Below are 70,795 nucleotides of genomic sequence, written 5' to 3'. Positions count from 1 at the left end.
TTGCCTTTAGTGACAACTTATATCCCCACGCCTTCCCCACTGCCCCGGCCGAGAACCCTGAAAGCAGGCACAGGTCTACGACTCTTTTCTTATTTTCCACTGGTGGATTTTACAGTGAACATCTTTGAGGGTGTTTGTTCCTTACGATAAAAGGGTGTGTGTGCTTGCTGGTTATTTATGTGCACCAAACCCTGCGGGAACACTGAAAGACCAAAGCCAAAACCTCCCGTGCTGGAGAGAACTCGGTTTCGCCTGCTGGTACACTGCTCCCAGGCACCTGTCCACTGCTCCCAGGCACCTGTCCGTCTCTTCGAAGACACGGACTCATGTCCAGCTCAGCACGGATAGGGTCACAGTTGCTGTACAGGCTGGAGGCCTGCTTTCCTCGCCACGCTGCAGGCTGTGGGTGGCTTTCCACGGCAGCAAATGTGGATGTAGATTGTCGATGCCTGCTAGGATCTGTTGTATGGACTCACCTACCAGTTTGCTCAACCCATCTCTATGATGGGGCACTTTGTTTGCTATTTACTCTCCTCCTTCCAACTCTGCCCCAAAGAAATAAAAAGAGAAACCCCTGATGAGTTTCTCCTCCCTAGTACAGCAGCCCCCTCTACTCCCACCCCAGGGAGGGGCACCCTCCGCTGACATGCACAGACTCTAGGTTGAGACCCAGTACTTCCCTTCCTATACAGAGTGGCAAAGGTGCATCAGTTCCAGTGGGACTCAAGGAAGGTAGCTGGGAGGAGTAGGTGGGGGCAGAGGAGAGCACCCCCCCATCACACAGCCACACACATGCCAAACATAAACACGCCAGACATAGACATACAGGCGCGCACACACACACACACACACACACACACACACAGCAGCTAGTACCAGCAGCATCTAGAAAGTCTAAGAGAAAGCCCAAGCACATGGCTCAGCCTCCCTTCTGGCCTACAGAAAACGTGATTACATTCGTTCCTCCACAGCCCAGCATGGTGGTGAGGACACCGGCTTTGCGCCTCACAGACCCGGGTTTGAACCCTCTTCCCACCCACTGACCTTGAGCAAGCCGCACAAAGGGCTGAGCCCATTCCCCATCTGCATGGTGGGAATGACCACTGCTGCCTTACAGGCTCCTCTGAGGGGCAGGCAGTGCAGGAGACCCTCCGGCAGTGGGGCGGAGGCGAGGAGAGGCAACCTGCAGCTGCCACATGTCCCATCCCTGCTATGGACATGGAGTGTTCCACCCCAAGGGGAAACAGCCACACAGGGGCCTAAAATTCTGGGACCTGGGAGCTGGGCTGGACAACCTGGGGCCTCAGTGATGATAAGAATGGAAGCCGACATGGGTTGAGTGCTTAAATGTTGATTACCTTAGTTTTCATATAAACTACATAAGATACCAATTACGAAAAGAGAAATCACTCTATGTCCTTCAAATAGAGGGGATTTAATGCAGAGAATTGACTTTCTGGGTGATGGGCTCTAAGCAGAGCAGCCGAACAAGGCTAGGGAGACAGTCCAGAGATTAGCATAGGAGGGAGCCGCCCCCTCACAATCAAGGATGAGCAGGCCAAGAGGGTGGATGCAATGGCTTCTGGGTCATCCAGAAGCAGGAGTCACGGTGGCCCTGTCCAGCAGGAGTGAAACTATGAATCAGTAGGAGACCAGGTCAAAGACAGAGAGAGGGAGAAGAAATATGCTGGCTTCCCTCTAACCCCACCCACCAATCTCCTGCCAGTGCCTCCCATTGGCTAAACCCTGCCTGAAACCAGATGTCACTGAGCCTGACAAACACAGCCTGCAAGGGTCAGCCACCCTCCTCTGATGGGGAGCAAATCAACCCAGACCAGACAAGCATAGGGACTGTCATTACCTCCATGTATCTGTGAAGAAATGAGGCACAGAAAAGTTAAGCAACTTGCCCAATATCACACAGCTAAAAAGTAGGAGCGGGCATTAGAACCCACAACCTAAACTGCAGTGCTCTGACACCTCCGCTAGAGCCTCTTGGTAGCACCTTGCGCTTCCTCTCACTTTTCTTGGTCCTCCATCGTTTCTTTCTTCTTTTTTTTTTTTATTTCTGGCACAGACAGTGTTACACAGGGCTTTGGGGGCAGACAGACTGAAATTGCAATTCCAGCTTCACTACTGCTTGGCCGGGTAAAGCTACTTCATCTATTCAGTCAACACATATGTATTCAGCAAATAAACGCATGCCGGCAAATACTCTATGCCAGGCCCCAGGTGCTGAACCCCTCCAAGCCTCTGTGTTCCCACCTGAACCATGGGTGTATGGTAACAGATAGTGGTCAAATACATACCGCGAGGTGGCTGGGGGTCTGGTGTATCACTACATTTCCTCCAAAAAATGTTGATTCTCCCCCTCCTTCCTCTTTCCCACACTCTTATCCCTGTTAAAGCTTTAGGTCTTCCTCACCAGGGTCACTGCTCCTCCAGCTTGGTGGCTGTTGGGGCAGATATTACTGGCCCCATGGGTGTCAGCTCCCAGAGAAGCGGCACCCCTGAACCCCCTGCTGCCCTCCAGGCCAGCTCTGCATCTCTCGGTGCCTCGGTGTCCCCCTCTGGAAAGGGGGTTGGGGCAATAACCACGGGAGGAAAAGAAGAGGGTGGGGGACAGAGGTGCAAGAGGAAACTCTTTGTGAACATGAAACAGTGCGTAAACACCTGTAATAGCAAGAGCAACACGTGATGGCTCCAGGCGGCAGAACTTGGTGTGTGTTCACGCTCCCTGCTCCCTGGGAGCTTGCTGCTCCACGCCGGAAGGAAATACATAGATTTGGGGCCCCTTCATGCAGGAATCCATGGGTCAGGCAGAGTGATGCAAGCTATTCTCAGCCCAGGTGACATGTGGTCAGGACACACAGGCAGTCCGGCTGACCTCCCTCCCCACGTGCTTTCCGACCCTCCCTGCCCCACCACTCAGGAACCTGCTTCAGAAGCAACATGTGTGATCCCTACGCAGGTCCAAGCTGATCCATCCTGCTTGCCAGCCTCTTTGGGTGGCAGATTTGAGAAGACCTGAGTATGGATCCTCTCCCTGACCCTCACAAGCCCTGTTGCCTTGGCAAGATCTGCGATCCTGGGCCCCAGCCTCCTACTCTGCGAAATGGAGAAAGAAGCACTTGGCAATATCCATGCAGGGACTGCAGGGAACAGAAGGCATGCTCGGCGGGAAGATGAGAACGTAGTGAAGGAAGGAAGCTGTTCCCTCCCCCAGATCCAAGGCCCCGGGAAGAGCTACAGACACAGGAGGGGCCCACCATGGGAGCTGTTGCTGCCTAGGGACTCTGACCTGTGGCCCAGAGGGAAGGGAAAGAAATGCCCCACCGCTCTCTTCAGGCCTCTCATGTCCCAGTAGCATCTCAAACAAGCATAGGTAATGCTACCTGAAGGAGCCCAGCCTCCAGGTAGAGAGAGAAGGGCAAAGAGTGGATCTGGAGGGAAAGCATCATCCCACTCTCCGCAGGGTCACTGTTATGCTGGGAGAAGCAACCAGCCAAGCAAGGCTCAGCACGGCCCCGCCCCAGCAGGCACGGCCTGCGCCCCAGTTCTCACCGGTGTCATTATCAACGCGCTGTTCTTCTTGAGTAACCATGCCTCCTGCTCGCTTCTCCTGCCCTTCTTCCTCCAGGCCGGGCGAAGGCCTTGATCATCCCATCTTCTCAGGGAGAAAATAGTTGATAAGGTGGACAACACTTAGCTCCATTCCGATGCCCCAATTTCAAGCCAGGTCTTCTTCTACAGTGGGTGGTGGCGAAGTCTCAGAAGCTCCCTTGTGTCCGCCAGAGTTTAGACCCCTGGGAAAGGCTGACAGCCAGGGCTTCCATCTTTAATGTGTTAATGTGCGCTTTGTCCCTTGGGGACGAGGAGTCAAGGCAATGAGTCACAGCGATCGAGCCGTTCGGTGGGCCCAGTACGTTCTAGTCGCATACCCCATGTCGCTCAGCCGTTTGGAAAGAACATTCCCTGGGGAACCAGGCCAGCCCTGGGCAAGCTGGTGGAGGTCTCTGTACCTCACCACCCTCGTCAGGAAAATAATAATGCCGCCCTTCTGCGAGTTGCCATGAGGTTAAACAGAGAAGACGGCGCATAAGGAGCTTTCCATAACCTCTTCTTCCCCATGTCAACCCTGCAGGTGTGACAGGTGAAGAAACACGGATCATAACCAGGGAGGGGTTTCTCGTGGCCCCACACCAGCAAGTTAGTCTCGAATCCAGGTCTGCCTTGGTCCAAAGCCACCCTAACCCACCCCACACTGCCTCTCCCAGTTGACCAATCCCCTTCAGGGGATGGTCCCTATATTTTTGAAAAAGCCAAAATGATTTCCTTCCTACTTGGTTGGAGAACACATTCTGTGCCTTTATTGTTCTGGTGACTATTTCCTTGTTGTTACGGACGGACGGGGACCTGGGCATGCAGGCGGCCCCCACGGATGGCAGCTGCGGAGACGGCGCCGGGAGAGGGAGGGCGGCGGGAGGACAAGTGCCCGCGCAGTGCGGCATGCACGCGAGGAAATGGCGGTGCTGACTCCATCTTGTTCTTTGGATGTTTCTTTGCTGAAACTGCCAGCGTTGGGTACTTGAGTCAGGGTCCCGAAAATCTCAGCCCTCTTCCTGACCCCACCCGTAACCTGGTGGAGCAGCTCATTCCTCCAGATGCTGCCCCTATATAATACAGATCTAGAAAAAGGGTCCTTCCCTCTCTCACAAAGTAGTGGGGTGAGGCGAAGTCCTTCAAAAAGATGGGAGCCAGCAAGCCCACGTTGAGGGTGATTCAGAAATGAACTTTGGAGCCTTGGCCTTAAGTCCTGACACATACTATACTTTGAGCTGTGTGTCCTTGGGCAAATTACGTCATGCGCTGGGCCTCGGTTTTTCTCAGCCGTGGGGTAGAGGTTATCATGCACACCTCGAGGTGTCATTAGGAGAGTGCCGTGAGGTCACATCAAGGGGACCTTTGCACAGTGCTGGAGTGCTCAGCAAATGGGAGGGGCACCTGGGGCACAGGGCAAATCAGAGTGACAGACGTCTGGCCTGCCCACGCTGGCCAGGGGTGCTGCCCGGGCTTCCTTAGGCCACACAAGGCTCCTGTCTGCCGGCCTCAGGCCTCCCAGCCCCTCTCAGCCAAGGTTTCCTGTTGTCCTCTTTTACTCTTTTAAAGAAAAGAAAAGAAGCATCACTCCTCTGGAGACATTTGTCCCGACACTAGCTGGGGAATGTGAAAGACATTCACTCTGCACTGAGTATGTTAAGCAACTTTCTGGGCTTAAAAAAATATATTATTGTTTACCTAACGGTTCCTCTGTGAGAAATGGGTGTCTGTTCCTTTAAACAGAGCACGGCGTGGCAGACAGAGCGGCTCCGGGTTGTTTGCAGCCAGAGGAGGGGGAGAAGGAGGACATCCTGTTGTTGAGTGGAAACAGGGGATGGACAGACAGATAGACAGACAGAAGAGAGGGGAAAAAAGGTCAGCACAGACCTGAGCAGGGGAGCCCAGCTAACTCTTTCCTATGGAGAATTTTCTCTTTCAAAAGGAAAATACTCACTTTTTTTTTTTTGGCCCACACTCTGCCAGTCTAACCCAAGATACTACGGGCTTACTTAAGACAAGGGAACCCTCCCCAGGTGGAGTGGCATCTCAGGATGAAGAAGGTCCTGACCATCGCAAGGTGGCGTGTTGCAAGCTCTTCCTAAATTCAGGATTTGGGCCATAGGAATCAGAAAAAACACATCTCCTTTGCTGGATGGCCACGCTTATCGTATATTATCTGCAGTCTTCCCAACAGCCCTGCCTGCCAGGGAGGTTTATGCATGTTCATTTTACAGATGCGGAAACCGAGGCTCAGGCTGATTGAGGGCATACGTGTGATCTGAGACAGATACTCAGCTGGTGGGTAGTGGGGCTGAGCTTTCGGTCTTCAGGCTCCCCCTTCACGGCACACCACACTGCTTCCTTGTAGACACAGCAGCAGATCTAAAGGTGGACGGGATGGGAGATGAGCAGCAGGGTAGACTTTCAGCTGCGGGGTTTACCTGCCACTGTTCTAAACACCTCTAGCAACCCCTTGGATCTTAGGGGTCTATGGCATCCAGGAAAAAGCATTACAAAGCATTAACGCATTTAATGTTACAAAGCATTAAAGGAATTTCAAGAAGCATTTCATCAGTTGCCATGCCAGACTGTGCAACTATCCTCCTTACATTTAGAAGGTGGTCCCTAAGATCCTGCATGGTCTGGTCCTAGTCCCTTCTCCTCACCCTCATCCTTGCTCACCATGCTCCGTCACGCCTTCAAAAATCTCTCAGCCCCTCGAGCACAGTGCTACCCTAAGTGTGAGCCACAGCCTCAGACCAGGAGCACCAGCCGCATCAGCAGCTCCTGGCAGCTAGCTAGAAAATCAGGAGTCCAGTCCCACCCCAAACCTACTGAGCCACAATCTGCCTTTTAATAATATCCCCAGGTGCACAAGAAAGCATGAGAAGCATCACTATTGCACATCTCGCTTTTTCCACCTCAGGACCTTTGTGCATGCTCTTCCCTCTGCCTAGCACAATCCTCTTCTGTCTTGGACTGACTTGGCCCTACTCATCCTAAACACCTATGTCACTTCCTCAGAAAGGGCTCCCTTAACCCTCCAATAACATCATTCTCGAGAGTCCAGTTTCTTTTTTATAGCACTTTTTCAGTGTGTAATTACACACCAATGTATTGAATGTCTGTCTCCAGGAAGGTTGTGGCCATGCCTCGCTGGCTTACCAGGAACATAGTAGGATCTGCACAAACACAGGCTGAGTGAATAAACATGGTGCTATTTCTGGTGCTACAAGGAGAGAAGTTCACAGACAGACCCTGCTTGGGGCATTTGGTCTCTCTAGGCATTTTCATTCAGTTTCAGCAAATATTTACTGACTGCTATTATACGTCCGGAGCTGGGGTCATATGCGGAAGGAGACTACCTGTGACAAAGCGGATCCCAGAGTTCAGCACAGCAGTTCTGTTGTCTTGCTCAGGGCACAAGGTCAGGGGCTGAATGAATGAAAGGAAGCCAAAAAGTGGACATTCCTGGTGGTAACAAGGAGCTCTCAGAAGGAGGGATAGGAAGTGAATACTTCCTCCGCCCCACGTCTAGGCCAGGTACCTAGACAGCTTGCAAGTGTCCTAATTGGTGCGGTTCTGGTACAGAAACTAACAAACAGACCAATAGAACAGCATGGAGAGACCAGAAACAGACCCACAGATAATGAAACTAACGACATACCGTGGCAACATTACAGATCAATGGGGGAAAGATGGATTGTTCAATAACTGGCTCGGGACCAACTAGCTCCTTAAGTGGGAAAATGAAAATGAGATTTCTGACATACTCTACCGATAGAAATAATTTCCATGTGGATTAAAGACAAGATATTTTTAAGCTTTACATTTAAAAAAGAGAGGAGAGCATCTTTGTTATATTGGCATATGAAAATATCCTTAAAACAAGATGCAAAAAAATAATCCAAAAAGAAAAAGGTTAACACATTGGACAGAAGTAAAATTATAAAGTTCTGTACAACAATGACAGCACAGACACAGTTAAATGGCCAGTCACAGAACAGATGTCGAATTCACATGACTAAACATGGACTAGTACCCAGATTACCTAGCTTCATCTACAAATCACTGAGAAATTAAACAAACCAGAAAAAAATGAATAAAATCAAAAGGGGGAGGGCAGAGCCCTGGCTGGTGTGGCTCAGCTAGTTGGAGCATCGTCCTGGAATCAAAATGTCACATGTTCAGTTCCCAGTCAAGGCACATACCCAGCGGGCACGTGAGGAAGGCAACAGATTAATGTTTCTCTCTCACATCGAAGCCTCTCTCTCTCACTCATTCATTCTCTCTGTCTTTCCCCCTTTCTCTCTCTTTCTAAAAGGAATGAAAAAGGTATCCTTGGGTTAGGATGAAAAAAATAAATGAGGAGAAGGGCAAAGGATGTGAATTCTGAAAATGAAAAACCCACATGAGTAATTAGCATATGAAATAGTCAACAACACTAATGAATGAAGGAAACACAAATTAAAATACTGAGTCACCCTACAAACTGCAAAAAATTAGTACATCTGTCTACACTGAGTATTGATGAGGATGTGGGGAGATACTGACACACCACAGGTGGGAGGAGAAATTGACACAACCATCTTGGAGGGCAATTTATCAATATTCAGTAAAACTGAAGATGTCCAAATGGCATGACCCAGTGATTTCACTTCTAGGTTCAAACCTTAGAGAAACTCTTGCATATAAGCAGGAGCATTTATATAAGATTGTTCATTGTGGCACTGTTTATAATGGAAAACAAAGTGAAGGAACAAAGGGAATGATCTAAATGACCGAGAGTAGAAGAATGGATAAACCAATTGTGGCATATGTTTAAAAGGGAATCGTGGGCAGCAAACCGATGGAAGGAGGAGAGCCATCGGAGGAAAGGAAGTGAAGGCATGTGGCTTATAAATCGATCTAACCCAGGAACCAGCCTCCTCTAAAATAGTTAACTCTTCACCTTTATCAGATCTTTTGTTGCAGGTAACAGAAATTGACTCTGATTAAGTAAAAGGAGGAGGAACATTTGGAAGGATCCTGGGGTCGCCCACAGACTCAGTGGCAGAGCCGGGAGAGAGGCAGGGACTGGGAAGCTCTGGGCCCTCAGTTGTAGGAGCTCATGGAGCGAGGTTTCCAACCTCAGCACTGCTGATAGTTGGGGTCAGATAGTTCCTTGTTGCGAGGGTTGTCCTGTGCAGTGTAGGAGGCTGGCAGCACCCCTGACCTCTACCCACTAGATACTAGATGCAAATATTCTCAGATCCCATCCCAGACCTTCTGAATCAGATATTCTGGGGTTGGACCCAGCATTTAACAAGCCTTCTGTCTGATGCTGAGAACTGCTGTACTAGGCTCCGCCTCTCAATGACCCAACTGCAACTTCTCCCCTCCATCCTTTGGTGTCACCTATCAATGCTTGGGAGCAGGTATCTCACTGGTCTAAATTAAATCACATGCCCCTCTCTGGCAGAGAGTGGCCACTTCACATAGAACAGTGTTAAATAGAAGGAGGCAGCTCCCCAAAAGTTGGGGGTGGAAGCCACTGTTTCCAGAAAATGGAGAGAAGGGATTCTGAGCTGAGGCTCCTCCACTTGCCGGAGATTTAGTGACCACTCCTGAGCCCCGAGCACTTCATAGGAGTCTTTACTGCTGTTGATGGTGCTACTGAGCTCCAGGTTGGCCTCTCACAGTCCCAGGACAATGTTAGAGAGCACCATGAATCAGAACTTCCACAATGGGAAGACCTGGATACACCCCCTAATTTGCCTCCTTGACAGCTGCACAAACTTTCATTCTGTGAGCCTCACTTCTCTCATCAGCAAATGGGAACAATGATCCATACCCCATAGGACAGTTGTGAGGGTCAGATGAAATGATGTTAAAGTGCAGAACAAATATTTATTATCATGGGAAAGGCACAGGTTTGCCAAAGTGGACAGAGTGGGTAGCCTGGGGAGGCAGTGGGTTGCAAAGTCTTTTATCGACATTTTGATAATAATCAAATGATCTGTTCCAGGCCAGATTCGTCCGTCTCTGGTTGAAGTATCAGCAACACGCTCTCTCATGTCCCAGCAGCTGTATTAATATTTCCTTACATGTATATGGCGAGCCAGAGCTTGCAAAGAGCTTTCTCATGCATCATCTCATTGGATTTCATCCTTACAGTGTCTCTGGGAGACAAGGAGTACCAGCCTCCAAATTCCCCTTGTGCAGACGAGGAAGTTGAGGGTAGGCATGACGAACCCACGACCAAGATCACAGCAAGCCGCTGCGCTCCGGGACCGAATGCCAGCCTTCCGGGAAAGGGAGCTTCACACCGCCCTGTGCCTCAACGCAGTCCAGGGGATCTTCGAGAAGCAGAAACCTACGCTCGTGCCAAGGTTACTAAGGGCAGGTGGGTGTGCTCATCGTCCCCCTCCTGCACTTGGAGGAAGCAGTCCAGAGGGGGCTAGCTGGACACCTGCCAGCTCCTGCAGCAGGCCAGTGAGTGTTGTTTGGCAGTGCAGTGCTTTCAAAAGTGCTCTGTCAATCACCATTCAGACACAGCTGGATGCCACCCATGTCATCTCTTCGATTCTGTGCTATTATCGCTCACGCAAGACTCCAGGTCCTGAGAAGGAGCATGGAATTGGCTGAGCCTAGGAAGCACACCTATGCCCGGGTTGCCCAGGGCAGGGAGAAGCAGGAGTTCCATGATGGGACTGGGAGTCTCCATCCCTGGGTCGCCCTGTATGGCTGTGCACTGCATAAGGATAGGCTGAAGGAGACGAGTGGGGGCTGAAACCTTGGGGAGCCTGCCTCTGCTCCCCAGGTCACGTGTCCTGGCCCAGGGCTTGGTAAGTGGAGCGTGGCCTGTGTTTCCGCCTCCAGCTGCCCTATCAGCTGAGCACTCCTGGGCGGTGTGCAATCTACACAAGCACACACGGCACCCGGCTTCTCAGAAAAACTCAGAAGACTTGGCAACGCCAGACTCCATTCCCATACGCCAGCGACTGGAGGGAGCCAAGTCACAGCCGCCCTGCCTGGAAAGGGCACACACTCTCCATGTCACCACCGTCCCCAACCAGCCTGCTTTGCTTGTTTATGTCACCCGCCTGCCCCCTAAGGTATTTCAGTTTATGACCTCTGTCTTAAACAATAATTTTTTTTCACACTGGTTTATCCAGGTAGTTAGTTTCGTGGTCTATTTCTGAATGGCTTTTTTTTTTTTCCTTTCCCAGCCAACCCCCTTTTCCAACACTCCTGGTTAATCTATTTATTTTTAGTCTCCCTTCTTCTAAAAATATATACAATACAACAAGATTTTTTTAAAAAGGTCAGACTCCTGGTCATCTCTGGAATGTGGGGAAAGCACTCTTACCACAAAGTTATATTAAGAAGTTTAATTATCAGAAAATTGCCGTATAACAAGTATATCAAACAGCAAGTGTGCACACTGTATATAGGCACTGAGAATTCCTGGGCGGCCTCCGTCTACAAACCCGCTCACCTCACCCTCAACCTCAACCGACTCTATTCCTTCCCTTGGACCAGCATGGGAGATGGGGGTACATGGTTCTGTACAGCCCCCCCACCTTTCCCAGACCCACAACTTAGGCTGAGATCCCAAAGCCCTCTGGGAAAGCTTCCCCAGCTCACCCCAGGCTGGCACTGGCACCCACTCTCGATTTCTTAGGCAACCTCTTTCCTCTCTTTCAGGAAACCGTGGGGCTCCGGGTTGCTTTGTGGGTTGTCTCAGTCAGCTACTGCTGTGTGATGACCACAAATATCACAGTGGCACCCACAAATAAGCATCTCTCACCACATGCATGGGGGTCCATTGAGGCGGCTTCACTCCAGGCTACAGGTCTCCAGGTCAGCGGGGCCAGCGGCACAGGTCTCCCACTTGCCCAAGCCCAGGTTGCATTTTTCCCATGGCAATGACAGATGCACGAGAGTGCACGCTCCAAAGCATGAGCACGTTTCAAGCCCCTGCTCATGTCACCTCCATTAATGTGTCATTTTCAAAAATAGGTAAAATCACAAAACCCAATGTCAAGGGCAGGGAGGTGTACTTGCCTCATGGAGATGGGTGTAAAAAGGAGGAAGTGAACATTTACAGATAATGCCCACCGTCTGCCATTCTGATCATAGATATTCACTCCCTTTCCACATGCAGAATTCACTCACTCCATTCCCAAGACCCTCCCAACAATCTCATTCAAACCTGACGCCGCCCTGGAAATCTGGAAATGTGTAGTCTCCCTCAGATCTCACTGAGGCTCTTCTTGAGGCAGGGGCCTAAAAAGCAAAAGGGCAAGTTGCTTGCCCCATGTACCCCCCAAATACACTGGTGGGGCAGAGACAGAATCCCTGCAAAAACGTTCCCGTTTGGAAGGGGAGTGGCCTGGGAGCAGAGAGCGTCCCCGAGGTGGCGCCTGTTCTACACTCTCAGCCTCGCTGCCCAGTCTCTCTTCTCTGGGGCCCCGGCCCTGCCCTCTGGCGGCCCTCCCTCTCTGTCGGCCTCGGCCACTCCTGAAGGGCCCATCGGGGAGTGTGTCCTTCCCAGCGGCAAGCAGCACTGCAGGTCTGCTTCCTGCCTGGCGACAGGTGGAGACTCAGCCGTTTGTTCACTTCGCCAAGCACCATTTTCTTTCACATCGGTCTGGTGGCAGTTTTGACCATCAACTCTCCCAAAAACTTTGTAAGTTTTCTGTGCATTTTATTCTACACAACCCTAGAGCCACAAAACACACCCACAGTTCTTATGGGGATTCATATTCTTCTCTCTCTCTCTCTGCCCTCACTCCCTTCACCCCTCTCCCTCTCCTCACACCTTTAATTTTTTTTTAGGAGACTTTTTGTCCAGCTGAAAGGATGCAATAGATACTCTCTTTGCTCAGAACATCTGAAGCTTAAGGAAGGAGACAGAGGAGAAGTTGCAAAGTAATTTCTAAGTGGGTGCAAACTCAGATGAGTGCTTAAGGCAAGTGTGGTGATCTTTTCGTAGTGATTATTATTTCTGTGCCATTCCTTCTCCTTCCAGGAGTGTCTGCCTAAACCATCTCAACTTCTGGGGCCCATGCCTGGTACCATGTCAGTGGGCTTCCCTAGCATATATTTTCCTGTTTATTTCAATGGCCCCATTGTCCCAGGGCCACCCCAGATGAAACTGCAACCCTTCCACACCATCAGCCTCTCCTGTCTTATTTGTCACTCCATGATATATTTAACTTACTCTTTTTTGTTTATTACCTTCCATTCCCAGCAAAATGTAAGCTCCACAAGGGGAGGGATTTTTGTCAGATTTGTTCACTGTGTTTCCAGTGACTGGAAAGGCCTGTTGCGTGAAATACAGTCACTATATTTATTGGATGGTTGGCTAGATGGGTGGGTGGGTGAGTGGATGGATGGATGGATAAACTTATAAGCAAAATCCTGAACCCTCCACCTGAATGAACCCTCATATTGGGCCTGGGCTTACCCCCAGGCTCCAGCCCTGCTGTAAGATGCAACATTGCCTTATCTTCCTGCTGCTGCCTTGGTCTTCTCTCCTTTATGACTCTGTCGGACATTGCATGGCTTCTCCAAACTTCCTTGGTTAACAGCTCTCACCCGCAACCCTCTCAGACCCCTCCTTCCGAGTAGACATCCAGAACAACCAGAATAAAAAAGCTCAAATGAAGAAAAACAAGTACAATTGGGCAAGAGATTGCACTGAGTTTCCTGGCGACCGAGGAACAAAGGACAGTTAATGAGGTCTGCCGTTAAGTGACGCAGGCTCTGTTGGGGAAGGCAACCTCTTTCCCTAGGGACCATCCAGTGCAGTACACGAGGAGAAATTCAGGAGAAAACGTCCTACACTGAAGACAGCTTCCCACAAGTTTGAGAGAACTCCGTTATGACCTTAAGATTAAAAGGGAAGTCCTCTAGGAGCACATGTCAATTTCAGGAAAGAGCATCCTACACTAAGGGCAGCACCCTGTTTCCTGGGAGAGAGAGGACATCAGGATAGGGGGGAAACCAAGGAGTTGAGAGCACCTTCCAAGAGAGAGAAAGTCAAGATTTACCTAACTGTATTTTATTTTTTAAGCTGCAAAAAGCTGAGGAGAATCACGAATTAATTAGCTCCATTAACTACAGAGCAGAGACAAAGATGTGTTGTTTCACTGGTTCCTTGACTCGCTGATTTGCTGGCGCACCGTGTGCTCTCTGGTGGCCTCAGGGGCCACATCCAGCCTGAGAGCCGTGGGCTGGCGTGGAGGTTTGTTCTGTGAGGGCGCTCCCACGTCAGGCTTGGGGACGACCACCCACCTCAGCCCGCGGGCTTCGTGAGCAAGAGGCTGTAGTGTCCCACCTGGTCCAGAGAAGGGGAGTTTCTGTGTTAGGAATAGAAAATATTAAAGAGACAACTGTCTTTTGTTGAAGTTCCCTTTCGCTGTGTGGAGTAGGATTTGGTTCCTAGGACGATCAGTTACCAAGCTCATTGCTTATTCCCGGCTTTTGTGAAACCACGTCAATACCTCCGGTCCAATAGTTCACGTTATTCCTTTTTGTTCTAGAAACCAGCTTCTAAGCTGCAGGAGCTGCTTTGTCTGGGGAGGACAGGGAGAAGCAGAAATAGTGTTTATAGCATGTCCCCTGTTAGGAATTCCAGGAAAGTGAGCTGATCTTTTAATTCAGAGGACCTTGAATTTGACACTACCTTCCTCAATTTGGCTCTGTTAGGCTTAAGGCAGAGGTGGGGGCTCGGAGAAGGGGAGACAGAAGAGTTTGCTGGGTCCCCAAGGTGGAGTCATAATAGCACCTTGGTGTGGATGCCACCGATAAAAAAGGCAGTTCTGTCTCCTCGGGTCTGTGTCCTGCCCGGTTCATGGCTAAGTGATGAAGCCAAAATTTGGTCAGACTCTTTCCCGGATTCCCGGGCTGGGCTCTCCTGTCCTGAGTTACTGGCATGCACTTTGCTTACTAAATGTGCTTCGTGATCTCGGTTAGTGGGAAGCAGAAAACCCACCGTTAAACAGGGGAGCAACTGGAAAGTCAACATGCCGACGTGTCTGATCTGGTCCACAGTAACGCGCTGTCCCATTCATTCATCACGTCTCTATTCACAAATACCTACCCCTGCCCACTGCGTGCGGCTGCTGTGCAAGGGCTTTTGGGTCTAGAAGTTTCATTCAGAACTGGGAAGGGTCCTGGCTGGGTAGCTCAGTTGGTCAGGGTGGCATCCATACACCAAGGTTGTTTGTTCAATACGCAGTGAGAGCATATACACGAATCAACCCGTGAATGCATAAATAAGTGGAACAACAAAACAAACCAATCTCTCTCTCTCTCTCTGCCTCTCTCTAAGGTTGTCACTCTAATAACCCAAATTTCAAGAAATAAACAAATTAAATAAAATACATTTTTTAAAAACTGGGAAGGACAGCCGACGGCAGTCAGAGTGGTTAGATAAGGGGGGGGGGGGTGCCTTCAATCTCTGAGGAGGCTGACGCCGTCGGGACAGCCTAGAGGCCAGGGCCCCAGCTGGGCTGTCCTAAAGAGAAGCGTGAAGAATGAGTTGGAGCCGGTGGGCTAGTAAAGCAATTAAAGGACCACATGAAGGACACTCTCGGGCCCGGCCTCGGAGGAGGGTTAGGGATTGGTATACATCACAGTGAGCCTCATCTGCACCCCGCCTCAGAGACCACCTCCAGGACCCTGCAGATCTCTCGGGAGGCCTCCCCGCTGTGGGGCAGGCAGCCTGGGCCAGCAAGGAAATCATCAAAGGCCCAGCAGCGGGAGCCCTCCAGACGTGAGACGGTGGAAGACAGATTTCCTCTGAAACATGCCCTCAAAGGCAGCTCATTTACCTCCGTGGGCCCCAGGGAAGCACAAGGTAGGTGCCATCCAGGAAACCCAGGCCCTTTAAGACCAGCACGGTTTAATGCAGCATAAGAGCCATAGGTCAGACCCAGAAATGACTTCCTGACTGTGGGGGCTTATTGGACCATGAAAGGGGACTCCTAGAGAGACTGTGAAATCGCCTTCTCTCAACGTTGTCAGAGTCTTGTCTCTTTGGAGTGGTGGATTGAGGGCCAGCCCGGGGGCAGGTACCGAGGTCTGAGGACTTCTCGGGCCCCTTCTTCCCACCCCAGGGGGTGCTTCCCAGCCTAAGAACCAACCAAGTTTTTCTCACTTTTCTGGATGGACAGCAGGTTTGGAAAGCAGATGAAGACAGCAAATAGTAATTACTGCTTAAATTGCTCTTTTTTTCTCATTTGGGTTCTCATATTTGTTTTTTTAAATTGAGGTGTAATTGACATATCATGTTCTATTTGGTTCAGGTGTGCAACATAATGGCTTGACATTTATATATGTGGAGAAACAATCACCACAATAAGTCTAGTTAACATTTCTCCCACACATCACTCATTAGGAAAAAAATATGTTTTCTCACGATTAGGACTTTTCAGACCTACTCTCTTCACAGTTTTCAAATAGGCGACATAGTGTAATTATAGTCACCATGCTGTGCCAAAATTGCTTTTAAGTGCTTGGGGGCGACAGGTATAGATGAAGCCTTCGCATTTTACGTTTCTATTTAATTTCTCAGAGATGGGCCAGCAGGGTAGTACGCTCCAGATCTTCAGATGGTGAATAAAAAAAAGACTCTTAGCCTGGAAGCCATTTTACTATTTTAAATATTTTTTAAATAGCTCCAGCTTTGCGACAGCTGTGGGATGTAAAACAAAATCTGCTTCTCCAAGGTCCCCGGGCCGCTCCGGAGGATGGAATGGTAAGCCAGGGTGGTGGGTAGCGGCCGGCCGGAAGACAGGGAGAGGGCAATGGCAGGCAAGGGGTAGGGCAGAAAGTGCATTCTCTTCTCGCAGGGGAGCATTTTCAAACATCCGATGGGAACCTCGGGACCCTGGAGAGCTATAGATTTTTCTACTAGCAGAACATCTGAGAGCTCTGGAAACGTCCCCAAAATTTGAACACAGACTCCTGGGTGACATGGTCAGACTCAGACAGGCCGTGTCTCTGGGCAGCTGGACTCTGACATTCTCCTGTTGAAGAGAGAGAAGGGCGGGGGGTGGCGGCGGGAGGCGGCCCTTTCATCGGGGCTGCTTTGGACTTGCGCTCCGCCTCCAGGATCATTTGTATTGGCTTTGCGAGCGCAACACAGGCCGCAGCCAACTAGGTTAAGTGAGCTCACGTGTTTAGTGACTATTTATTGGGCACTTACATTGCTCCAGGAAGTGAGCTTATGGGGCTGGAGCTGAGTTTCAGATAATGGCACCAAGTGGCTCTCATTTTAACTGGCCTTCTCTCCCCGCTACATCCCTACCCTAAGTGTTTTAGAGGACACAGAGCTATGCACCCGTTCACTCTTTCAATCATCCAATCGATCCTGCAATGCATTCAGCAAATGTGCATTGCGCTCCTCCCAAGAGCTCAAAATACAGCAATGAGCAAGACAGCCCACTGCCCTGCTCCCATAAGCCTCACACTCTAAAGAGCTTCCCCCGTCGTGCTGGAGAAAACACACGCGCATAAACACTGCCAGTGCTTTGTGCTTATGCACGCACTCACCGAATATGTATCGGGCACCTGTTCTGCAGCAGGCACTGCACTGCTCACGGGGAATACAGCAGGGAACAAAATCAAGCCCGCGCACAAGCTGGGCAACTCTTGACACGGCCACACAAGGAAGTGCAAAATACAAACAATTGCAAGAGGTGCTAGGTCATGGAGGTTCCCAGTGCTTTGAGAGGCCATCAGGAGGCAGGTGACCTGGCTGGAGAGGGCAGCGCAGGCCTCCCTGAGAAGGTCACGTTTGGGATGCAATGTGATCCGTGAGCTGGGGGCTAAGCAAGCTATTGATAAGAGCAGGCACAGTTCCAGGCAGAAGGAATGGAAAATGACAGGTCCTGGGGTCTTGGGGGTACAGTGGATATGAGTAACCAAAAGGAAGTGGCTGCCAGAGGGCAGGGGCCCAACTGGAGAGACAGGGATGCAGGTAGGGGCCAGGCCATTGAGGGCCTTGTGCCAAGGTAAGGAGTTTGGGTTTTATCCTGAGAACTGTAGGAAATCTTCAAGCTGACTTAAGCAGGGATGTTTGGGACACAGCTTTTTCATTCTCTCAAATGTCATTCATTCAACAACCACTTACAGGGCACCCTATATGTACAAAACACCGTGCCAGGCACTGTGGGGATCAGGAATCTGCCCTGGGCACTAAGGCTCTTATAGAACAGTGGAGGCAGCCATGGTAGCAAGAGATTATTGTACTTTGGTGCTGAAGACATAGGTTCAAGTCTCAGCTCTGCCTTTAACTGAATTACCCATGGTTCCTAGAGGTTGGTGACTAGGTTTAATTATATTTGGGTCCCCAGCACCTGGCACACAGGAGAATCCATAAACTTAGAACGGTTGTATCACTTTAGATAATATCAATAAGGCCTTACACTTATTTTGTGCATTCTCATCTCTAAAGATCTTTCTCATACTACCTCTTGTTTTATTTTCACACTATCCCTGTGAGGTAGATTCACGACCAGCTACATAATTTGTGGGGCCCAGTGTGTAACGAACACATGGGGTTCTTTGTTCAAAAACCAATAAGAACTTCGTGACAGTGACAGCAGAGCATTAAACCAAGGCCAGGATGGCTGTAAGGATGGAGTCCTATGTGACCGCAGCACGAGCTGCACATCCATGAAGCCAGGAGATTTATATTTCAATCATTTTACAGGTGAGGAAACGGAGGCAGAAACGGACTCTGTCAATGCCACACAGCTAGCGACTGAAAGAGTGAGCACCAAAATAAACCCAGGCCTTCTGATTCCAGGTCTTGGGTGTCTCCTGAAATAGGATTGGCCTGGCATCGCTCTCAGTTGCCGTTCTGCTCTGGGTTGTGTTCCCGGCAGGGCAGTTCTGAGCACCTGGTTGAAAAGCAATACAGATAAAGAAGTAGAGGGAAAATGTTCAAGATGCTGCATGAAGCCCTTCAACAGATCTCGCTGCTCTCAGGAAAAAGTCCCAAGGTTTAGACTGATGCAGATCCTCTTGTGGTTTGACCCCTGATTAAAATGCTCCAGCCCACCTCTGTTCCCTCCTTCAAAACGTGCTTTCCAACCACACACGCCTTCTTGCAATTTTCCAACTGGGACTTGCTCCCTCTGACCTCCAGGTCTTTGCTTATGCTACTTCCTCTGCCTTGGATGCTGTGCTTTGTGAAGGGTGACTTCAAGTTGGCCAGCTCAGGAAGGAAGGCGAGAAGGATGAGGAAAGGCATCTGAGGCAGAGGGGAAATCATGGCTAGTCTAGCTACATCCTTGGGATTGCCATCCACCCATCTGTCCTTTATTCCTTCCATCCACCTATCTATCCATCCTCCCATCCATCTACCCCTCCATCTATCGATCCATCCACCGACTATTTACTGAGCCCTCTGTGCTACATGCCAGTATTATGGTAGGCACTGGGGATCCAGAGATGAATAAGCCACCCTTCCCTCCCCCAAGGACCTCACAGTCCAGTGGAAAGACAAACAAGTATTGCCATTGCTTGGCCCCCCAATTTCATAAGCTGTATGAATCCAGACTCCCTCCCCACAATGTATGCAAATTTCCACTTATTTCTTCAGGATCTGGTCTCTATTCCAGCCCTTGGGTGGCATCCCAGTATGACCTGGAGCCAGCTGGAACAAGGCCTTAGGCCCCTTTGCCATTTTTCCATAAGAAAGGCAACCCTTGTGGTGATTTTGTGGATTTGGTGACTTTACAATAGACCCGAAGAGTTAATGGGAAGGATTATGCCCTACACTCTACAGCCATCTTGCTGGTTTCCCACTAATAATCCTCTACTTCCCCAAGCCCAAGCAATTCACATGGAGCCCTCTCTAGGGCACAGTCCCCTGGGAGGGCCATCTGGTCCTCACTCCCTGCCCCAACACATCCCCCAGGACTGTTGGCTGTCTCCAGAGCCTGGCAAATACAACGTGTCCCAACTCGCATATGGGGACCACTGTGATGCAGAGAATGGCGAACACCGCACTGGGGCAAGTTCAGGATGCCCATGCCAGGTGGCCTGGAAGAGGGGTGGGCCCTGGGAAGGACCCTGGGTGGAGAGGGAGATCAGAAGAGGATATTTCAAGCAGAACAAATGACAGAGACAAACAAGTAGAGTGGGCATGTCATTTCCAAGGCATAAAATTGGTTCAGCAGGGCTGGAGAATCAAGCATGAGGAGCATCAGGAATGGAGGCGCAGCAGGGGGAGGCTGTACAGGATTGGACAGGTCGTGCTGAGGGCCATGGCCTTGAAGCTAGGGCTGCAGGGCTGCTGCTGAGAGATCTTACGCCTAGAAGTGACATGATGAGAGTTCAGAAAGGCTCTAGGGGTGCAGATAGGGTCACTCAACCACAGCCTGAAAGCTGGGGGAAGCCTCCTGCTCAGCACCAAATCACGGCAAGGCAGCAGTAGCTCCCTCCTCCCCCCCCCGCCTTCACCCCCGCCGGGAGCAAGTCCGAGACCAGAGTCAGCCCTAGGGACAAGGCCTCATGATGAACACAGGCAGGCAGAGCCCAGGGTGGCTGTCCTTGTGTCCCTGGGGAGGTGGCCTCATACCCACTCTTCTCCAACAACCGCTCCTGGGGATTTGTTATCAGACCCAAAACAAAGTCTGCAAGATTCACGGACCTGGCAGAAGGATTCAAACTGACTTTCAAATGTCTTCAGGTCAACGAAACCTCAGATGCACTTTTTCCAGAGTTCTTTCCTACGCCCCACACCCCACTACCCTCCCCTGCCCCACACACTGCACTGCTGCTTGATTCTCAAGGCCACGTGGATTTCAAGGGCAATGAGATCGGTCTGGCCTGGTTCGTTCACACTTGAATCCTCAAACAGGCTGTTTTGTAAGAAACCGAGGACTTCCAAGACACCTTCACAGGCTCCCTTACAGAGTGTCTCATTTTCAATCAGGAAACTCTGTTTTGCCAGGACTTTATGTTCGAGTGCAATACCCACGGCAGAACCCACGAAATGTGAGTGGGTTCTAAATTTGGAAAACCATGTTCTTCAATCTCTCCCCAAAACATTCCTTCAGCTGTTGACTTTGGAGTCCGCTTCTCTCTGTCGTGTGGCTGTCCCAGGCTTGCTCTGAATGACACTCCAAGGCTTCAGACACGTGAGGTGCTTACTCAGCAGATCCGTGTAGCAGTCGTCCACCGTGGGAGGGCGCGGGAGGGCGCGGGAGAGGGAATCCGACATATTCCTTGCTTGGCGAAGCCGCTGGGTTGAATCTTGTTTCCATGTAAGACGTCTGCCCTGACTTAAACTTGACTCCCTCCCAGTGTCTCTCCTGAGCTATTTGCCCTGTGAACATAGCGCCTAAAAAGATTTATTTAAAAAAAAAAAAAAAAAAAAAAGAGGAGCCGAGTGTCATTTTTAGAAAGGCGAGACACCCAACACATCCTACTCTGAGGAGGTTTCTTTGATGCCTTGTGATGTTGCCTGAAGGGTAAATATACCCTCAGACTCCGAGTAAATAGTCCGTGGCATGTAACTGGGGTATAAAAGAGGAAATTTTACACAACGTGGCCACAGACGCCTTGTCATTTCCCAGAAAATTAGAGGGTCTTCCAGTGACCCTGCACATTTATCACACAAGTCTTCTTCCACAGCCTCGGGAACAGATGGGGCCTGTTCTGATCACGTTTTCCGATCGCCACAGATAACATGCTGGGGGGTCGGGGCGGGCAAGACAGACGTCGCCCCCAGAAGCTGGAAGCCAGCGCCCATGGCCAGCCCCCCGGTGTTCTGTGCCTCCGTGTCTGAAAGACACTTTGTTGGCACTGAGCACTTAGCTTTTTCAGGGGAGAAGCAGGCATCTCGGGGAATGCTCATTCCTCTAGCTGCTAGCCCTTCACTGAGATGCGAAGATGTTAAAGGATTGGCTGCAAAAGAGACTGAAGCCCAAAGATGGACTGGAATCAAAGACAGGCTGCAAAGAATCTTGACAGGCATCCTTCTGCCTCCAGAAAGGACCACACGGGCTCTGGAATCAGAGGGAGATTTCACAACCTCCTTTACCAGCTCTTTCCAGCGTCTCGGTGGAGATGGAGAAATAGACATCAACATCTTCCTGGTAGCGACTGTTGGTTCACATTTAAACAGGTACTTCCACCACTAACAACAATAGTTCATATTGACTCAGGGGCTCCCAGGTGCCAAGCACCTGGTGGTGTTATTTCATCCCATCCTGAATGCAAGAGGAGGGAGATGAGATTCAGAGAGGCCCCAGAGCTGTCCTATATCTGCAGCTAGGCAGGGCAGGGCTGTGAGGTGTGGTGGTCCGGTACGGTGCGTGTCTCTCAGGCACTTGTCACCTTGGTTCCTCACCTGGGAGTGTAGCCAATAATGGCAATATAATGCTGGCTTTTTTCTTCTTCTTCTTCTTCTTCTTCTTCTTCTTCTTCTTCTTTTTTTTTAGTGTGCTTTGGCCAAACACGTATGCTTTATTTTGGTCATGGTTCTCATTTCCAACTTTCATCATTCAATTTGTCCATTCAACAAATGTTACTCGGCACTTACTATTTATGTCAGCACCATCAGGCTTTTAATCCGGACCTTTTTAATTAGCCCATCCACGGCCTTCTCCCAGCAGGCTTTCCCGTCATTCACAAGCATCTGATCATGCCGCTGTCTGCTTTATGAGAACTAACTGGATCTGTTTTGAACTTAGTGTTCACAGAGTTCTCCTAGAGATTTATTTGTGTGTGATCCTTATGACTATCTATCAGAGAAAACAGATATATTATCAATTGTTATTGTTTTCTCATTTTATGTACAATTAACGTGAGGCGTGTGCATTTTAAGTGCCTGCGGGAGCCAGGAGTCAAAGGCAGGTTTCATGATGCCCACACCTGAGTCCTTCCACATGAAGGTGGACACCGCCCTCCAGGAGCTCACCCTCTGCACGGGGCAACATCGGTAAAGCCCAGCAGTCCAGGGAGGCAGGGAAGCTGGGTAGTTAAGCACCTGGACACTTGAACTGAACAGCCTGGCTTCTAAGCCTTGCCTCTGCCCCTTACTAGCTAATGGCCTTGGGCCAATGACTTAACCTCTTCCCGCCTCCATCTCCTCCTGGAGGGACAATAACGGTACCTCCTTTATGGGGTTGTTGTGAAGATCAATGGTTAATATATAGCAAGCTTTTAGGATGGGTCTCCCACTTAATAAAGGCATTCTAACTGTTCATTGTTTTGACATTATTTAGAAGTATCTGAAGGCAAACAGAGGCTGTGGAAGGAAGGACAGAGCAGAGCGAAGAGCTCTAGCTGGATCGAGCAGTAGCTGTGGTTCGGCTCTGCATTCTGCTCTGCGCCTTCCTGTCTGCGCAACCTGGGCCAGATCAGCCACTCTCCTCCTCCCCGGTTTCCTCACCTGTGTGGTGAGAGAATCAGCCCACCTGGGGCAGAGGAGGCTTGACCCACTGCCTCCCTCCGCTGACCCAGCAGCCCAGGAGACTCTGATGAGTACACCAGCCCCCCGACTTTAAGACCGACTGGTAAAGATAATTAGTTAGTTTCAGTCCACATGAGCTAACCCACCCATCCCAGTTTGGCTGGGACTTTCTGGTTCTCACGCTGAAAATTTCACCTCCCAGAAACGCACTCCCAACAAGACAAGGACAGCTGACCACCCCAATTAGGTCAGCTGCTTTTCAAGAAAATTCTATAATCTCGTTCATCATTTTCCAAACTGTGTCACTCCTGTGCTCACCCCCCTGTGTTTGCCATCGCTGTTTCAATGGTAAAACTACTCAAGTACGTGTATTTCAAAACCAACATTTTATATTATTGCTGCAGTAGTCAGGAAAAGCCAAGTCAGCTGAGGTGACAAGCAACCCCATGAGACAGAGAGCAGGAAATATGCAGTAAATGGCACTATAACTGGACACGCAAACCAGCACCATGTGACATAAAGGACAAATAAAAATCGATGGAAATAAAGCACTGGCACTTGATAGTGGAGCTGGCTGGTGGCTGTCTAGCCCCAGGGACCTGCTCAGTCTTTGTTGAAAGGAAAAATTACGGGGGGTGAAAAACATGCTGGGGTTTTGTCCTTTCCATAAGCAGGAATGAAAATGAAGCAAGTTTATCACCTTGTGACTTAATGTTACTTAACATTATTGGTGGTAGATGACTACCACTCTAAGTCAACAACCATGCCACCAGCAAAGGACACAGCAAGACTGAGAAAGAGAGAATCAGGGTGTAAAGGCGAGAGGGCAAGGGCCAGGTCACACATTTAAATGCTCAAACCTTAGAGAGTCACCCCTCCCTCCAAAGCAGCTCTTAACCATTCGTTAACACCAAGTCAGGCAGGCCAGTAGCCAAGAGGGGTGCACCCCCACCTTTCACTTATCAGGGACCCCACCTTGCCCCAAAGGCTGCCCCAAAGGGGGGACTGCAATGAACCAAGAGACAGAAAAAGCCCCCAGGAGAGGTCCTTGTTCCAACAAGATCGGTGGGAAGAATTTTAACAAAGCAAAAAAAAGCAGCATCAAAGGACCTGTGACCTTTCGATCCTAACAAAGTTTAGGCAGCTCCCCAAAGTGCGCTAAGAAACAACCATAAACACTCATCACATGGCCCTGGCCTGTGCGGCTCAGTTGGTTCAAGCGTTGTCCCATAAACCAAAAGGCTGCCAGTTCCATTCCTGGTCAGGGCACACATCTAGGTTTTGGGTTCAATCCCCAGTCAGGGCACGTGTGGGAGGCAACCAACTGATGTTTCTCATATCAATGTTTCTCCTTCTTTCTCTCCCCCCACCCCACTTCCTCTCTCTCTAAAAGCGATGAATGAAAAAATGTCCTTGGGTAAGGATTAAAACAATACTCATCATGCGGCTGAAATTTCAAAGGCCCAAGTCACCGCTCTTTCTTTCAAAGCCGTTAGAATGCAGAAACTGGCTTGCCACTGAAGAGTGTTCACCCAGGCCGATGCCGAATGGTATCCCCAACCCACTGTCTTCTGCATCCACTGACCTGCCTCCTCCAATTCCAAGAGCTCCATTCACTTTCCCAAGCCGGGACTGGTCTGCTCGCCCCACTGGGCCGCTCGTTCACTCTGTGGTTTCAAATGCCACCCACATGCAATGACTGCCAACCTGCAACACCAGCCCTGCCTGCCTGCTACACTCCAGACCCCACCCCATGCCCCTCTGGCATTTCTCACTGGGATCTCAAATGCACCGTGTCCAAAAGTGTCCAGAACTGAACATGCAACCTGCTTTGCCCCAAACCCATTTCCTCTCCACTACCCAGTCCTTTGCCCAAACTCAACACCTGGGGACCCTCTGTGATTTCCTCTGTTCTTTGTTCCCCGACACCCAATCTTATCGATTTTATCACCCACGTGTTTGTAGAAAGGATCCACCCTCCTCCAGTCCACTGCGTCTCTCCCCCAGCCCACTGTAGATCTGGAGGCTCCTAATTGGCCTCCCATGGCCCCTGGCTTCTCTCTAATCCTCTCCAATACACATCACAACTACAAGCAACTTTTTTTCTAATGTAGACTGTATTACCTTCTTCTTTCCTTGCTCAAAATCCTTCAACTGTACCCTATTGCACCCTATTGCTGTTGTAATAAACCCTAAACTCCTTGACATGGCTGTCAGGGTTCTGTATGACCTGCGCTCCCTGCGGTAGGCCCTGCCTGTTCACCTCAGTTCACCCTCCCTGCCCTGTTCCCTTCACTCCAGCCCTGCAGCTGGGTTCTCCTCAACTTCAGGGTCTTTTCTTTTTTAAGATTTTATTTATTTTTAGAGAGAGGGGAAGGGAGGGAGAAAGAGAGGGAGAGAAACATCCATGTGTGGCTGCCTCTCACGCACCCCTACTGGGGACCTGACCTGAAACCCAGGCATGTGCCTTGACTGGGAATCGAACCAGTGACCCTGTGGTTTGCAGGTGGCATTCAATCCACTGGGCCACACCAGCCAAAGCTCAACTTCAGAGTCTTACACAAGACTAAAACGGGTTTAGATATCTCCTTCTTCCTCAGCTTAGACAGCACGTCCTCCAGGAAGCCTTCCCTGATCTCTACACTAAAGCAGCCCCCCCACCCACCTTCACAGAAACTCTGTAGTACCCTGGCCTTCTACTTGACAATGCTCGGCATCACAGCACTTCTTGTCCACTACTTGCCCCCCATTAGGCTGCACCCTCCATGGAGACAGGGACCCACCAACACCCCCGCACCTGGTACCGTGCCCCAGAATACAGCAAGTGCTCCCTGAATGCTTGGAGACTGAGCAATAATTCTGAGAGTCACTCCCCAGCAGGCTGAGCACCCCACCCCCGCTCCTGTTGGTGCAGCTTCTGAGGAAAACTCAACGGCAGGCGCGCTGGTCTTAGAGAACGTGGTATCTGATGACACCACTGGGCACACTGACAAAAATGTGGCCGTAGTGGGGTCACCGGCTCTCAGGAAGGAGTGAGTACGAGTCATGCTGCATCCCGCACAGGAAGAGCTGGAGCTGGTGCCGACGGCGCGGGGTGTCCCGAGCCTTTGGTCTTGGGTTTCTCTTCCTAGAGTATTTATAGCCATCCGGAGAAGCGGCTGGCTTCATTAATTGTGAGCGCATGTCCACCCAAAGCAGCCATACACCAAATGTATTGAATACCAGGCCTTATATGGGCATCCTTGTTGATCCATGTGTTGTTAATAAGTGGCACGGAGTGGATGGCTAAGGCACAATGCCAAGTGTTTGCCTTCCCCACCATCTCTAGGCGCGAGGTGGTGGTTGTGGTGTATTGTTTGCTTTTAATGCAGGGACTACTTTTTTAAACCAAGAAGAGGGAGTTGTGAGGCCCACAGCCATTTGATGACCAGTATAGGGACAAACACAGTTCAGAAGTGGCAGCACAGGATGCAAATTCTGTATCCAGTGCCTCAGACCAGCTCCATTCAACAGGAGTCGTTAACCCACAACAGCTCTAAGTGGTGGGCACTACTATGACCCCCCTTTGCAAACAAGGAACCTGAGGTGCAGAACGGGTACAAGACGGGCCCAGTCAGTAGGCAGCAGAGCTGGAGTTTGAACCCAGGCAGTCTGGCTCCAGGGTCCGGAAGTCATCAGGTCCTCTGGGGACTCACTCAGCCCAAACCAAAGCCCAGTGAGGACCCACTTCCAGAGGACTCAGGCCCCTGCCCTGATTTAGTCTTTCCCTCTTGAAGCCTACAGAGAAGCTGCAAGCACAGCCCTGGCCTCAAGGAGCACATCTGGTTCACTGTAGCACAAGTTAGCAAGTGCGAAGTACCATGCAAGGGACCCGTGTGCCAGGGAGCGGGCCATCCAAGCAGGCAGAGGTCCTGAAGCACCCATCACTGGGTGCACCCATCACTGGGTACATCCCCACCTCATGGATGCCAGGTTCTGTGTCTGTGGGCAAGGTGGTTTCCTTGTCTGGGGCTGCACCTTCAAATCTGTGAAATGGGGAGGAGGAGGATAATGACCACATGCTAGTTGGAATCCTACGGGGCTGGTGTTGGTGTTAAACAAGAGAAAGCAGACAAAGCATTTGGGACAGAGAATGTGTCCCATAAACATTAGCCATTGTTATTTTCAGCAGAAAGATCCAGGCATCACCATTTATTCATTCACAAACACACAGCACCTCCTCACCATGGACCAGGCACAGAATGCGACAGCAGCCAGGCCTGCAAAGGGAGCAGGCGCTATTGAGAGAGGCGGTGACACAGGGCTACACGGAGGACAGCGGGGAAGGAGGTGTACGAGGCTGGTGGGTGTCTGGGGCCCCTGCAGAGGGAATCAGAGGAGGCAGCGTGGAGGAGAGTGACAGGATGTGGGAAATGGGGTGAGGATGCTTCTGCGTGTGCAGAGGCACCAGTGAGGGCCAGCGTCACGGCACCCAGTCTTCAAGGTGGTGGCCTCGAGAGTGGGTGGTGGCCGCAGCACACAGGACTGGGTTCCAGGCAGGCGGCTCCGCTCTGAAGAAGTCTGCCTCCAAGTCCTTAAGTCATCTTTATCTCCAGACTCAGCTGGAGGCAGAGGAATAACTAAATATTTAAGTGGGTTATTTTTTTAATTTTCTTCTCGGTGCCCAGTTATTTGCCTGTTGGCCAGCCTGGGGAGGAGACTGAATTTATGTCTCACCAAAGAGGCACCAGAAAGGGAAGGAGAGAGACACCGAGACAGACAGAGAAGATTATGCCGAGGTTTTTTTTTTTTTTTCCTTCTAAGTGTCTCCTCAGTAGAATCCTTGGTCTCCAGGGAGCGGTTTGCCCTCCAGAAAATATGACACTTTATTTCCTGCCCTTGTTTGTTAACACACCCCATTACCATCCATCTCAGTTTCATGTAGCTGCCAGCCGGCATTCACGCCCTCCTCCTCGCCTCCCTGAGGCAGAAAATAGAAAAGGAAGAATTCAGCAGATTTTCCCCCGTGGCACCCTCGCGGCACCAAGATAACCAGAGCAGAAACCACAATTGGATTCTTATTCCTTCAGCCCAGGAATGCAAAGGACGGGACGGTTTAACCACCTTCTGCATTTTCCTACAAAGAGAGTCGGCTTGTTATTTCGGTTGTCTGGGCTCCCTTCTCCGCCTCGGAGAAAGATACATTAATTTTTTTTTAATGTTAGACAGGAGATGTTGCAAACTGTCAAGAACTGTCAGTGGCGCCTGCCCCAATCAGGTAAGCGCCTGCGGCGGCGCCTGAGGCAGAGACACACTGACCCCTAGTGGTCGCCTGAGCCCCGCCCTCAATGGGCGGGAGAAAACCGGAACAAGCCTGTGGGGCCCCGGGGGCGTGGTTGGGGCTTTGTCTACAATGCCTGCCCCAACACTTGCATGAATGTACTGCGCACTCACACCCACATCCAGTTTCTTCTCTTTTTTCCAATTCCATAAAGTATGGATTTGCTAAGAACCTTCAGGGTGCTGGCCCTGAGCCACAAATAAGGCCCGTTTCTCTGGTCTTGAGAAGTTGTGGAAAAGGCAGACAGGGTCCCAGGAGGGTGAGCAGCTCAGAGGGAGGAAGGAAGCTGGCATTCATGGAGAGACTCCTTCGTGCCCACATTATCCCACTGGAGACTTAAAATAGCCCCAGTGGACCAAGGTTTGGAAACTGAGGCTCTGGCTGTCAAAGGGCTTGTCCCAATGACAAAGCTACTGTTGTTATTGACTTTATTGATTTTAGTAAGCACATATTTACCTAGCACTTATCTGTCAGGCATTCTTCTAGCACTGCACCTATATTGAATCCTCATCAAAACCCTATGAGGTGCTGCCATTTCACAGATGATGAGCAGAGGCACAGAGAGGTTAAGTAACTAGTGAGTGGTGGATCCAGCATTAAGCCCAGGCAGTCTGGCTTCCCAGTGCTCTCCAGGAAGCTCTCCAGCGGTCCACACCCAAACTGTTCTCCAGCCCTGCTTTATCCCCCGCAGAACAAGGTGCTGCAGCAGGAAAGGGAGCAGCCATTCTAACTGCCGAGAAAGGAAGAAGCCTCATGGTTTGGAAGCTCCTTGAAGTCACAGACAGTGCCACCCACCTTCAGAGTCTCACATCTGACACGCAGCAGGTGCTCAGTCAGGGCCCACCTGGACGGGACCCTGAAGGAAGGTTCAGGGAAGGTGGGAAGGAGGGAGGGAGCCCGAGGGGGCTGCATGAACCGCAACCCTGAGGCAGAAAAGCACAGGTCACTCTCCATGACCACGCTGCGAAGAGGTATTCTTGAACACACCCACACTCCGTTTTGGCCAACACATGACGACCAACTAAACTGTATGAACATCCCCTGTGCCAAATTCCTGAGTTAACACATCGAAAATGTGTATCCTCCTGTGTATTTTATCTCATTTGAAAGGCAGAGCGGCCTTCTATGGTAGGTACAACCAGCCCCACTTTTACCACCAGAAAACAGAGGGTTTTCCCAGGTGGGTAAGTAACTTGTCCCAGGCTTCCCAGCTAATATGTAGAGCTGAGCACCCAGCTGAGGACCCAGACTTCCTAACTCCAAAGCTCACGTGCACTCATGCTCTTGCTGCCAACCAGGAACCTCCCCCACCCACAGGAAAGCCCAGCCCCCCACCACCACCCCAGAGGCCCTGTCCTTCTCACAAGCAGTTGCTCGAACTGGCCGGGTTTGTTCCTGCCTTAAGACCTGTGGCCTAGCCGTTCCCTCAGCCTGGAATGTTCTTCCTGTCTGTGGATCTTCACGCAGTTGGCCTCTTCCTGTCATTCCGGTGTCAGCTCAAGTGTCACCTCCTCCGAAAAGCCTTCCTTGTCCACCCCACCGAAAATAGCCTTCCAGTCACTCTCCATTGCATCACGGTCGTATTTTCTTCCCAGCAGTTATTAATCTGGCGATTTCTTGTTTAGTTACTATTGTTAGGCTCAGCTCCTGTGTAATAAGGGCTATCGATTACATACCACGCACATACTGTGTGCCAAGCGAAGTTCTGAGATCTTCACACACAGGAAGTCATTGCGTCTTCACAAACATCCTTTACCCTAAGTTCTATTCTAGTCCTCATTTGACAGAGGAGGAAACTGAGGCAGGACAGTTTCAATGACTTGTCCAAGAGTCCGCCCTCAGTAAGCTCTGCTCTTAGCCACTACTAAAAACATCAGCCCTTCGACAACAAAGAATTGAATTTTTAAATGGGGAAAGGGTGTACATGGACATTTCTCCAAAGAAGATACACAAATAGCCAATAGCTCAGGAAAAGATGCTCAACATCGCTAGTCACTAGGAAAATGCAGTCAAAACCACAGGAAGATACCCCTTCACACCCACTAGGATGGCCATAATTAAAAAAAATAATAACAATAACAAGTGTTGGCAAGGGCATGGAGAACTTGGAACCCTCATATAATGCTGGTGGGAATGTAAAATGGGACAGCCGCTGTAGTGAACAGTTTGGTGGCTTCTCAAAAAGTTAAACATAGAATTACCATGTGACCCTGCAATTCTACTCCTAGGTATATATCCAAAGGAATTGAAAACCAGGGCTCAAACCAAAAATATGTACCCAAATGAATGCAACAGCCAACAGGTGGAAAGAACCCAAACAGGTCAACAAAATGTGGAATACAATATAATGGGATGTAACATTCCATTGCACCCACATAGTGGAATACAAAGGAACGGAGTACCAATATACAAGCTACAAGATGGATGACTCTCTAAAGCATGTGCCAGCAGCACCGTGGACGGTCCCCTGGATCTGTCCCTTGCATCATCAGTGTTTGGACAGAACAGACCCAGGGACACCTTTTCTTCCAGCCTCTGACTGCCCTCGATCTCTTTTCTAGCCGCCACATTCAAAACCACCTCAGCCATCTTCAGCCTTTGAGACCAACCAACACTGCCTGGCCAATGGGCATCCGCGGGCCTCCCACACCTACCTTGCTCTGGGCTTCTATTTCAACTGGGACAACACAGCTCTGGAGGGCGTGTGCCACTGCTTCTGTGGGTTGGCCAAGAAGGGAGAGGGAGCCGAGTGCCTCTTAAAGATGCAAAACCAGCACCAGGGCCTCGTTCTCTTCCAGGATGTGCGGAAGCCGCCCCAAGGTGAGTGGAGTGAGACTCAGGACATCATGGAAGCCACCGTGGTCCCGGAGAAGAACCTGAACCAGGCCCTTTGGGATCTGCATGCCCTGGGTTCTACCCACGCAGACCCTCATCTCTGTGACTTCCTGGAGAACCACTTCCTGGATGAAGAGGTGAAACTCATCAAAAAGATGGGCAACCACCTGACTCACCGCTGCAGGCTGACCAGGCCCCAGGCTGGGCTGGTTGAGTATCTCTTCGAAAGGCTCAAGCATGACTAGGAGCCTTTGGAGACCCTCTGGCCTCTGAAGGGACCCCCTCAGCATCCCCCTGGCATCTAGCTTTTGCTTGAACCTCTCCCAAAAACTACTAGGCATCTTTTTAAGCACCCTGGAGCCCTCTCCCATGCATTGGACCAAATGGAAACAAAGCCTTTTGTGGGAGGGTGGGGGGGAGAATAAAAACCCTCAGTGAAAAAAGCAGGACACAAAAAGCCACATATTGTGTCATTCAACTTACGCTAATGTCCCTACCAGGCAAACCCATACAGACAGAAAGCAGACTAGTGAATGCCAGGGGCTGCAAGGGAGAAATTGAGGGTGTCATTTGGGGGCAATAAAACGTTCTCGGACTAGATAGTGGGGACGGTTACCCAACAGTCACGTACGGCTTAATAACAATATCCACCTTCTAAGACATGCAGCCTTAGGCCATCTCATCCTTGTGCGAACATCGTAGATGGGACAGCCCACGACTGGAACTGTACGTGCTACACTCTTACAAGACTGGCAGTGCCGTGGGCTTGTTTCCACCAGCAGTGCCACGAACACAAGAAGAATGCATTGCCCCATGACCCTGAGACAGCTAAGCTGCTACGACGTCACCAGGCGATAGGAACTTTTCAGCTCATTATAATCTCACACCCCCACCATCATGCATGCGGTCTGTCACTGATCAAAATATCATCCTTCACACCTGACTGTACTCAATTCCACTAAATTCCACCCTTTAAAATTTGTAGTGAATGTTGTGATATAAATTTTACAACCTTTTTTAAAAAAGTCAGCCTTGTCTACCTTGTTCATCTCCAGGTCCTTAGGACAGTATGAGGCACACAGTCGACACTAACAATGTGTTTGTGGGGGAAATGAATAACCTGGACCAGACCCCAGGCCGCTCAGCTCTCATTCGTAAGTGTCCCCCACAGCGTGAGGCAGCTGCAGGAAGCTGCAGCCCAGTGGGTCTCAGACTCTGGGGCGGGCCCCTCGGAATCACCCGGAGGGCTCACGAAGACAGACTGCTGGGCCTCAGCCCCAGAGGCTTGAAGTCCGAGGTTCTAAGTAGAGCCGGGGAACGTGCATGTCCAGCACACTTCCTGCTGGCGCCGGGTAACTGCTGTCATCTGTTAAACCGCCAGAGAAGAACCTGAACACAGGAGAGACGAAAGACAGTGCCTGCATGTTATTCCTTGAGAAGTGAGAGAGATTTGAACCCCCTGAAAACTGAACCACACGAAAATTGAGTGGTCTGTTTTAAATTTTTTTGTATTGGAATGGGTCTCGCACATAACTCATGCCCCCGTGAGGTAAGGCTGCAGTGATGTCAATAAAGACACATCCAGAGTCCTTGGAACACAGTTGAGCAAACCACTTCATTGAAAGCAGGAAGACGTTAGGTTTAGGACACAGGTGCAGAGCATTTGAGGGGCCCAGAGCATGAGGACCTCCCTAAGTTCAGATCCCAGCTCTTCCACCTACCAGCTGTGCGAACTTGAATGAACTGCCTGTGGTAGGCAGAATAATGCCCCCTCCCAAAAGATACCCACATTCTAATCCCTGGAACCTATAAATATGTAACCTTACGTGGCAGTGGAGGTTAAGGTGGCAGGTGGGATTAAAGTTGATCAACTGACTTTCAGGAGGGCACATGGAGGGTTAGCAGCAGGGGGGTGGGAGGAGGAGAGAGGGGGAAAAGGTATAGAGAATAAGTAGCATAGAATGTAGGTTGAAAATAGATAGGGGGAGGGCAAGAATAGCACGGGAAATGTAGAAACTAAAGAACTCGTAAGTATGACACATGGACATGAACTAAAGGGGGAAATGTGGGTGGGAGGGGGGTACAGGGTGGAGGGGAGAGAAGGGGGGAAATGGGACAACTGTAATAGCATAATCAATAAAATATATTTAAAAAAAAAAAAAGTTGATCAACGGACTTTCACACACTGAGATTGTCCTGGCTCACAAGAATGGGCCCAGTGTAATCACAAAGGTTTACAAAGGGGGGAGGAGGTGGCAGGAGAGGCCGTCAGGGTGAGACATGACCTGAGGACTCACCCTGTCACTGATTTGAAGGTGGAGGAGAGTCATGAGCTGAGAACTCGGGGAGCCCCTAAAAGCTGGAAAAGATGAGGAACCAGATTCATCCCTAGAACTGCCAGAGGGGAACACAGCCCTACCAACAGCCTGATTCTAGCCCAGCGTGACCTGTGTTGGATTTCCAGCCTCCAGAATGTAAGATGAGAAATTTGTATTGCTTTAAATCACTAATTTTTTAAGTTTTTATTTATTTTTAGAGAGAGAGGAAAGGAGAAAGAGAAAGATCAATATGTGGTTGCCTCTTGTCTCCCCCCACTCCCACCACTCCCCAGGGACCTGGCCTGCAACGCTGACTGGGAATCAGACCAGTGACCCTTTGATTTGCAGGCCAGCACTCAATCCACTGAGCCATACCAGCTGGGGCAAGCTGCTACCTTTCTAATAATTTGTTACAGCCCAGATAGAAAACTGTTACACTGTTTAAATTCTGTAAACCTCGGTTTCCCCACCTATAAAGTGAGCATGACAACCGCAGTTACTGCACAGAGTAGGTACAATGATTAAATTTACTGTATGTAAAAATCCTAGTGCAGAGACTGGCCCATGGTGCACATAAAATAAATATCAGTATCATCATTGTCAGGTTCCACAACTTTCTCCCGGCCAAGCCCGCCTGGGCTCCCCTGGGACAGGCCCTCCCTGTTGCTCAGGAGCTGTGAGCATCTCTTACCTTTTCTTGAGGACACCAGATTCTCCCCAAGACCCTTCTGCCTACTTTCCCTTGCCCTCCCATTTCTGCTCTTGTTGGTCTTGGGTAGCCCAAGCTTTGATTCTGGGAGTTGTGGGTGAGCAAGGAGCCCTGGGGACACAGAGGCTGCCACCCACTTTCCTTGGCTAGAAGGCCAGAGTGGGCACCTGGTAATGAGTCATGGCTGTTTCCAGAGCCATGGAGCAAATAATCTCTTTACCAAAAAAAAAAAAAAAAAAAAAAAGCTTCTTGTGAAAAATTGCTGGGTGTTTGTATTTTCAGTCATTTATTCCAAGAGCAGTGAGTTTTCTGATTCTGGATTCATGCAGATAAACAATAGGGAGATCTCTGCTGTTCTTCCTGGAGGGAAAGCAAAGTAGACACCACAGAAAGCAGGTTGAACACTGATGTTTACTAGAGCAGGAAAGGATGAGGCAAAAAGCAGGTAACCAAAACCCTCCACAGCCCCAGGCAGTGCAGGTCGCCTGGCCCCATGCTCTGGAAGTCCAGCTCCATCAGCTCAGGCGAGATCTTCACTCTGCCCACCCTTCCAACCTGGTAGGAAGCCCATGGTGGGGAGGCGCAGTCTGTACTCGAAGCTCTTGGCAGGTTAGGAGAACAAAGCAGCCCGTGCATTCGCCATCAATCCCCACGGCAGCCTTGGCCATGGCCACAGTTCACAAGGTCTAAAGACATCCCTTTCCGCAGCTGAAAAAAATAAATGAAAGGAGGAGTCTCATCCCAACCCGGCATTATCCAGGCCGATGCTTATCACAGGGCTTTCCGGAAAAGAGGTAGAAAATTATGTTAACATGATGTTGATTTTTTTTTTAATAAAAGGAGCAGAGGAGGGAAGAGGAGGTGGAGAAAGAGGACACTTAGGAGGAGGAGGAGAGGGAGGAAGCAGTCACCGAGATGTCGCTTCCTGAGCACACCCTATGCTGTGCCAGGGAAGCGCTGTTTTCCATGTGCTGACATTGTTTTATTCTCTCCCAAGGATATTTTTCATTGCTTTTTTTTTTAAGGGAGAGAAATAAACACCTATGCAAGAGAGAAGCATGATCAGTTAGTTGCCTCTCACATGCGCCCAGACGGGCAACCAAATCTGCCACCTAGGCAAGTGCCCTTACATGGAATCGAACCTCCAACCTTCAGGGTACGGGACAACACTCCAACCAACTGAGCCGCACTGGCAGGGCCTGTGCATCAACTTTTCAATGCTCAGAACCATGACATGAGGAAGGAGCTCTCACTATTCTCATTTTACAGGTGGGGAAACTGGGAGAGATGTTGGGTGATTTTTCCCAAGGAGAATCACGACCTGAATGCTTTCGGGCTCCCAATTCCAAGAGGATACGTCCCTTGAGCTTCCTTGTCTTCGTGTAAATGGAGCTGTTTGGAGTGAGGCCTCTGTGGAATCCTGTGTTCTCCAGGAACCAGCCCCACCCCACCCCCCCAGCTCACCAGGAAGGCCTATCCTCCCCAGAGGCAAAGGCTTCAGTTGCCCCTTGGAGGGTGCTGCCATGAAACTCACTCAACCCCAAAACCACTCCTTGTGCCTGGCCTGCACAATTAGGGAGGCATTTACTGTGCGCCAGGCTCCGTAAATATCATTATTGCCCCAGTTTAGAGATGCAGAAATGGAGACTCATGATGCGTGGGTCACTGGCCAGCAGTGATCACGGAACACTGTGGATGGCTCGTTGAAACGCGAGAAAAACATACACAGAGACAACCAGGTCCTGTGGGGGAATAGGAACAGCAGGGCCACTCCTCACGTGGGGAGCGCCTTGGCCACCCTCTCTCCTGGAGGGCGCCTGCTTGGCCACCTCCCTGGTGGGGAGAGCGCGCTGTTCCCCCTCTGGAGAGGCTTTTTATTGGTTTCGTTTGCATAAGAATTCAGGTAACGCTCCTTACTCATTGCTAGGAAGGATCAAACAATAGATAACAAGGAAGTCTAAGGGTCTATTTTGAGTCAGGGTCAAAGAGCTATAAGACTTTTAAGGAACTAACTTCCTCTTTGGACCCTTCTCATTCAACTGAGAGCATTCTAAACAAAGCAGGTTTCACAGGAGTTTACTTGTTCTTTCTTAGGCCCGATCACTCGGGGAACCGCCCTTTTCAGCACAGAGCTACACCACCCTGTCATTGTTTCAGGGTTAGGTGGAGCAAGAGAAGTGAGATAACCAAGAGATAAGGACATTTTCTCCCAAATGATGAGGACTCAGGCTTTGTCAAAGCCGAGAAGTGAGGGTCTATCATCCCTTTTTGCTGTAGCCCCCAAAGTCCTTTTGGGGGCCTCCCACGTGACCGTGCCTGTCTTAGATCGTTCCCCCCTTGGGGAATCTTACCTGTCTTTGGCTAACCGACCAAGCTTTGGGGTTCAGTTATGAATGAAGCAGCGTTCCTGCCAGGGAGATAAGCTTTTGTCTCCTTGCTGGCTTACAGTCCAAGGCCACACCCTCAGCCTTAGCCTTGGTGGGGTTACAGCTTCTGATACCAGGCAGGGTGGTTCCCAACAGACTCAGAGAAGTTAGGCGACTTGCCCAAGGCCACACAGAGCAGGAATACAGAGAGTCTGCCTGAATCCAGAGTCCGAGCTCCTAACTGCTCCCCAGTTCTGTTTCTGAGGAAGCCAAGTGAGCACTTCCAGTGCTGGAGGACCAGGGTTCCTGGTGCAGGGGTGACAGCAAGCTCTGCCGGAGAACAGGCTCCAGAAGCCGGAAGAGCGAGAACAGGGATGTCAGCCCACCGCCACGCCTCCAAAGCAGAACTTCTGTGCCCATGAACACCCATGCACAGGACCCTGCAGTACCGTCCACACAGAGCACACAGAACTGGAGTGGCCAGAAGACTGACACACCAACCGCCCAGCACAAGTCAGCAGCATTGTCAGGCTTAGTTAGCGCCACTGTGAAACGGGGTTAGAATGCATGCCCTGAAATGACACAGGGGTCTCAAGAGGACCAAACGAAAGAATTTAGGTGATAGCACCCTGAAAATTACAGAGTGATACTCTGAAGGGAGTGGTCCCGTGTTAATTCGCAGTAGCACAGAAGACCAAGGACATGAGATTCCCCTTAACCAGGGATGACACACTGCCACATTCTCTCCTGTCCTGCTTTGTCCACACGTGTTACAGAGGAGGAATGACATTCACTAGGCTTAACCTCGGAAGGGATTTGCTGCTCCATCTAATAGGATTTGGAGAGGGGGAGGGGAGAAGCCAACTGCCTCCTGCAGGCACACAGTGCTGGGGGAGGGAGCAGGCGTGGGGAATGCTGAGCAGTCCAGTTCCCGCCTGGGACTGCAGGACCAAACCCAGAGGAAGAGCAAAAGGGCAAGCACGTCCCCAGCCTGGACGGCTAGGAGAAGGCAGTAAGAAGGTCACTGCTCCCCATGACAGTGGTGAGGATTGTGACACAGGCTTCCAGTTGAGCCCAGGGGTGCTGACTCCACCTGAACAGACCCAAGACTCCACAAGGCACATTTGTCCAGATTTGTATTCCAGGGTTACCTTTCTGGACAGCAATTAGGGTCACATCTCTCCTTGACTTGGAATCTCCTAATGAGGGCCAGGCACCCCTGGGTGTCCCCTGGTCCCTCTCAGCCCGACAGCCACCGAAGTCTCCTGCCTCACTCTTCCATCCCTCCAACCCATATCCAGCCAACTAGCTGCTTCCCCTGCTGTCCCATGCTGGAAGGCCCCTGGGCCCTCGCACAGGGGTCCACCACTGGACACTGAAGGCCTGGGAGAAGGAACGTACCGGAGGCTGGTCCAGAGCCCTACACGGGGTGCACCACGTTCCTGTCACAGTGGGGCTTGCAGTGCGGGTTCAGCCAGTGCTCCAGGAACTGCTCCTCTGCGCGGCGCTCCAGGCGGAGCAGGTGGTGCATGTACTCCTGGCAAAACAAACCCACAGGGAAGACAGGCTTTTCCACGGTGCCAGCCAAGCTGCTGAAGCCGCCGCTGCGGTTCTGAGGCAGGGCGCCGCCCGCCGGAGGGAGGAGGAACCCTGCGCCTGTGCCTCTCGGTAGAGACCAATCCGCCAGATCCAGTCAGTGGGCAAAGGGAAGAAATCTGACATCGCCCAGGCTGAAAGGCGCCTGCGTCCACAGGAACTGGTGAACACCGCTGATGGACGGAAACGCCAGCCAGCCAGCCACCTTGGGAAACGGTTGCCTGAAATCCAGAGATCGCGCTCCCCATTTACACCCTAGGGCAGGGGTGTCAAACTCATTTTCACCGGCAGCCACATCAGCCTTGCAGTTGCCTTCAAAGGGCCAAATGTCATTTCAACTCCTTAACAGTTAAGGAGTAGTTACACTTATACAGTCCTAAAATTATTTCGGCCCTTTGAAGGCAACCACAGGCTGATGTGGGCCCCAATGAGAATGAGTTTGACACCCCTGCCCTAGAGCACTGTCCCTCAAACTTCATCTGTCATCAGAATCACAAAAACACAGACTGCTGGGCTCCGCCCCCAGACTTTCTGATTCAGTGGATCTGGGGCGGGACTTCAGAATTTGCCTTCCTAGCAAGTTCCAAGCCAATGCTGATGGTGCTGTTCAATTTGAGAAACTCAAACCAGAGAAATTCTTAACTCAGAGGTGTGTAGAAGGTTGTACATAGCAGCAATAAATCTGTAGCAGCAAAACACTAGAGCCATGCCAAATGTCACTGACAGGAGAAAGGATAAATAAATTATAGTAGTGGATTAAATTATTCCACGTCGTGGAATTGTTACAGAAAAGACGACTCAGACGGCCTCGGAGTTTGTGAAGTGGGGTCTTATTCACGCATGCGGACCCGGAGGAGATAAACTCCAAATTCTAGGCCCCGAGCCCAGTCTGGGGCTTGCTTATATACTCGCTGTAAAGGCAGAGGCCGGAGAGGGGAGGAGCGCAGCTTCCGGCGGGAAGCGGGTTACCGAAGCAGAATGCGGAAGTCGGCGCGCCGATAAAACGGTTGCTGCTCCGGCTTAAGAGGGCGGTCTACCTAACATGGCAGCCATCCAGGCAGTCCTGCTACATTCCCCCCTTTTGATGCTATAAGGTGCTTTTACCCCTTTAGCATCACTATATATATACCTGGCTATATGGCTGAGGTGCTGGGGAGGGTTGCAACTGCTGATACTGGTGTTGGTTGGTACTGCTGGAGGGCTAACACTTTGGCAGCTGCCCTACAAGTCACCGGGGCCTCCAGGTGTTGGACCAAGGTCCGGAGGATGCAGGGTCCCATATGCCTGACACCTCCGGGTCTGGTACTTCATGGTCCTGGATGTTACTCTAGTCTAGTATACCTTCCCTCCCCAAGTGCAGAGGGATTGCTGTGGCTGAACACAACCCAATGGCATGTCAGTGGAGGAGCTGAAAGCTGACCCTGGGAGATAGTAAGAGACCACTCCACCACTGAGCATAATCCTACACCCGGGGGTACTACATTTGCAGGCTGGGGCTGAGACAGAGGCCGAGTTAGTCAAGGGAAGCATAGAATAAATCCAAATGCAGAGACCAAACAAAGATAAACTATTCCTAGGGTGATCCGCTCCACGGGACTCCATTCCGCAGGGGCCACAGTCACTAGTCCAATTCCCAATACTCCTGCAAAGGTGCCAATTAAAGTCAGGTGCCCTGCGGAACAATGGTCCATTCCTTGGTGTCTTCTTTACTGGCTGGCATCCTCCGGAGCCTCAGCGTGGGTAGCCTAGGTGCAGGCCCAGTCCTCGGATCCTCAGGATCTGCTGCTGCTTTGGCCCGGTTGTGGTGGATCCAAGGGGGGATTCCTGCAACTCTAAGGGCAGTCGGACTGGTTAGTAATACCAAGTGTGGCCCGGTCCACACGGGTTGGAGCGGTTCTTTTTCCAATCTTTTACCCATACACAACTTCCTGGTTTACAGGAGTGTGCTGGCCCCCCTCGGGGTGGGGGTCCCTGGCCCAAACCAGCCCCATTTATCTTCCCTAAAGTTTCCCCTAGCTTCTTAAGACGTTTTGTCTGTCCTAGTTCACCTTGCAACCGGAGTCCCCCCTTTTGTACACTGAGAATTGGGGGAGGTCTCCCAAAAACTAACTCGTATGGAGTATATCCTGAGGGGCTAGGGGCGTTTCTAACCCTAAGCAATGCTAGCAGCAGCAAGTCTGTCCAGGGCAGTCCAGTTTCCTGGTAAGATTTAGCTAAGGTTTCTTTAAGAGTCTGGTTCATCCCCTCTACCTTCCCAGAACTCTGGGGCCGATAGGCAGTGTGTAGTTTCCACACGATGTTCAGAAGCTTGGCTGTTTCTTGGATGATCTGTGACACAAAGGCCGGCCTGTTGTCACTTCCAATGGTCAGAGGCAATCCGTACCTTGGAATGACCTGTCTCAGGAGGGCTCAGATGACTTCCTAGCTTTTCTCCGTCTTGATGGGGAAAACCTCAACCCATCCGGAGAAGGTGCACACGATTACCAGGAGGTATTTTAACCTTTGGCTAGGCTTGACTTCAGTAAAATAATTCAGCCAGGCGCTTCAGCAGCGTGTGCATCCCCTCACAGCACCGTTCCCGGGATGGGGCCACCAGGAGGAGGTCGTCCACGTACTACAGAATCATCAGGTCTGGCCCCCTCTCAGTGAGGGGCTTCAGGTCTCCTGCTAGGGCTTCCCCAAATAATGCTGGGGAGTTCTTTAATCCCTGAGGCAGTCTAGTCCAGGTCAATGGAGTCTTGACTGCAGTATGCAGGTCTTCCCATTCGAAGGCGAAAATGGGTTGACTGGAAGGTGCCACAGGAATGCAGAAAAAGGCATCCTTCAGATCAAGGCAGGTAAACCACGTTGCTGTTGGGGGAAGCTGGCTCAGGAGGGTGTACGGCTTTGGGACTACCGGGTGGAGGGTGATGGCTGCTTCGTTGACAGCCTGCTGATCCTGGACGGGCTGTTACCCACTCCTGTCTGGCTGTCATCATGGGTCTGGGCAGGTGTGGCCCCATGTCATTGAGCCAATCTTCTCCAAGCTCCCACGCAGGTGCTGTAACTTGGGGGACCTGCCCCCCAGTCACATCTTGGGCAGGGGGGGAGTCTCTTTCCATCCCCCTGGCCCAGAGCATGGCCACAGCTATTCAGCATATCTAAGTGACCAGCCAAAGGCTATAGGTATGTCAAAGGACTATGCCATGGATTAACTGTAAAGCTGTTGCTGTACAAAATGACCCTGCATGTTCTTGCTCTGTGTGTCCCTTCCCCCAACTCACACCTGTGGGGGAAGGGGTGAAGACATCTTAAAATCTCCTGGGCATCTTGAGTTCTGGACCCCATTTTAAATGCCCATTTGGGGTCCCCCCCTCTTCGCTGTACCCTGTAACAATCCCTCCTTTCAAAGATACACCCACTTTAAATTCTTTTAAAGGACAATGGACAAAAGTCTTATCTTCTTGTAACTACTTCCAGCTGGACATGGACATTGTCCTACCTACCCATGGGTCAGGGGTGCCCTGAAGGGGAGGGGGGGTACAGCACAGAGGGAGTCCTTCCTGTAAGGGGAAGGACCTTACAGAATCCTGGTCAGTTGGCTGTCACAAGGAAGTCACAGGCTTGGTATCCAAAGGCTGGCATTATTGGGCCGTTGGCATCCTGGTCATATTCTGGAGATGACAGATTTGGAAAGAGTTGGAAGACACAATTAAATCATAACCACTAAATGACAAAGGCAGGGCCTTAGGTAAAGAATGGCTTATCTGGAGGAAGGTGTTCAAGGCATGCTACACCTATCCAAAACTCTTGTGGCCCATTATACTTCATTCGGGCTGAGGGGAGTTTATTAGGACTTCCCTCCTTTCAGACATCTGAACCCTTTCTGTCCAAGTCATCAAGACAGAAAAGGGAAAATTGGTTCTAAAGTGAAGCCCATAGATCGCCCAAACCGTTCACCAACCCAGCCACTTAGTTCAGCCAAACCATTGAGTTTCAGGGGGCGACGATGAAAAACAGGCTCCTTAAGTGAGGCCTATATTGCAACCAATCACTCAGGTAATGAAGTCATAGGCATACGCCCTATGAAAACGGAAGAGCACACAGGTTAATTCACACAATAGTCCCCAAACAAGTCTCTGTGCCTGTGAGACTGTCTGTTGGGAAGACGTTAAGTTGCAAGGTCCTTCCTGCAATGACATTTAGCAACGGCAATTTGACAGGTCATCCACACCTGTAAATCATACATCTTTGGTGATATTACAAACCCAAGTTTCAACTTTGAAATGAAAACAAACTCTCAAGATAATTAGCTGTGCCATTCTGATGTCCAATACTGAGCATTGTGATTTTCCCTGAACCACAATTTTTCTCCTTAAGATCACCCTCACTGTTATTAAAGGGACTACGTTGAGTCCAGCTTTTAATGTTGACTGTTCGTTTGCATAAACACACCAAGAGCAGCCTGGATCACTTATGATCTTTAAGTCTGCTTTGATAGAACTCACACAGGGAACTTTTAGATTTTGACTTTAGAGTCCACCCCTCGGGGCACAGAAGCAGAGCCATGCATCTGTCATCTGGCTTCACCTGTACCAGTTGTTTCACTCAAATCCTTGAAGCTTCCATTGTGCCTACAGGTTCCTTTCTGGCCATCTTTCAGAAAAACAACCTTCGTTCCTTCCCTGGAAAGACTGCCATGAACCACACAACCAGCCAAAGTACCAGGCTTTTCTTGTGGGCTTTCACTGGCTTCACAAGTCAATCCCAGTTCCTCAGGGCTTTCTGGTAATGACCAGAACCCATACATGCCTCCATCAGATGTGATGTTCCAAAGTCTTGGTTAACAAAACCACTATTAGCAACTGGTCTTATTGGTTTTACGCAAAGAAACCTTATGTCATCACCCACTCCTTTTGAATGCCAAATTCTGGAGGGATCAGGTAGGGAGCAAAATACAAAGTGTGAAGGAAAATCCTTTCCCTTCTGATATCCACAAGGCTTCTCAAAACTTTCACTTCCACAGACCTTCTGCAATATTCACAAACCCTCTATTATTTCTTTCATACACCTTCTGATATCCACCAAGATTGCATCTCCATGCCTTATACCTTCAATTACTAACACCACATAATTCCTTCCTAAAACTTTCACTTTTCCATTTATCTTTACAGTTTCCCATTTACTTTCCTAGAGTGTGAAGTTTCAACCTTCCCTGGAATCCGCAATTTCCTTTTCAGAGCAGATACAGAGCAAAATCCAAAACACAGAGTTCCAGAATAATACACAGGTAGAAGCATTCTCTTGCACCACTATGCAGCCATTAGTGCCTCGCAGAGACATGCTCCTTCAGGTCCGGTCTCATGGCAGAGACATGCTCCTTTGCCTCTGGCTGAAGCACTCGTCAGCCCCAAATGACCCTTCCTGGGTCCCGAGTGGCAAAGGCATGCCCCCCAACCGGTTACAGGTGACCTTTCTTAGGTCTTCAGATACAGGCTTCTAATCAGAAACAACCAAACATGAGAAATTTGCTCTTTTCCCACAACACCACAAAACAGGTAGTTCAGTTTTCTTTTACTCCAGGTTTAAAACTTTCACATCCTTTATACATATTTTACTCACCCAAATTTAACCATTAATCTCTTTTAATCCTGGTTCCTTTCCCACACTGGGAAGGACTATATTTAAACTCAGCATGTGGCAGCCGCAAGTCCCTGGCACTGCAGGTACCTTCCACTAAAATTCCCTAGGTTTGCAGGGGCACCCTGCAGCTTTCTGAGGTTCAGACCCTGCAAACAACCTACAGGTCAGATGCTCACCCTTGGACCTCTGTTCATGACCTTCAGAACCAGATACACAGAAAAGCTGAGTGATGTGGTGCCCACACAGCAGCAGCATACAGCCTATAATCTGAAGAGAGCCCTTAGTCTGGCACCTTGCCTAGTTCCAAAATGGAGAGGCTCTCACGTGGCCCGTCATCCAAGATGGCGACGCTCATGCATGCAGAGTTATCCAAGATGGCGGCACCCACACATGCTCAGTCCTCCATGGTGAGGTACTCATGTGGCTCCTCCTCACTTTACCCAAAATGGTGGCGCACCCACATGGCTTGCTGTCCTATCTCCAACATACATGCAATTTCGTACTCTGGCAGAACTCCCCCTCCCCACCATGATGAATTCTCCCGATCGGCGCTGGCAGACAAGGGAAGGGACTCTCACGTTGCCCGCCTGGCCTCCCCACTCCCGGGGCACATAGGTTCTGTCTTAGCTAAGGCTGCCCGTGTAGAATTCCGGTTAAACTCCCAGCCGTTATGCTGTATGACAGACCGAGGAACCACAGATTAAGGCTCACTCACGCTCCGTAGGCTTCCGCCCGTGGAGCAACAAACACAGTCATGCACACAAACACACCGAGTGTATCACGTTCCCACCCGCCCGACCTGTGGGAGCCCTGCCTGGGCCTTGCGGCCTGAGGGGTGATCAGTCCCTCCTTCCACCACAAAGGGTGGGCCTGGTCTCGGGCTTCTGGTCCCTAGGGCACTTACCACATTGGCACCTTCTCATATTCCACCAGTTCGCACTCCACCAGCCCGGAGCAAGGATCGCTCAGGAGGCCGAGCCTGCAGAGACCGGGATGTTCAGGACCCAAAATCACCGGGGCTCGTGCGCCTCCTAATCACCGCGGGGGCCCCACCAGCCGCCCCGAGGCCGCCTTCACCGCAGGCAACAGCCTGCTCGCGTGAGTCCCTGCCCACATGTTACGGAAAAGACGGCCTCGGAGTTTGCGAAGGGGGGTTTTATTCCGGCACGCGGACTCAGCGGAGATAAACTCCAAATTCTAGGCCCCGAGCCCAGTCTGGGGCTTGCTTATATACTCGCTGTAAAGGCGGGGGCTGGAGAGGGGAGGAGCGCAGCTTCCGGCGGGAAGCGGTTACCGAAGCAGAATGCGGAAGTCGGCGCGCCGATAAAACGGTTGCTGCTCCGGCTTAAGAGGGCGGTCTACCAAAGATGGCGGCCATCCGGGCAGCCCTGCCCCAGAATAGTATGCGGCCATGAACATAAATGAATTCCAGCTACACAAAAAAACACGAGTGAGTCTTAGAAATGCCATGTTGAGTAAGAAGGGCAAGTTCAAGAAGACATTTATTGTCAGGAGCCGACCAACAGCTGACCTTTGACACAGTCGGGTCGGGTGAGACCCATCTGCACAGCAGAGGTGACTGTGGCCGGATCTCCTGTCTGTCTCCTCTTGTATGCCTGTCCCTGCTAGCAATAGGTGGTGGGGGTTTTAGATACCTGTGCGTTATAACAAAAAATCTGCACGATGCCTCTGATCTGCGGGAAATGACTTGCTGACCACAGAATAGAGACCCCTAGCAACCCTAATGCTGCCTGCTTCCCCCACCTGGGAAGTTATGGACAAAATTAAACTATGGGCAGACCAACTGCCAGAATGCTGAAGGAAGCTGTTGCTAGGGATGTTTCTTAGGGAGTCGCCACCTGAGAGCTTAAGATTTATTAGAGCCACTGCCCCTCCCATACCCTGGACAGGAGTGTATAGAATCAAGGAGTTCTAGTTGAGAATAATAACATGGAAACAAACACAAAACATGGCCCCTCCCCAAGATGTATAAATCCAAAAATATAGGCCAAAAATTAGTTATTTGATCGAGATAAATTTAATTTTAATGGATAAAAGTTGATTTCTATATACCCATAAATCACTCCTTGCACCCTTTTAATTTAGATCAATTCCTAGAATTTTAATAGATACCTAGTTATTAATTGGCACCTGAAAGTTTGTGCCTGTATAACTTCGTTGGCTAACTGATTAATGACCCTCTTGGTCAAAATAACCTTTGTTTAATATGGGTGATCTGTGGGACTTCCTGTACTTTTCGCTTATTTCTTTGTTTAACATGATTGATCTGTAAAATCTTCTGTGTTTTTAGAAATTATTTCTGTGGTAACCGTTACTGTTTTAATAATCACACTATGCATTGAATGTTGTATAACATCCCCTATAAAAATAAAGATTGATTTTTCTCGGTGAGTCAGTCGAGCCCAAAAAGCCTGGCTGTCCTCCGGCACCCCACCAGGTGTCTCGACTCAGTCTCTTCGCCTTAGCCATGCATGCTTCGGGGACCCTGAGACCCCGCCGAGGCTGGACCCCAGCAATTTATAGTGTGGCACCATTTTTATAAAATTCAAAACATGCACAACTAATAATGCATTAGTTATGGCTGCATGCATTTAGGATAAAATCATCTTTTTTAAAAGGCAAGTGATAACTGTAAGAAAAGCTTAAATTGCTATACTATTATCAAGTAAGTAGACTTTAAAAGACTTTAAAACCTCCCAGAGAAACTCGTTACTAAGGATTGAGGGACATTTTGTAAAAGCAGGCTGGTAGTTCCTCAAAGTGTTGAACATCAAGTTACCATGTGACCCCCCCAGTTGTGCACCCAAGAGAAAACTTATGCCCACAGAAAACCTTGAAAACATGTTCATAGCAGCATTTTTCATCCGAGCCAAAAAGTAGAAACAACCCAAGTGTCCATCATGGATAAACGGGCGAATGAATTGTGGCACGTCCACAAAATGGAACATTATTTGGTCGTGAAAAGGAATGAAGCCCTGATCCAGTCCACACCGCGGACGAACCTTGAAAACACTACACTGAGGGGAGGGAGCCACCACAAAGAGCCACATGCTGTAGGATTCCGTTTCTATGAAATGTGGCGGGTGCTGCGGGCTGACGTGTCCACCACAGAAAAAGCAGCCAGTTGTCCGCCGCCAACCATCTCTGGGACCAGCATCTCTCTCTCCCTCTCTTTCTCTCTTTCTCTCTTTCTCTCTTTCTCTCTCTCTCCCTCTCTCTCTCTCTCTCTCTCCCTCTCTCTCCCTCTCCCTCTCTCTCCCTCTCTCTCCCTCTCTCTCCCTCTCTCTCCCTCTCTCTCTCTCTCAAGGACCCAAACTGAAACACACACCATCCTCCCTCTAACTTGACTCTTTCATCGTGACATGTTGCATTCCCACCAGCAGAGATGAGAGTTCCCGTTGCTCCATGCTGCTGCCAGGATTTGGTGTTGTCGGTGCTCTGGGTTTAAAGCACTGCCACGGATGTGTGGTAGTGGCTCACTGATATTTTGATTTGCCTTTCCCCAGGGACTTGTGGTGCGCGGCACCTTTTTTACATGCCTACACGCCATCGGCAGATCTCCTTCGGTGAGGTGTCTGTTTAGGTCTTTTACCAGGGTGAGTTTCTAAAATGTAAAAGATGAAAATGGCCTTATTAGTTTTATTTCTGTTATAACAGTGATACACATTGCCATTCTGAAATTATGTAAAATAAAGAAGTGAAAACTCCCTCTTCCTTTTTTGTCTATATCTTTGTTCTGTTGCCAAGCAATGTTTAAAAAAAAAAAAAAACAAAGCAAACCATGTTGCTTCCTTGCTTAAAATACTTGAATGGCACCTACGGGGCTCAGGAGGAAGTTCTGATTCCTTGGCGTGGTTTGCGGGACTGTCTGTAATCCGGCCTCACCCACCTCCGGAGCCTCTTCCATCACCAGCAACCCACTCGAGCTTTGCACGCCACCCCTCCCTGAAGAGGCCATGTTTGCACATCAATCTGAGCTCACGTTCTTCCCTCTGCCTGGAACTCCCCTCTGCCTTCTCTTTGTCCTGTCTCACTCCTACCTGACTTTTCAGGCCTCCACTTCGATGCTTCTTCCTCCAGGAAGCCTTCTCAGGTTCCCTGTGACTCCAGAGCCCCCTGCACTTCCCCTGGTATAGCTCTGGGGGTCAATCTGTGTAGCAATGATTTCCCCCTGAGAGTAGGGACTTAGCTGGCCCACATTATATATTTTAATGGGTGGGCTCCACTATTAGCATGCAAACTTCATGTTTTTTCCCCAAAAAGAGAGTAGACGGAGATAGGAATGACAGATTCTAACTTGGAGGATGGACCTTACGGACATGCCCTTGAAAGAAGTCTGGGTGCTGCAACCACAGGGTGCAAACCATCACGAAGTGTGCGTGAAGCAGATCTGTATGGACGTCGTTGGGTGACCCCGAGCAGCAGGCCATCGGCCAGAGGAGTGGTGTCTCCCTTGGGAAAGAAGTCATATTTGGTAATGTTTGTACAAGATTAAGTTATTTTCATGTGTACAGATATCACAAAAACCCTAAATCATGAAAACCCTTCTATGGTACTGATAGAGTTTTAATAAAGACTCCAGTTTAGAACTTTACATTTCTAGGTTTCTAGAAAACCCTCTAGGGAGTCTGCACTCTATAGTAAGTATAGCTGTGTTCAAAATTTTTCATGACTGTGCAAAAGAACGAATTAGGAGGTATCCAATTTTCCTGAATTTTTTTTTCTTTTCCCCTAGGACTCACGAAGTTTGAATTTGTTTTGATTATTGTTGTTGTTGCTGTTGTTTTAAACTCATTGAGAGGCACCCCGAGTCCTAGGCACGGCATCTCTGGGGCAGCCACAGTAGGAGCGGGTGGTGAGAAGGCTCCTCAGGGGACCCGGCAGCGGTGCCCGGGGGCGTGCCGGACTCCGTGGTGAGTCTTGGACTGAATCTTGCCCTGTCCTGCCTTTTCTGGGGAGTGTTTGGCCAGAAGAATAATAATTGGGAGGAACAGAAAGGCAATGTGGAGTCTTATAAATAAGAAACAAAGACTTCCCAGCACATAGCCTTACTCACTTCAACTGTTCCTTGTAAGCAGTGCACTGAAGGAACCATGTTGCCGGGCAGTATGGTGGAAAGGCGAAGAGGTCTGGGTCTGAGTCTGGTTCAAAGCCAGACCCTGCCAGTATTGCTCTCCTCCAGCCTCAGTTTGTCCACTTGCAAATGGGGGTGACCCTAACACTTATTTCATGGGGTTGCCAGGATTCAATGAAATGATACAAATAAATTACTGTGCCAGACGCTGGCTAGGTAGCTCTCCTGGTTGGAGTGTTGTCCCTATGCTCCAAGGTTGCAAGTTTGATCCCCAGTCAGGGCACAAATAAGAATCAACCAACGAATGCATAAATAAGTACAACAAATAGACATCACTCTCTATCTATCTCTCTATCTCTATCTCTCTATCTCTCTCCCCCTCTTCTGTCTCTCTCTCTCAAATCAGTAAATAAATAAGTAAAATTTAGAAAGACTGGAGCATGTCTTCAGGTTGTGCATTGAACACCTCTCCCATCAACTAGTCCACAGGAAATTTTCAATAAATGCCTATTGAACAAAAGGCTAAGTGGATGGCCTCAGCGTGTGGTCTGCCCCCCCACTTGGGGGTCTACGAGGTCCAAATCCTTTCCAGAAGAACACTAAAACACTAGTTGCCTTCTGATGGTGTGCACGGACGGATAAAACTCGCACCCCCACAGAAGCCAAGTCAGTGGCACCGGCCACCCTAGCAGTTACTGTATCCTTCACCATCACACGCTCACAGGTTAAAGTAGAAAAATAAATATAAAATGCTCTTGAAATGCCAGTTTCCCCAGAGAACGCCCCAGTGAACCAAGTCGAAAGGACATGGCAGGAAGCGCACCGGCTGCACGAGCGAGCGCTGTGGTTTCCCTGAGGAAGAGCCCTCATGGCCCTTGGCGTGAAGGGTGGAACCGGCTGTGTTACGTTCTCGTGTGGCAGATGTCCTCTCGAAAATGAGGAACGTGAGCTTGTCACTTCAAGGAAGACGGCAGACAGGACTTGACACAAAACGATAAAAATTCAAGCTCCCGAGGGCAAATTCGGACTTTAGAAAAGTTGTATTTACTCCCAGAAGCCTGACAGCTTTTCAATACTTAAAGACTTTCCTGATGAGGGTGGTGGGGATGTTAACAAAGGTCACCACTGATACACCGTACTTACAAGTATACCTCTTACAAGTATATGCTTGTTCGCATTCTCACTCATTCAATCCCTGTCCCACTCAACCAACGTCCAACTGTCTTTTTGATGATAGCGATGAAGGTATATCTGGTGCTTAGCACATAATAGCACCTCAATAAAACTCACTAGCAAAATACACAAATGAGTGAATCAATAAGTGAATCGACTGTCCTTTCTCCATCATCTTACCAAATCCTCCTTGGAAGGTTCCCCGGTCTCTGTGTCAATCTGCCCAGTACAATGGCCCCGTCCAAAGGCCCGTGTGTATTCCGCACTCCTCAGCAGCAGCTGAGATCACAGTGGCAGAGCAACAACCAAAACGCGCGCACACAGGGAGAAAGAAACGAGCACCGGTTTCCATGACATTTCACTATTTATTTAAAACGTTAGGAAAATAAATATGCCACAAAGGCCTACCAGCGATCATTAGTCAAAGATGAAAAGCCAAACTGCAAATCTGCTGAAAACCACAAACTCAACAATTGTGTTGGCTGAGTTAGCAATGACCCAGCATTAATGATAATCTCAAATGTTCCTGGACCAAGAGAGAAGAGCTGGATGGAAAATAAAGTTTAATTTTCTTAGATTCCTTTCTTCAAGGGGGAAAAAAAAACTGAAAACAAAACAAAAACCGGTATCTTCTGTGTTCAATGCCAAGGGTAATCACGGAGGTAAATAACTTCTCAGTAATTAATGCAGAAACGGGCAGTTCTCCTTACTTCTGGCCTTGGAGCGGTATAATAATCAAATTAAATATCCACCAGAACCTGATCTCAGCTGAGAATCACAAACTGGACAGTTCATCTATCAAAGAGGGAACCTCTCATAAGACGGCAGAATCCTTCCAGGGACATTTGCAGGGAAGGAAAGGTCCATCAACATTTGGACGAATTATTTTGCTCATCAGTGAAAGCAAAGTAGTCACACAGGCAGAGCGGTGGCTCTGAAGTGGACTGCACTGGGGCGCTGGAAGGCTGAGCTAAACGAAGGCAGGTCCGTGATGGGCACAATTTACATCTCGGTCACTCCAAACTGGCCTCTGAGAGCACGGGGAACAACAGGGTAATGGAACTACTACATCCATTTGTCAAGGGGCTAAACATGAAAGCATATTTTACAAAGACGACTTACAATAAAGCTAATATGATTTATACTTTCCCAACGAGAACATTCCTTAAAGGAAGGCAGGCCAAAGTGGAAAGCATATTCCCAGGACACACAAGTGCTTACGAAAGACATAATTTTAGCTGGGATGTCATCCTTTTGAAGAATTTCCAGGCTTCACCCCAACGGTTGGCAAATAATTTCTTCTCTAAAATTTGAGATGATTAAGAGAAGTTTAATGAATTTAAGAGAGGCAGTAGGAAAGACTTCTATGAAACAATCTCCAGATTCTGTGGCAGAGCTGTGTCTTGTAAAATGTCTCCCCAGGAGAGAGGCAAAGAAAAGAATGGAAATGCGTTTAATGAGCATTTAGTAAATGTCAAATATTGTGCATGGTGCTGGGGACCCAGGAGTGAAAGGAACAGTCCATCTGCTTAAGTAGTTTAGAGCAATCTAGTAGGGAGACGGAGTTATTGGGGTTTTTTAAGTCAAAAATAGCAAGCTTGTGCTGTGACTGCGCCGCAACAGGGATGCTCTAATTCATGGGTTGCGGGGGGGGGGCGTCGAGATCAGAAGAGATGGGCATAGAGGCAGGAGCTGTAAGAGGAGAACTCCAAACACACCATTGCTCCAAACAACCTCCTGCTTCTCCTCAGAGGCTCCTCATGCCAGTGCACCGCCCCAAGGTGCCCACACAGACACCTGCGAGTCATTCTTGGTCCCGGTCCCTCCCTCACGAACCCCGCTGTCCCACCCCAGAACTGGCCGACTGGTCTCCAGGTTACAGCACCATAATCATGCTCCCATCACAAAACCTCTACTCAGTGCCTTGGACAAGAGAGTAAATTGATTTTTTTTAAACCTTTTGGGAAGCAATTGGATGATAAATACCAAATGGTTTTAAATTATTCATATCCTTGGACCCAGTAATTTGTTTTGGGGGACTATGTCCTTAGCACAGAATTGAAAATATGAAAGGTGCTTTAGAATGAAAATGGTCCAGAGTGTTGTTAATAATAGAAAAGTGGTGGAAATGATCCAACTATCTAACAAAAGAGGGTAATTCAGCATCATTTTGGTATAAGGAGTTTATAATAACAGGAGAAAGTATGTTTGTTATAATATCAAGAGGGATACAAAATGGTAGCATATGATCCCATTTTTTAAAAATATACACAAAAAGACTAGACAATACATCAAAAATGGCAAAGCTGCCTTTGAGAAGAGGGAGTAAGATTACACCAGATTTTTTTTCTTCTTGTGACTCTTTCTTGGTTCCCAATTTTTCTATAATAAATACGAACAGCTTAAATTTCAATATGTTGTTTAAAATTCAAACATTGACTATAAAATTCCCTAAATCACCACCTGCAATTCTAGTCTCCTCCATGTGATGATCCAGTTAACGTTCAACTGATTACACTTCTAGACCTACTTCTAGACATGCACATCCGTGTAGACGGAACTATTAAATATATAGTGCTGTTCTGTGTGTGTCAGGGGGCTGGGGCCGATGGGGGAAAGAAAGAAGGGAACACTGAGAATGGAGAGGAGGGGCGCAGGCACAGTAACGGAGACAGGCATTGCAGGCAAAGGGAACCCTTTGTGAAAGGATGCTGAGACCAGAGACGGAAGATGCTGAGACCGGAGAGAGGACGGCCTGGCTGCAAAGCAGTGGGAAGTTCTGGGCAGCTGGAGCATAAGCAGCCTCGGAGGAAATGGTCAGAGCGGTGGCTTCGAGGCTGAATCGTCTCTCAGCCAACACTTGGCCTTCATCCTAGAAGCAGTGAAGAGCCACAGGGGTTTTTATTTTGTTATATTTTTCTAAAATAATCTGTTAAGCTGCTGCTTTTAAAAAGCAAGATAAATGAGAGCCTAGCCAGCGCGGTTCAGTCGGCTGGAGCGTCGTCCCGTAATCAAGAGGCCACCGGTTTGATTCCTGATCGGGGCACGTGCCCTGGTTGTGGGCTCGATCCCCGCCTGGGACGCATGTAGGAGACAGCTGATCAGTATTGTTTTCTTTCCTCTCTCTCCCGCCCCACCCCTAATGGAAATAAAATTAACCTCTGAATGATTAAAAAGGAGAGCTGACAGTATTACTGAGTATCAGGCCCTGTGCCCAGCACTTTGCATGCGTTCCCTCACAATGAGCCTATGAGGTGGGTTTTATCATCATATCGCACTTTGTAGATGAGAAAACTGAGACTCGGAGGGTTTAAGCAACTTGGCCAAGATGTGATAGTTGGGAAATGGAGAGCTGAGATTCAGACCCGACAATCTGCTGCCTTGACCTTAACCACTCTCCTATGTTGTTTTTGTGACAATTATAGATATATTTATTGAAGATAAAAATGAAGTCCTGACCAGTGTGGCTCCGTTGGTTGGGTGTTACCCCACAAAGCGAAAGGTCACTGGTTCGATTCCCAGTCAAGGCACATGCCTACCTGGCAGCTTGGTACTGGTCGGGCACGTATGAGAGCCAGCTAATTGCCGTTTCTCTCTCACATCGAAGTTTCTCTCCCTCTCTTCCTCCCTCCCTTCCCTCCTCTCTAAAAATAAATAAATAAAATCTTTTTAAAATAATAAATAAAAATGGAGTATACTGGGTTGGACAGTGTCCTCCTAAAATTCATGTCTACCTAGACCCTGTGAACGGGACCTTATTTTTAAACGGGGCCTCGCAGATGTGATCAAGTTAAGATGAGCTCACACTGGATTCGGATGGGCCCTAGGGCCAGCAACGCTGCTCTCCTCAGAAGGAAATGTGGACACAGGGATGCACAGGGAAAAAGGCCGTGTGAAGACAGCTGCAGAGACCAGAGTGATGCAGCTACAAGCCAGGAAATGGTAAAGATTTCCATCACCCACCAGAAGCTGAGAGAGAAGCATGGAACAGACTCTCCCTCAGAGGCCCCGGAAGGAACCCATCTTGCCAACTCTTTGATTTCAAACCTCTAGCCTCCCAAACTGTGCGAGAATAAATTTCTGTTGTTTCGAGCACACTAGCTTGTAGCATTCTGTTATGGCAGCCCCAGGAAACTAACACACCAAGTAACAGCACAACATAGGAAGACCCAAGTATAAATTCACCCCGAATCTCACCATTGAGAAAATATGGTCATTATTATGGGAGTGGTTCCAGGCGCCTGGGCAGTTTGGCAATTTGACAACTGAGCAGTACCCTCTGACTCAGCGATTCCTATTCTCACCATCAAACCCAGTGAATTACACACGTGTGCAAGGACCTTCATCCCCAGTGGAAATGACTGCAATGGCCATTGTTCCAGGAAGGACTGAATAAACTGAGTTGTAATAGGTCTTAGTCTGTTGGTGCTGCGTTAACAAAACGCCACAGACTGGGAGGCTTGTAAACAGCAGAAACGTGTTTCTCACAGCTCTGGAGTGGAAGTCTGAGACTCTGAGAGTCTGAGATCGGGATGCCAACGTGGTGGGGCGGGGCCCGCTTTTGGGTCGCAGACGCCTTGTGTGTCCTCACGTGGTGGAGGGGGAGAAGGATCTCTGTGGAGCTGCTTTTATAAGAGCACCAATCCCATTCGCTGGGAGCTCTGCCCTCATGACCTCACACATCCCAAAGGCCCCCCCCCCCCAAAACCATCACCTTATGAATTAGGATTTCAACATACAAATCCAGGGGGTGAGGGGATGCAAATATGCCAGGCGTGCCATAATACATGTGTACTGTGCTCCCGTTAAAAAGGAGCTGCAATGAAACAGACTGTCGCAGGAGAAAAAGCAAGTTGCAGTGGGGACAGAGGGAGTGGACAGACATCCAGGGCCTTGTAGGCCACCATAGGACTATGGGTTTTGTTCAGAGTCAAATGACAAGTCACTGGAAAGTTTTGCACAGGGGAGGGGGCCTCTAGTGTACATGGTTAAGAACAGACCCCATCTGCTCTGTTGGCAGAAGACCCTGAGGGTCCGAAGAGGAAACAGGAGACGGAGTAAGGTAGGACTGCCCAGTCCACTCTAGGGATTGTGGCGGCGGCAGTGAAGGATGAGAGGGGGTCCGAGCCTGGATTTGGGGTCCACACAACCAGAAGGAAGTGGCACACCTAGCACCATGCAGCAGGCAAGGGCAGCAGCTGTTGCGAGGGCACGATAAGGAATCCCACTAGAGGCTGTCAGGCCTGAACTGCCTGTTAAACGTCCCAGTGCAAACTGTCAAGCGGGTAGTTGCAACAGGGGTCTGGAGCTCACGGGAGAGGTCAGGCTGGAGACAGGAGGGTGCGACCATCAGCCCAGAGGTGACACAGAAACACTCAGGACTAGACAAGGTGTAGGACAGAGCCCTGGAACCCTAGACATTTAAAGGACTGTCAGGGGCTAAGAATCTATCAAAAGAGAGAGAGCAGCAGAAACCACAAAGCAGGAGGAGAAGCAGGGGGTGGGCACAAGAAGGGAGAGAGATCGATTGTGTCAAAACAAAGCAGCCCAGGGCTGGCTCCTGGTCCCCAGGAGCTGCAGCAACAAAGGCCAAGAGGCGCCTCTGCAGTTGCCTAGGTCAGCACTCCTTAACCTTCAATGTGTACCCAGGTCACGGGGGTCTTGCGGAGGGGCAGCATCGCCTTCGGGAGCTGTGGGGAGGAGCCTGGAGCTCTGAGAGCCTGGAGGCTGGTCTGGGACCCCAGTTCAGTCACACGCGTTTAGACCCAAACCCCGAAAATCAACATGCACACAGTCATGAGTGAGGACATGTCCAGGGAAAGCTCAGCATAGGTGTTCCACCTTCCTCCCTCTAAATACAAACCCGCCCTTCTTCCCACACAGCCCCGCCTCCATCAGTTCCCCCAGGTGATTTCCCCTCCATCACGCTCTTGAGGCTTCCTTGCACCCAGAGCGTTCCACAGTGTCTTCAGGAACCAAAGCAGCGAGTCCTAAAGTAGAACCCAAAGTCTCCCACCCTGAAACCTAGACGTCCCAGATGGGATGTCCCACCAGAATCCCAGTCCGCCGGGAGTGTATACCCCATCCCTGTGCTGCTTGGACCCCAACACCCCCACATCTCTGAAGGCTGGGGGCTGTGCTTCTCCTGAATTCATCTCACAGCCCCTCTCTCCACCACCGCAGCTTCCGGATTCGAGCGGTTCCCTTGGTCATTCGTCAGCCACCTTCACCCCACACCTGCCATCCCTCATTCCTCCAAAGAGCTGCTAACGTGAGGGTGCTGTGTCTAGCAGGCTTTTTCTAAGGTTTGGAGGTTGCAGAGGATAGTAATGGCTCAAAGCAAGAAGCAACTCCAAACTCAGGCATTGCCATAAAATTACTATCATGTACTTCCTACCACAGGGAATGCCTCTGAGTGCCTATCCTGCCACCTGCCCCCTCCCCTCCTCTCCCCCCAACCTCCATCACATCCCCCACCACTGCACCTTTCATCCTCTTCCTCCCCAGCTGCTTTCATAGCTCCAAAACCCCTCTGATTCTTCCCCAGAGTGTGTCTCCCTCTTGGTCTCTCCCCACCCCCACTGGGGCCTTACCTTCCACCAGCGAGGTGCCAACCAGGTACTCCCAGTCTTCTGGGTGCAAGCCAGCCCTTCCCAAATGCAGGGCACACCAGCAATCCTTCCGATAGCGTTCTGTCCCTCCCACCAGAGTCAGAAAAGAACACGTGTTGCGAGAAATCAGCAAAGTACATCCAATTCCCTAGCCCCGAACCTGCTTCCAAAAAGCCTGTAGTTCCACAGAAGCCAACAGCTGCTAATATTTAAGCCAAGTGTCAAAGTGAGAAACATTGCTTAATAGATACACTTGGGGAGAGACCACTGCAAATCTTCACACTTGTTTTCTTTTTGAATTCTTAATACCCCCGCAAAGCATCATTTGTTCCCCGCCGCCCCCCCCCCCCCCGATCCGTGGCCCTCCCTCTCAAACAGGGTGTTGTTTTGCACAGGCCCTCCGAGGGGGAAAGCAGAATGAAACAGCCCGACTTAGTCATCTCTCGGTAATTTCAAGTTGGTAACGAGTGCTCGAGTCTCTGGGCTCCGCGCCCAAGGGCACCCACGGTCCCCCGAGGTCACTCCCTCTGCTTATTTGTCCCAGCCCACCTGTCTGTCTCCTGGGTACCATGGCAAGGAGGTGCAATGGTGTGTCCAAAAATGTCGCTTTCCATTTACCGTGCATGGGTATCTGAAGGCCAGCGTTTCAGAGGCCGAGTCCTGGTAAACCAGCGCTAATCACATTACTCCCTGCTTAAAGCCCCTTGACAGCTCCCGCGGAACAGAGAACAGAAGTTGGCTCCATGCTGACAGCTGGCCAGGGCCTTCCAACCTGCTCTGAGAGGGCCTTCTGTGGCCAGTGCATACAGCACAAATCCTCAAGTCAAGGTCGAAAGGGGAAGGCAGGGAGCTCAGGGGCTGGCAGGTAGAAGTGCTTCATGGGCTCACGTCCTACCGCACAGGGACGGAGGAGCCAGGGGTGTGAGGCCCCTTGATTCATGGAAACAGTGCCTTCCCGCCTCCACCACTGAGAGCCCCCAGGGACCCTGGAGCCAGGCATCCTGCCCACACCCACGCCCACAAACCCTCAGCCCCCATGCTTGACCCCCACACTCTTTTGGTTCCCCCTAACCTCCCGAATTCCTTCACGGCTCCCTCAGGTTCCTCTTCCTCTGCCCACCCCTGAGCGTGGGTGTCTCCAGACTTTAATCCAGAGCCTCCTCCCTTCTCTTCTCACTGCTTCCCAGACCATCTGTGTAAAGTCCCAACCCACCATCCCCCGGCCCTACTTAAAAATCCTTCAATTGTCCTCCACTGAACACAAGACAAAGTCCAATGGACTCCAATCCTTCTTGGCCTTGCCCCCGCCCACCTCCCAGCGCCCTTCCTCCCCGCGCTCAAACATTCCGCGCCCCCTCTGATTTCTTCTACCAAAGGAAACACAGCCACGTCCACCCATGACAGCCAGAAGGCCTTGATTGTGTCTAAACCACACCGTGCAACAGTCATGTGCTGAGTTCTCTGTTTCTGCCACCAAACTCTGAGCAGAAACCCAGGCAACGACCTACAGCCTCCACGCCTCGCCGGGACCCTGGTACTTAATACTCGATGGAATCGTTGCTGTTTGCTGAATACTGTTCTGAGTGTCTTCCTAGGAATTACTTTACATTAACCTCACAAAGCAGTTGTTTTCCATTGTTACTTATCATTGTGATTATATTAGTACAATAATGTAAGTAATAGTATTTGTTGTTACCCCCGTTGTATAGATGAGGGTCCCAAGACGCAGAAATGTGAGGAAACACCCCCAAAGTTGCACAGTTACAAAAGGGGGCGAGGGATTCGAACCCATACAGGCCGCATTCTTCATCACTGTGTGTGATACACCATCTTAACAAAAGCCTTTCAAGTGAGCTGATCAAATGATCCACACGGTTCTGCAGGGAGTAGACATAAATGCTGTTGCAGGTCCCTCTAGACCCCGACAGGGAGACACGTGAGAAGGGGGTGAACTGGGAGCCCAGCTGAAGGGGGCGCAGGGTGAGAGGTCAGCCCGGGGCACAGACGCAGCTTCCCAGATGCGCTCGCTTCACCTGGGTCACCGTGACTCACCCTCCCCCGGGCAGGACACAGATGACAGGAATGCCATTATTCCCGTGACTCAAAGGGAGGACAAGCCAGGCCACAACTGGCCTGGAGCCAGTGTGGCGGGTTCTAGTAACACCCATCAGGAGTCACAAGATGGAATGGAGATGGGGGGGGGGGGGGGGCGGCGCCTGTAGACTGCACAAACCCAAAGGGCAGAGCTGAGGCCAAAGACCAACATCAGAGGCACAGGGTAAGGGCAGAGCCCCACAGGCCGCTGGGACAGAGATCCCGCCTGCCCAGAAAGGGGGTCATTGAGCAAGGACGCTGGTCCAGCGGCCCTGCGCCCAAGGGCAAGACAGAGAAGGTGGGCTTGGCACCAGCTACAGGGCACAGCTCCCTAGCTTCCCGTGCTAGGGTGCCACCAGCAGCCGACTCAGAGTCCCAGGCCGCACCATGAGTCCCACTGTCTGCACTCTAAATACTGTGTGAGCGGTAGGTAAAGGAACCTGCCCTTCCAGGGGAGTTGAGGCATCTGTGAGAGGTGGAGGTCACCTTACGCCTGAGTCTCCTTGATCCTGCAGCCCCCCCTGGGCTGGGACCAGTACGCACTTTGGTTTCCGCTGGAAGGAAACGTTGAGCGGTGGCACTTTCCCTTTAAAAAGCCCGAGCCCAGCACTCACCCGCATGGGCTCGTCCCGGAACCCGGGTTTGCTGGGCCTGTCCTGGCGCCTGGACCGCAGGAGCTGTTTGGCCTCCCTTTCCGTCACAATCGGGGAGGCCCCTGAAAAAGTCAGGACAGGGCCTTAGGGACGCTCGGGGCACATGAGTTCACAGCGAAAGGCGAATGATTAGCAAGTTCAATTTCGGACAAAACACAAAAGTTCTTTCATGAGGACCTGTCCCAGAGGACGTGGCATTCCAGACGGCTCGAGAGGAATTCCAAATGGTCTCTAACATGGTTACCTCGGGACCAGGCTGCACGGCTCAAACGTCTTCACCTATCGCAACGGCCCTTCCTCTGGGAGTGGGTGTTAATTCACTGTTTTTTAAATCGTATTTTCTTCAGTTCTCTGGTCAGTGTGTCTCCCGCCGCTTAGGTTTGCTTTGTGGGATCTTTTTAAATCCCAGCACGTTAGGTCAAGTTAAAGTTGTTATTGGAAGACCCTCCGTGACAACAAGATTATGTTAAACTTGATCATCACGCATGGTCCCTCGAAAGAGATATTATGATAACATTGCATTAAGTTTTGACGATCACACACAAACTCTAAAAGATATCATCAAATATGTCTACCAAACATTGGTAATCTCTTATGAACTTTAAAAAAAGGCATAGTTGAAGATTTATCAGCATTTTTGAGAGTCAGTATTCCTACACATTGAAATATTAAAAAAAGACTTTTTCCCTAACGATAGCAATTCCAGGTGCCTACTCTAAGAAAAAAAAAAGTATTGAATTATTATACACTATGCACTTATATATACTTACACAAATAACATGCATCTTATTTGAAATGAAAAAAAGAACACCTTAAGAGCATTAAAATAGACTTATTTCGGTTTATCACGTGAACAGAGAGAGAGGCTGCGTTTCTGGAGCCCACGCTCACCTGAGAAGAAAGCCAGTAAGGCCAGAGCGAGCGCCAGCACGAGGAGCGTCTTCATCCTGCCTCGGATCCTCTCGCCGCCCGCCGCGCGCCCGCCCGCCCGCTGCAGAATGGGTCGCCGCCTGGGGAGCCAGCCTTCCGGAAGGAGGCGGAGTCCAGCCCAAGGCTTCTTTCTGCTCTAACAGCGCTTACCGGGTGACGCTAAGGACATCTGACACTGAGTTTTTAGTATGACCACGAAAATATTTTCCTCCGAATTCCTGTAAATGTTCATCCTGGGGCAGGAAGTTATCCCTCTGTTACGACTTTCAGAGCTTGAACCTGAGAAAGTGACAGGTGAAATCCACGTCACTTAAACAGATACATACACGTCGTCATCCAGGAGTTCGCGTTTTCATCTGTAGCTTCAGTGTAGCGCCCGCTGCTTCGCTGGGCATTAGTGATCTCTTACATCTTCCTGTTTTATGGCATTTTCCCAAAGCCCATTCACCAATCTAATTTGACTTTCTCAATAAATTCAGAGGCAGGCAGCGAAACTAGCAAGGAGCATAAAAAGGATGAAAAAATATTTTTAGCTGATGTTGAAGCCATGAAAGAGGTGAGGCCAGGGTTCCGCTCCTGGCCTCGTCTCTTGCTAGCAACGTAACCGTCAGTTTGTCACTTACCTTTTCTGAACTTCGGTTTCCTGTAAAAAAGGAGGTAACAGCACCTGTCCTGTGGGGTGTGATTCGAACGAGGAATGAGGTATGAACCGCATGGCAGCCAGTACTGCCCACTCTTCTCCATCTCCACTTCACAAATAAGGAGGTGAGATTCAGGCAGGTGAAGCCACATCCAAGGTCACACATCACAGTAGAGCCAAGTTCTGTGTCTCTGAAGCCTAGTGCCCTGCCTGTGAAGCCCCCAAAGGGCCTGGTGCACTGTGCTGTCAGTAGACTGTGTGCAGCCTTACTCCACACTCGTCATTGTTACAAAGGATAAAATCTCAGTAAGCCGAAGTCCTTTTACACTTACCTCACCTACCACTGTCACATGAAGAGACTGTTAAAAATACGCCTAGGAGGTATGTGGCATTTTCTTTGGGATAAAATTCTCAGTTCAGAGACATGATCTGATGTTTCTGGCGTTCCTTTGCACGCTCAGAAGAAAACAACGCTCTGTCTACAGGTATCCGAGTTCACTAATGCTGTGTAACTGATACTAAACATAAATGCTCTGCCCCGCTGTTGGTATAAAGACAGTCAGAAGGGCTTGCAAGCAAGAAAAAAAAATCATGCATTGTTAGCAAAGTTGCCTCGGGTGTTAATTTGCCCAAAATTAGATATTTGGTCTTATGTATTTTGTCGCTAGTAACATCCTTCTGTGTTTATAAATTTTTCAGTAACTGGAGCTTTAGGGTCATTATTTTAGAAACATATATTTGCCACATTGACCGTCCTGCTGTTTTCAGATGCATCGTTGATGGGCTCATTTCTTTTCCTCTTTGTGATCGGATCAAACACTGACTATACTGTTTTGTTATATCGAATAAACATCTTCTGTGGACCAGAAGAAAACTTGGACCTAGCTACAAGTTTCTGGTATCCAAAGTAATTTTACTCTAAAGCATTTTTTAATCCAGTAACTTTTGTCTATATCGATGCTTCCAATAAAAACATGATGTGAAAAAAAAAAAGGAAAAAAAAAAAAAAAAAACCATGATGTGAGCCGTAGATGCAAACCACATGTGTAGCTTACATTTTTCTAGTAGCCACATTTTTAAAAATTAAAAATCAGGTGAAACTTTGTCTATTATATTTTATTTCACATGAAATATCCAAATATTATCATTTCAACATGTAATTAAGATAAACAAATTATTAATGAGATATTTTACATTCTTTTTTTTTTATATCAAGTCTTCAAAGCCCGGTGTGTGTTTTACACTTACATTTCAAGGGCTCAGTAGCCACATGTGGCTTGTTGACACCACGCTGACCAGCATGGGTCTAGATCCTCCCACCTCTACTGCCACCACCCCAGGGCCAGGCTACTGTCACCCCTCACCCAGGCCCCCAAATGGTCTCCCAGCTTCCCTCCCTGTTTACTTCAGTCCGTTCTCCGTGCAACAGCAATGACAATCTTCTGAAACAGAAATACAATACATAAATTGGACCTCGTCACTTCTCTGAGTAAGAATCCTCCCTTACTTTGTCACCTGTATGAATGTGTATTCACTGTGCTGTATACTGGAAATGAATACCAAAAAAGTGTGAAATGCAAACTATAAGTGAAAAATAAAATAAAATTTTAAAAAAGAAAAGGAAAAATAGCCCTGGCTAGCGTAGCTCAGTGGATTGAGCACGGGCTGCAAACCAAAGTGTCACAGGTTCGATTCCCAGTCAGGGTACATGCCTGGGTTGCAGGCCATGACCCCCAGCAACCGCACATTGATGTTTCTCTCTCTCTCTTTCTCCCTCCCTTCCCTCTCTAAAAATTAATAAATAAAATCTTTAAAAAAAAAGAAAAGGAAAAATAAATCTGACATGTTTTAAAAATAATGAAATAAAATAAAAGTTAAGAATGGTTTGTTTTTGGAGTTTTCCATCTAGTATTTTTGGACCATTACCAACCACAGGTAACAAACTGCAGAAAGCCAGACTGCCAGTAAGGGGACAACACGGTACCGATTTGGGGGTGAACCCAATGAGGGCTACATCAACCAAGTATAGTCAAATGTACAAAAGATGTTACTTTTTGCTGAAGTTTGAAATGCCTTATTTATCAGAATGAGGCTTACTGGTCTCCTTTGAATATGACCCTTATTTGCCGTTGTTGAATAAAAACCATTTTGAAGAGAAAAAAATGGGAATGCTTCTTTATTTTCTCACTGGACTCAGAACAAAGTCAGAGTTCTTACAAGACCCTGTAGTGAAAGAGACTTTGCCTGGGGCGATGGGCGCATGATGCTGTGTGCAAATGATGTTTTTTTGAGTTGTCCACTTGAAACTATGGTTTTGTGAACCGATGTCACCCCAATACATTCAGTTTAAAAAAAGACCCTGTATTCCCTGTGCCTGGTGTCCTTTGCAACCCCACTGGGACCACTCCCCTCAGCTCACTCCAACCCAGCCACACTTTGTTACTTGCAACTTCACAAGCTCCTTCCATCTCAGGACCTTTGCACATTCTCTTCCTCTTTCAATGACTGGGTCCTTCTCATGCTTCAGGTTTCAATGTGAAAGTTCTCTTGTTCAGGCAAGCCTGCCTTTACCAGCCTGCTTAAGGAAGGTTCCCTGCCCTCACCACCATTACTGTCCCTCTCAGAGTACTCACCATAATGTGCAAATATTATCTACATGCTTACTTTTTTAAATCTGTCTCCTCCACTGGACTGTAAGCTCTAACTAAGCTTGTATTACTTTCATAATAGGAAGAAAGGAAGGAAGAAGGAAGGAAGGAAGGAAGGACCGACCTCTAGTGCACTAGAGAGATACTACTAGAGAAAATGAGGGGCCTGTATCCCACCTTAGGGTGCTGGTTCGAGGTCTCAGATGGAAAGAGCCCTTTGGGTGTGATACTGACATGACCATTCAAATGTCCCTTGGCTGTGTCCCTGAGGATATTGTCCCAAAAGGGGAGACTATAAGAAAACTGAAGAAGCAAAGTCATCTTGTCGTGAGCGTCACTCTGGTGCGGAGAGGTCTCTCCCACCCCCTACCCTTGTTCCCAGGAAAAGCCGCAGCCCTATCAAATGAGATGAGTCAGCAAGGCTCACAGAAGACGCAATGCCCCCCAAATCCGCAAGGTGGCAGGGTAAAGAGCAGAACCAGGGACAACCAAGGTCAAGTGAAAGAAACTCAAGACCACCAAGGTTAGCTATTCCAGAAGTTGCCAGGAATCCAGTGGACATGGGAAAAGATGGTTGCAGTGCCTAGGACTATTTTCCTATGGTTTTAATTGATTCAAAGGTCTTTAGGGGTCAGCGATAAAGCCGACATCACCAAGTGTCCACATTGTCACACTGAATACTGTTTTAAAAGGGTAAGACATGATTTCAAACCCTGAGAGCCGCAGAAACTTCAAGGACAAGGCAACAACTTGTTTTAACAAAGAAAGATGTCAAATCTATCCCAAGACATTTACCATGCACCCACATTGTTTAGGCCCAGAGTCTATTAAATAAATTCTAACATCCCCTTTTGTAGTTGTTTTTATCTTTTTTTATTATCTACCTCTCCCACTAGCCTCTAAACTCTATATTTTTACAATGTGGTACACATAATTCTTCTATAATTTTTTTAATAGTAATTCCATAGATTGCATGTACATACACACGCATTAACTTGGGCAGCTGCGGCAGACTGAATTAATAGCATCAGTTCTTGATCACCACCACGGCATCCCCATGCTCTTTGCCATATAACTTGCCCCTTGACCTTGGGCTCAACCAAGTGACTTGCTTTGGACAACAGCACAGTTGCAGACATGACACAAACAGAGGTTTGAAGTATGTTTGTGCAGTTAGATGTGCCCTCCTGCATTTCTGCCACTGCCACCAAAAAAGCCCCCTGCCGCTAGATAACTATGGCCCCTTCACACTGACGCTCAGAATGAAGTCACGTGGAGAGCACCCGAGCCAGGAACCAAGTCTACACGATGTACAGCTTACAGTAGAGCCATTCACGCCAGCCCAGCTAGCCCTGCAGACCCCCAGCTACCACGACCTGAAGCAGAGCTTCCATCCACCTGCCCATCCTGGAGATTAAAGCACTGTTATTCTGAGTCACTGGGTCTAGGAGTGGTTTGTTGCACGGCCTTCCTCTGACAGTGGCTAACTGACACAGGGGGTCTGCTGGCATGGTTAGTGTGCCCAAATCGGGGACTATTGGGTCTAAGTTAATCAGAGCATCCAAGCGGACAGACGCTTCCTGCAAAACTGAACAACAATCTACCAGGTAGGTCGTGTGGTGTGATGGTGAAGATTGTGGGCTACAGGGTCGCCCAGAGACGTGGGCTCACTTGAATCCTGGCTCTGAAACGTATTACCTGCGTTATGTCAGTGTAAGCTGCAACACCGGGCAAACTGTCCAAATCACTGTTTTCTCCTTGATAAAGAAAAGGATGGTTATTATAGTAAAGCTTAACCTCTTAAGGAATTTTGAGACTTAAAAGAGAAAGTCATACACCAAGTCCCTGACAAATACAGTAAGGACCTAGTACCTGGAAACCACGGTTGTTGTCACTGGTGTGATTATTCCTTCTCTTTGCGGTCACCCTTTTTTATATGTGCATACACCCCATTCTCAGATCCACGATAGAAAGTCTGTAAATATCTTTTGAATGACCAAATGATAGAGAGATTAATCAAATACATAGTAAAATCTATGCTTTTACATGTTGCTGGAATAAAAATACATCTTTATTTGAAAAGGAAATATAGCCCCTTCTCAACATGAGTTGATTTCCCCCCTCTGAGTTCACACCCCATGCCCCTGGGCTCCCTTTCCCTTTTCGTGCGCTCCACACTCTACACAAACACACAGCTTCCTGTTTGGGGCAGCAATACAATGGCAAGATGGCCCGGCCTGGAGCAGGGGCCTATCCGGCCACGGCATGCTTCCCCAGGAGGGCTGTCGTTTCTGCTCTGGGCCAGAACATTGGCCTAAGTCTGCCCAGCAGGGAAGGAGAGCCAAGGTCAGCATCAGGTTCCTGATGGCAGGTGCCAGACTTCTCTCCAACCCAAACAGGAATGACAGGGGCACTGGCAAAGGTGTGGGGCTGTAAGCTGGTACAAACAAACACACGAGGGGAGTGGGGCGTGGACGGGACATTTTGTGGAACCACCTCTAAGGCCACTGTCGTATTACATTTCCTTCAGGAAAAGTGTTGTGCCTTTAAGTGGGAGAGAAAAGCTCTGGTTCTCCAAGGGAAAAATACTGAGACGTGTGTTGTTTGTCTCTGTGGGATCTCAGGGGGGCGAGCTTCGAAGAGATGGAGAGACACTCCAGCAACGGTCCCCAAACCTCCAGGTGCATCTGGAGTCAGCTAGGGGTTCAGGAGACTTCAGAGAACCTTGGAAGTGGAAGATGACAGCAAAAGCAACCAAAATAAAGAGCAAACTGGGGCCGAGATGATGCTGGTTGAGAGGGCAGACAATAGTGACAACTAACTAACCATATCCTCTGACAGATAAGAGAAATTGTTCTGCTCTCGCAAAACGTGAACAGAATGCTATAAAAAGGAATTGTCAGGAAAGGAATCAACAAAAATGTGTTCAGAAATTTAAAAACATAACATAAATTAAAATTCAATAAAAAGACCCTGGCTGGCGTAGCTCAGTGGAATTGAGCGCAGGCTGTGAACCAAAGTGTCGCAGGTTCGATTCCCAGTCAGGGCACATCCCTGGGTTGCAGGCCATGGCCCCCAGCAACAGCACATTGATGTTTCTATCTCTCTCTCTCTTTCTCCCTCCCTTCCCTCTCTAAAAATAAATAAAATCTTAAAAAAAAATTCAATAAAAAAGATTTGAGGTTAGAGCTATGAAAATTTTTTCAGAAAAATAAAGCAAAAATGAGAGCAAGAGAGATAAAAAAAAAAAACAAGAAAAAAATTTTAAAAGAGGATATTTATCCAGATGAGTTGGAAACTTAAGTCCACACAAAAATCTGCACACAGAGGTCTACAATAGTTTTATTTATAACTGCCAAAACTCGGAAGCCACCGAGATGTCCTTCCGTAGATGAATGGGTAAACAGACAACCCAAACAATGGAATATTATTTAGCACTAAAAGGAAATGAGCTATCAAGCCACAAAAAGAAGAAGCTTAAATGCATATCACTAAGTGAAAGCAGCAAATCTGAGAAGGCTACATACAGTATAGTTGCAACTATATGATATTCTGGAAAAGACAAAACAGGAGAAAGATCAGAAGATTGGTGGTGGCCAGAGTTTAAAGGGGAGGGAAGGATGCATAACTGGGGAACAGAGGGTTTGGGGGGTAGTGAAACTATTCTGTATGACATTGTCATGATGGATACATGCGAGTACACATTTGTCCAGACCCATGGAGTGTACAACTCCAGAAGTGAACCCTAACATAAACTATGGCCTTCGGGCGATAACAGTGTGTTGATGAAGGTCTATCGGTTGTGACGAATGTACCTCGGGTGCCACAAGATGATATTGGGGAGGCTGTGCGTGCATGGGGCAAGGGATCTATGCGAACTCTGTACTTTCCTCTCTGTTTGGTTGTGAATCCAAAACTGCTGTACAAATAAAGTTTATTTTTTTAAAAGGGAGAAGTAGAGAGGACCATCTGGGTCTGGCATTCAAACAACAGAAGTATCAGAAAAGAGAACATAGATAATAGAGAAAAGGAAGCCAACGAAGCAATTCCAGAACTGAACGTGATCTGCTGGACAGAAGGGACCCGGTTAACCTGGCAAACCAGGCGGAGGCAGGCTCGCACCCAGGCTCGCCTCTGTGGAGTCGGAAACAGAAGGAGGAAAACAGAAGATTCTACAAGCTTCCAGAAAGCAAAAACCAGTCCTATAGAGGGATCAGGAATAAGAATAAGCTGCAGAAACATTAAGAGCAAACAGAAATGAAGCGATGTATTCAAAGTTGTGAAGGATTTCCCCAATTTAGAATTCTATACCAGATAAACAATCAGGTGTGGAGGGTGGAATCAAGAAATTTATAGACACGCACGGACTCAAAATTATGCCTCCCAAGTACCCTTGCCCTAAAAGTTACTGACAGATGTGCTCCACAAAAACAAGAGAATTTACCAAGAAAGGGGAAGCCACGAGACCTAGCAAACAGAAGACACAAACAGGAGAGTGACGAAGGGAGCTTCCAGGACGACCACTGGGCTCCACCATAGCGGGCAGGTGGTCTGGGTTGGCACAAGGTGCCATTGGCACCATGAGGTGCAGAATCGCTGAGCACAGGCTGCCTGGGCTGGCCTGGGACAGTTTACACCATATCTGTATTTCGTTTACCTTGATGACCATTAGCTGGTAGGACTCCATTCCCCGAACCCCTGGATCAGCACAAGATACTCATCCCTCCCTGAGGAGCGTGCCATGTTGACCTTTTCCTAAGAACATGAGGGAGGTCCTAACGAGCTAAGAAGGTAAAATAGAAGCAACCCCTCTCCCAGCCATGGTTTTGCCTGCTGTTCAAACCACAGCTCTGCCCGTTTGTCCCCACTGTGATTAACAGTCTTCCCAGGACCCTGCCCACTGATTTCCCTGAAGGCTGAACCTTCCCCAAGAAGGCTGACCTTGGGGAATCCAGAGCCAGACTCTGGCCCACACCCCACTCAGCTCATCTTGTCCACGGAGACTTTATGTATTAGTGGCTTCACTGTTATTTCCTGATGGGGCTGGATTTGGGTTTATTGTTTGAAGCAAAACTATATTGTTCAGGGATACTTTCCAGGGTGGTAAAACTATCAAGAAAAGCAAAGGAATGAAGAACACAAAAATTAGGGTAGTGATTTCCAGATGGCAGGAGGGGGGGTAGCTTTCAGGTGGGCACAAAAGAGGCTCCCGGTGTTTTTCTCGATAACTTATTTTTTAACAAAACAATCATTTTGCTCTCACCCAGATATAAATTATGACATTCTTAGTGAGTGGCAATGTGACTAAATGTGCTTCAGTGTTTTTGAAAACCTTGGTTAGCATTCAGTGATGCAACAATTCAGAAGCCTGGTTCTGAGTTCATTTGCTCTTAACACTTGGTTTCATGGTTCTGATAGCTAAAAAGGCACTTCTGAAAGATACATGGATCCACAGGGAGAATGGGCATCATGGGCTCCCGTTCCAGTTCCACCCACCAGCTATGCAAAGGTTTCCCTCGCATAGTGGGGAAACTCCCTGGTGGCTGTCAGTTCATCTTGTTCACTGGTTGGAAAGCATTGCAGTGTTACATTTTCAATTCATAGGCTCAAAACCCACAGAAGTTATGCATTTAGGAAGACTGTAAGTCTGGTTAGGCAGGTGTACGTACATATTTGCCAAAATTCATCAAATTGTACCTTTAAAATGAGTACCTTTTAGGGTGATTTGATAATGTTTTTCAAGTAACTGCAAAGTTCAGGCAACTTGATGGTGCCCTGATGTTTCACCGATAAGCTTCACTCAGGATGCTCCCTGGGAAATCCTGGGGGCGTGGGGAGGGGGCTGCCAAGGCTTGGGGAAAATTCAGGCAGTCATCTAGATGGTTCTCTCCTATCTTGAGTGAAGCAGAGTGTTCCCCTTTCAGCCCAGGAGGCCTTGCAAAGCAGAGATAAGGCTGGGCTGCTGAGGGAGCCCAGAACAAACTGTAGATGTGGGGCAAGTGTGGGAAGGGTCTTCAGCATGTTGAAAGTCAGGACTCCCTGGGGCCATGGTATGTGAGTGTCCCTGTGTAGCTGTGTTCTTCTGAGCAGGTTTTCCTTTGAATTGGAGCCAACCTTTGCACAGACAGAGTGGCAGCAGCTGCTTAAGATTCTTTCCCTCCTCCTCACTGGTGTACCTGGCTGTCACACCAGGTTCTGGAGGCCCCTTCTTCTGTGTGCTGTCTCTCCCCAAAGCCGGGGTTCCTCAGGGTCCCCTGCAGCAGGCAGGACCCAGGGCACACAGGGTCTCAGCCCACCAACTTTGACCTGGGCCGCTTTCCCTCCTGTCTCCTCCTCTTCCTCCTCTCCCAACATTCAGTAAGTTAACCTGTATGGTGGGCCCATAAGTGTTTCCTTTATTACTTTTTTTAACTGTGCACATGCTTTATAAAACTTTTTGCATGTATCACATATTTCACAATTTAAACCAAAAAAAGTTTTAATAAATTCATAAAAGAATTATCTGGGGAAACTAAGAAGGAGATGGATTCCTAGCTCCACTACAATTCTGATTCCAGAGACTTGGTCAAGGCCTGGTTAGACGGTGCTGCCGCAGGGGTCAAAGACCACCTTCAGGCACCTGCATCAGTTAAGAGCATCACAGGGTTTGGCATCAGACTGACTGGGTTCAAAGCCCCAACTCAGTGGACTCTTTGCTGTGTGACATCAAGCAAGTCTTCTTCATTTGTAAAATGATGATGATAAACTTTGCACAGTGCCTAAGGCCTAATGATCAGACAACACAGGTTGGCTATAATAATAATTACCATTATTACCTTTAGTGGACTAAGAGTATTTTCCCCAGATGTGGTAATATCTATTAACCTGTTCCTATACTGATAAATTTTCCTGATGATTTTTACTTAGGAAAAACAGACTATTACTGTTAAAAACTTTTCCATAAGCTTCACATTTTTTATATCCTTTGGCTAAATGAGAATCTAAGGGGAATACCATAAACACAGTAGTTACATAAAATAGCAACATATTAGAAACAAATAGCCAACAAGAGAGGTAAGGATACGCTAACGTGTGAGCTGTTGAGGCAGGAGATAGTCAGGAGGGAGGAAACTCTGGAGGAGCCCCAGCGCTAAAATAAAGGACTTCAATACAGGACAGA

General features: G+C 49.2%; 2 protein-coding genes across 6 annotated transcripts; one reads left to right on the top strand and one right to left on the bottom strand.

The window, feature by feature from the left end:
- Positions 1-29,256: 29,256 nt before the first annotated feature.
- LOC118502347 (ferritin light chain-like) lies at positions 29,257-31,426 on the top strand. Its single transcript, XM_036034525.1, has 3 exons — positions 29,257-29,317; positions 29,645-29,733; positions 30,908-31,426. The coding sequence occupies exons 1-3, from the start codon at positions 29,257-29,259 to the stop codon at positions 31,424-31,426; spliced, it is 669 nt and encodes a 222-aa protein (XP_035890418.1).
- A 3,174-nt stretch (positions 31,427-34,600) lies between these two features.
- On the bottom strand, positions 34,601-62,421 carry C8H17orf67 (chromosome 8 C17orf67 homolog). 5 transcript variants are annotated; one of them, XM_036033704.1, is made up of 5 exons: positions 62,237-62,421; positions 60,499-60,627; positions 59,380-59,480; positions 37,976-38,111; positions 34,601-34,916 (listed from the first exon to the last, which is right to left on the bottom strand). In XM_036033704.1, exons 2-4 carry the CDS (start codon positions 60,578-60,580, stop codon positions 37,995-37,997), a joined length of 300 nt encoding a protein of 99 aa, XP_035889597.1. In that variant the 5' UTR covers positions 60,581-60,627; positions 62,237-62,421; the 3' UTR covers positions 34,601-34,916; positions 37,976-37,994. The 5 variants fall into 5 exon arrangements, with proteins under 5 accessions (XP_035889597.1, XP_035889594.1, XP_035889596.1 ...); XM_036033701.1 differs by having other exon boundaries at positions 34,601-34,991; positions 62,237-62,409; XM_036033703.1 differs by having other exon boundaries at positions 34,601-34,994; positions 37,979-38,111; positions 62,237-62,409.
- Between the last annotated feature and the right edge of the window lie 8,374 nt (positions 62,422-70,795).

Source organism: Phyllostomus discolor, chromosome 8 (genome assembly GCF_004126475.2).
Source record: "Phyllostomus discolor isolate MPI-MPIP mPhyDis1 chromosome 8, mPhyDis1.pri.v3, whole genome shotgun sequence".
NCBI classification, from domain to species: domain Eukaryota; kingdom Metazoa; phylum Chordata; class Mammalia; order Chiroptera; family Phyllostomidae; genus Phyllostomus; species Phyllostomus discolor.
This window is presented reverse-complemented; position numbering and strand designations above follow the sequence as displayed.

Bases quoted from the DNA above. Each gene is read 5' to 3' on its own strand.
- LOC118502347 (XM_036034525.1), top strand. From the start codon at position 29,257: ATGAACCGCAACCCTGAGGCAGAAAAGCACAGGTCACTCTCCATGACC. The intron at 29,318-29,644 runs GTATTCTTGAAC...GCTGCCAACCAG, and splicing joins CATGACCACGCTGCGAAGAG to GAACCTCCCCCACCCACAGG. The intron at 29,734-30,907 runs GTTTGTTCCTGC...TCTCTTTTCTAG, and splicing joins CAGTTGCTCGAACTGGCCGG to CCGCCACATTCAAAACCACC.
- C8H17orf67 (XM_036033704.1), bottom strand. From the start codon at position 60,580: ATGAACATTTACAGGAATTCGGAGGAAAATATTTTCGTGGTCATACTA. The intron at 59,481-60,498 runs GTAAGCGCTGTT...TGACTTTTTCAG, and splicing joins GATGTCCTTAGCGTCACCCG to GGGCCTCCCCGATTGTGACG. The intron at 38,112-59,379 runs GTGAGTGCTGGG...TTGTTTTGCCAG, and splicing joins TCCGGGACGAGCCCATGCGG to GAGTACATGCACCACCTGCT.